Source organism: Pelodiscus sinensis, chromosome 5 (genome assembly GCF_049634645.1).
Source record: "Pelodiscus sinensis isolate JC-2024 chromosome 5, ASM4963464v1, whole genome shotgun sequence".
Classification (NCBI taxonomy): domain Eukaryota; kingdom Metazoa; phylum Chordata; order Testudines; family Trionychidae; genus Pelodiscus; species Pelodiscus sinensis.
This window is the reverse complement of record NC_134715.1, coordinates 134,333,406-134,396,137: the sequence shown is the minus strand read 5'-3', so window position 1 is coordinate 134,396,137 and position 62,732 is coordinate 134,333,406. Positions and strand designations below refer to the sequence as shown.

At 52.3% G+C, this 62,732-nt stretch overlaps 1 protein-coding gene across 3 annotated transcripts; it reads right to left on the bottom strand.

The window, feature by feature from the left end:
* Positions 1-16,630: 16,630 nt before the first annotated feature.
* LOC106731420 (C-type lectin domain family 4 member K-like) lies at positions 16,631-59,117 on the bottom strand. 3 transcript variants are annotated; one of them, XM_075931100.1, is made up of 8 exons: positions 31,569-46,119; positions 27,304-27,541; positions 25,512-25,628; positions 24,802-24,906; positions 21,987-22,127; positions 21,124-21,275; positions 19,480-19,598; positions 16,631-17,377 (listed from the first exon to the last, which is right to left on the bottom strand). In XM_075931100.1, exons 2-8 carry the CDS (start codon positions 27,362-27,364, stop codon positions 17,212-17,214), a joined length of 861 nt encoding a protein of 286 aa, XP_075787215.1. In that variant the 5' UTR covers positions 27,365-27,541; positions 31,569-46,119; the 3' UTR covers positions 16,631-17,211. The 3 variants fall into 3 exon arrangements, with proteins under 3 accessions (XP_075787215.1, XP_075787216.1, XP_075787217.1); XM_075931101.1 differs by lacking the exon at positions 31,569-46,119 and having other exon boundaries at positions 27,304-29,387; XM_075931102.1 differs by lacking the exons at positions 16,631-17,377; positions 19,480-19,598; positions 21,124-21,275; ... (2 more) ...; positions 25,512-25,628; positions 27,304-27,541 and adding exons at positions 48,716-48,834; positions 50,463-50,614; positions 51,779-51,886; positions 54,338-54,451; positions 58,844-59,117 and having other exon boundaries at positions 32,648-38,031.
* Positions 59,118-62,732: the final 3,615 nt, after the last annotated feature.

The following is a 62,732-nucleotide window of genomic DNA, read 5'->3' as shown; positions in this document are numbered from 1 at the left end:
GATCCCATCTGGGGAGTGCTATCCCAGCAGGCTGGGCCCTAAACTGCATTCTCCTTGGACCTGAAGTGGTTCAGTGTCTGTACTGCTTCCTCTGGGTGATGAGGAGCCCCAGAGAGCAGGAAGGCGAGTGGCAGTGGCCGTGTCAGCACCCCAAGAGGCTCCCTCGAGGGGTCGTCTGTGACCACACTCCGTCACACACTGTTTGTTACGAAGGTTTTAACTTTGGGATGTTTCTGCAGCCTATTTTTTAATCGAGACACACGCAGAAAGGTGCTAACTAGTTGGAAAGATGTTTGCGGGTAGGGTTTTAGACAGTTAAAGGGAGGGGTTGAGGTGGGGGCAGTGTTCCTCCTAAGCTGCGGAGAGATTCAAAATCTGCCTGGCTGATTAGAAGAGCGCCCACAGTTTCTACTGGTGGTGCGCATTGGCACATGCCTCGGTGCACATACAAATGTATTCCGCACATGGATGGCAAAGATGAGAAGGAAGAATGGTGAGGGGCATAGGGGGATGTGGCTTTAGAGGTTTGGCTCAGGAAAATGTGTTCTATGATGTAGCTGTAGAACAGCTTTGGATTGGTGTGGCCCAGAGGTGGGGATCATGGTCCTGGGGGGCTGTGACCCTTCAGAGCTGTGTCTTTCCCCAGGGATGACCTGAGGGCTAAGCTAACTCTCTGTCCCATCCACCCTCCCCGGCTGCTTTTCTGTGCATAGCTCTTTCTGTGCCTCAGCCACGGGCTGCCTGGCTCTGCCCTTTGCAAAGGGCCGTCTTCCCCCTCTGGACGTGCTTTGTTCTTCTGTGTTTTTTTCTTTTCTTCTCCTGCTTCAACACTGAAATCTTTTCCAAGAGTTTCTCTCTTAACCTGCCTGTATATAATAAGCCTCTTCTCTAGTGTTTTCACCATGTGCTTGCTGAACAGCCTCCACTTTTTAAAATATTTTAAAATTCCCTCTTTTCTGCCATGTTTTCTCTTTTAATTTCACAATAACTCCTTTAAATGCTCCTTTCTTCACCTACCTTTATATGTAATAAACGTAAATGCTCCACTCTTAATTTACCTTAATATTTAAGGTATTTAAAGCATCTTTTAATTTCTCCAAAAGTGGTCTTTTACCATGTGCGTATTTACCTTTAAAACAAACCCCACTCTAGAAAAACTCCCTTTTCTGTTATAATTCTTTTATATAATAAGCCCTTTCTCTATTTTTTAAAATTTAAACAAAAGTGACCTTTTCAACAGCTTTACAACAAACTCCACTTTCACTAAACACTGATTTTTCCTCTGTTCTCTAATTTTTTCTATATTTTTATTCCTTTTTAATTCCCACATTACCATGGGCTTACTCATCTTCACAACAGATCCCACTCTCACATGCGTCTGCGACACTTCCGCAGGTGTGTGCCCCACTGTCCTGGGGACTCCCAGGAGGGGAGTTTCCCCTCACACTGACCTGCCTGCGTCGTGTTGGGCACAGAGCTGCCCCCCTACTCCAGGGGTGCCCCGTGCAGCAGCAGAGACCCGACCGCCCTGGGCTCCCGTGTGCCCGCGGGGGAGGCTTGGAAAGAGACAGCCGCAGCCGTCGCGCTCAGGCGGGCGTGGGGCGCAGGCCCTGCTCTGGGCCTGGCATGTCCCCAGCCAGGTCAGTCTGGTCGCTGACCCGCCGACACCTGATCTCTAGATTCCCGGGGAAGGAGCCGGCTGCAGGCGGTGGAAGAAGCCGCACGGAACCTGAGAGTCTCTCTGCAGCCCACTAACACCTCGGCCGCGCCCGCCAGGGAATCGGACAGTAAGTCTCAGCCGGGAGCCCAGCGGCAGGGTCACTCCCTCCCCAGGCCTGGAAGCCGAGCACGCGCCTGGCTGCAGGCTGGTGGGTGCATCCGTGTGCCCCCTTCCCCTTGGCCTTCTCCCTGTCCAATCGGCTGCTGCTCTGCTCACTCCTCTGCCCATGGGGGCTCTGTCCCCAGGTGTCAATGGCTGCACCAGGCTCCTGCCTACGCCCTCCTGGCTCCTGCATCCCTCTCTGCTTCTGACCAGGAGGCCTAGTGGTCAGTGTCTTCTGTCCTTTCACTAGTGCGTCCCTCATGCCAGAGTCCCCCCTAACCCGGCTGTATGGGGGTCACACTCGCGGGGCAGAGAGATGCAGCTCATGAGCCAGACAGGGTTGAATTCAGACCGTGGTGGAATCTGGGCTCCAGTGGAGCTGCTCTCCTGAGCCTCAGTTTGCTTCTGTCCCCAACCTCTGAGCTCTTCCTACCCAGTGTTGGGTGGGAGAAATGATAAGGCAGCAGAGGAGCCCCTAACAATACTGAACCCTCTGTTCGAATCCTGTGATGGCCAGCGTCTATTATCTGGTGGCGCATCTTAATTAATCAAAGGACTCAGTTTAGGTGAACCTAACGAATGACCGATTTATTAAGGGTAAATTTACAAAATAGGAGATTCAGGGGGCATTCAGAAATGGTTAACAACAAACAATAAATGGTACAACAGACAGGACCATGCAGCACTTTAAAGACTAACAAGATGGTTTATTAGGTGATGAGCTTTCGTGGGCCAGACCCGCTTCCTCAGATCAATTTGTGGAAGAAAAGTGGCAGGACCATAAATACCAAAGGGATGCCCTCTAAGATGGGAGACCCCTGCGAGGGAAACGCCACATCACCTGCCCCTGCTAGGGAGACCCCGCAGATCCGGCCCCTGCTAGGGAGACCCCGTGCGACGTACCTCTGAGGTAAATCCAGTTTAAACTGGAACTTGTTTACCTGTTTTCTGCCAAAGGCGGGAAAATCATGATGTGACAGACCCAGGGCGTGTGACTCGCCTTTCATTGTGTTTTACAAAATGGACGACAGTTCCTCCATTTTGATTTAACAGGGCTACCCTAAAATATCAAACATTACAAACCAAACATTTAACTACTTAGAATTTTTCCCTGAACAGCAGCTACAACAGTTTGGGTCCCGGCCCCGTCACACTGATGGAGGCAGAGCGCCTTCGTGTGGGCAGAGCCACAACTGCCTCTCTCTCTCTGTCTGGCAGGGCTGTGCACACACACAGTCTGTGGCCCAGAGTCACTCAGGTGCAGGGGACGCGCTCACAGGTCACAGGGTGGCAGTGTCAGGAACATGTGGCCGGGGAGACAGGCCTGGAGCTCAGGGAGCTGATTCACTTCCCATATCTGCAGCAAATGTCTCACGGGACCTTGTCTGCGTTTCTGCACCTCGACTGCCCTTTGGGAAAACAGTTTCTCCCACCCAGCGTCTATTTCCACTAGGAGCCACTGAGAGCAGGGCCTGCTACATCCCTTTTCCCTGCCCCCCCTCCTGAGTTCCCCTGAGCGATGTCATCCCATTTCCATTATAGCTGTGCTGCTCTGGACTGGGACCGGCCCATGTTCCAGCCCAGACACAGCTGCATTTCCATGCTGAGGGAGGGACCCTGGGCTGGCTGCTCTCTGCAGCGTCTCTGGGATCCTTTCAATGGCCACCAAAGTGATTCACTGAGCGACTGGAGAACCAGGCTCAGACACTCCCTGGGCCTGGGGCAACTGAGGGGCAGGGGAAATGCAGCAGGGGAAGCCCTGAGCTCCTTGTGGGTGCCCTGAGTGTCAGACCCCAGTGTCCCGAGGGGACAAAACTCTCTGCAGGCTGGAGGCATCACGGTGGGAATACTATATGTACTGGATCCCCCTTGTCCATATGTTTGTTACCCCTTCAAAGAATTCTGATAGATTAGTAAGACAGGATTTCCCTTTGCAGAAACCATGTTGACTTTTGTCCAACAAATTATGTTCTTCTACATGCTTCACAATTTTATTCTTTACTATTGTTTTGACTAAGTTGCCCGGTACCGAAGTTAGACTTACCGGTCTGTAATTGCCAGGATCACCTCTAGAGCCCTTTTTAAATATTGGTGTCACGTTGGCTACCTTCCAGTCATTAGGTACGGACGCTGATTTAAAGGATAGGTTACAAACCACAGATAATAGCTCAGCAATTTCCCATTTGAGTTCTTTTAGAACCCTTGGATGAATGCCATCCGGTCCCGGAGATTTGTTAACATTAAGTTTTTCTATTTGTTCCAAAACCTCCTCTAATGACACTTCAATCCGGGACAGTTCCTCAGATTCATCACCCACAAAGGACGGTGCAGATTTGGGAATCTCCCCAACGGCCTCAGCCGTGAAGACTGAAGCAAAGAAATAATTTAGTTTCTCCGCAATGGCTTTATCGTCCTTGATTGCTCCTTTTATAGCTCAATCATCTAGGGGGACCCACAGATTTTTAGCAGGCTTTCTGCTTCTAATGTACTTAAAAAACATTTTATTATTTCTTTTTGAGTTTTTGGCTAGCTGTTCCTCAAAATCTTTTTTTGCTTTTCTTATTACATTTTTGCACTTGATTTGACAGTGTTTATGTTCCTTTCTATTTATCTCACTAGGATTGGACTTCCACTTCTTAAAAGATACCTTTTTGTCCCTCACTGCTTCTTTTACATGGTGGTTAAGCCACAGTGACTCTTTTTTAGGTCTCTTGCTATGTTTTTTAATTTGGGGTATACATTTAAGTTGGGCCACTATTGTTGTGTCTTTAGAAAGTTTCCATGCAGCTTTCAGGGATTTGGCTCTAGTCACTGTGCCTTTTAATTTCTGTTTAACTAACCTCCTCATTTTTGTGTAATTCCCTTTTTTGAAATTAAATGCCAGGGTGCTGGACTGCTGAGGTGTTCTTCCCACCACAGGAATGTTGAATGTTATTATATTATAGTCACTATTCCCAAGCGGTCCTGTAACGGTTATTTCCTGGACCTGATCCTGCGCTCCACTCAGGACTAAATCGAGAATTGCCTCTCCCCTTGTGGGTTCCTGCACCAGCTGCTGCAAGAAGCAGTCATTTAAGCCATTGAGAAAGTTTCTCTCTGCTTCTCTTCCTGAGGTGACATGTATCCAGTCAATATGGGAGTAATTAAAATCCCCCATTGTTCTTTATGTTGGTAGCCTCTCTAATCTCCCTCAGCATTTCAATGTCAGTATCGCTGTCCTGGTCAGGTGGTCGGTAATATATCCCTACTGCTAATTTCTTATTATTGGAGCATGGAATTTCTATCCATAGCAATTCTAGTGAACATGTTGATTCACTTAATATTTTTATTTCATTTGATTCTATATTATCTTTCACATAAAGTGCCACTCCGCCACCCACCCGGTCTGCTCTATCCTGTCGATATATTTTATATTCCGGTATGATTGTGTGCATTCGTGTGCCACACTGGCCAGCCAGAAGTCGCACAAGCAGCCCCCTTAGACACTCCAGCTCCTCCTGTACCACAACCAGCCCCACAACTGACCCAGAGGAGCGGTTATAAAAACCCATCTCAGCAAAGACCAGCAGGTTCTACCCATCCCAAAGGAGTGGCCCCTGGTCATTTCATGCCTCAGATCTCACCCAACAGAGCTCGCTGGGCCCGTCCTTTAGCAAAGAGAAGGTGGAGAGTAGAATGGTTAGGGAGATTGCTGGAGACCAGGGGCAGGGAACCTGCTTTGGGTTGGGGCCGCTGCCTCACAGAAAAGTCAGTTGGGGGCCACATACAAGTGAGGAGAAAAAAGCCCCACTCCTCCCTAACGTTGCCCACGACTGAGAAGCAGAAAGATGCTCCCCCCCGTGATGGCGTATTGGGGAGCCCCCGACCCTGTACCCCCGTCTGCAGCCAGATGTGACTCTCCCCCAGCCAGTAGAGTACAAATGGGTTTATTGCTTCTCCAAGATCCAGCCCAACGTAGGTTTGATGTAGGCATAGAATAGGCCGACGGCCCTAGTTCCCTTGGTGGGGAGGGGTTTACAGGCCTCTGAATCCCCCACGCTCCGACTGCCCCCTCTCCAAGTCACACCCTTCCTTTGTTCAAACCCCTTCCCTGCTCAGGTGAGAACCGTTTGGGCCATTGTCTACCTGATATGACAGCCCTCAGGGTGACCCCCGGTGGGCAGTGCTTACAGACGCAGGCTAGTAGGGGTCACCACCGCCCACGCATCCCCCACTACATCACACCCCCATTCCCCTCGCACCCAAGAGGGGGTGGAGCCCCAGTACGGGTTCTTCAATACTGGGCGGGGGCTGGATCCAGGCAAGCTGGGGGCTGCATCCAGCCCCTGGGCCTTAGGATCCCCATCCCTGCTGGACACCCCAACCACACAGTTCCTGAGGCAGGCACCTAGCAGAGCTGTAACAAACTGCTGCTGAAAAGAAGACGTCCTGCGATAGGAGGGGTCATCCGTCCTTCCGGGTCCAGTTCATACAAAGATGCTTCGGACGTGATGGTTCGTAGACAGGAACAAAGACCTTATTGAGGAGCAGACTGAATACAAAGATGGAGGAAGCCCCCAGATCCCCCTTGTACCCTTGCCCAAGTGCAGGGAATCCCATTGTGTGAAAGTATCTCCCACTCATAATGTGAAATACGAGGATACAGGCCTATGCGCTGTATAAAGAGAGTCAGAGAATCATCAGCTTTCCATAGACCCCTCACTTGGCCCACAATGCACAAGATTTGGCACAAACAGAGAACAGTGGTTGCAACAATGCTTTGTACATTCATATCAGACGTGCAACGCCTTCTCACATGGCCAGGGAACAGCAATACCCGGCGTCCAGAGATGCAAACAATGTGATGATCATTGGGGTTAGTTTCCATTAAACATGAATCCAGTTTCCTTTCCTTTCTGCCCCTGTTTCCCTGCTTCCCCTTAGTTCCTACCCCCACGGCCTCTAGTAATCTCTTCAGCTATACCTCAACCAGTATTCTACGGAAATGTATGTAGACAATCATATCGCGCCCCCGTTATTGAATTACACCCAGACACAAGCAATCAAAGAACCAGACAGAAGTGGGCAGATAACCAGTAGCGGAGCGGTGAGTATTCTAACCACACAGGAAAGATTTCACAACCCAACTACTGATTAGTGGGTCCTTGCCAGACACAGAGCGATCCACCTACGTTCTCCTTAACTCGTCTAGGCTCCTCCCTTTCTCTGAAGGCCTTGGGTTGGATCCTCTTTCTCACTCCCCAAATTGCCCTACTTCACTGGCACTGGTTCAGAATGTGTCCAGACGTGACCCTATGTTTCCTAGGCGATGGCTGCCTCAGCTGACAAGGCCTGGGACCGTCAAATACAGTCAGACTGGCATGTTGCATCTGTGGGGCCACCTACCCTGCAGGGCTTTAATCCCCCCCCCCCCCTTTGCTTTATGAAATTGACTTATGGGCACAAACATGCATAAGCCGAAGATGCTTTGGAAAAATCCCTGATGCCACTCATCAGTCTTAACGCCACAAGCTGCTGGTGCCATGTGTCTGATTGGCGTGTGCACCATTCTTGGGGTAAAGTGAGAGATATGGAGTAGGGGAAGGGTTAGGGTTTAACTATGCGAATGAAAGCCATGTGGGCATTTCCCTCCATGTCAGGGTGATCACCTGTAAACAGCCTCTTTTGTCCTGTGAGTCTGAGCAGCGGTTGGTTTTAGGAAGTCACATGACCACCCCAAGTGCTAGGGTCTGACCAGGTAATTGTCCATAGGAGGGGGAATGTAGAAACAGAATCCCCGCCCCAAAAGGAGGCCACTCAGGGAAGTTTTCAGGCTTTTGTCTTTGCCTGGCCTGTCACTGCCAGGAGAATGAACCAGAGACCCCAGGAAAAGGGCGTTCTCTGGCTGGGAGGCTTGGCTGAAAGAAGAACAGTTTCAGGGTAAGTTTGTGCTGAGCTTTGAGTGGCAGAACTCGCTCTGCATTTCCTGTTAGTTTCAATCTGTAATCGACTTTGCTCGGCCTGTTTTCACCGGCAACCACTTCGCTGCTGCTGTTTGTACTGAATAAAATCACTTGGGTTGTGTCTACACTGGAACGTTCTTGCGTGAAAACGGCCACTCTTGCGTAAAAACATACCACCTGTCCACACTGGCCATGTGTTCTTGCGCAAGTAAACTGACGTTGTACTGTAGAAAATCAGGGCTTCTTGTGGAAGATCTCTGACACTTCCTCACAGGAAGAAGCCCTCTTGCGCAAGAGCTCTTCCAGAAGAGGCCAGTGTAGACAGGCAACATTAATTTCTTGCGCAAGAAGCCCCCATGGTTAAAATGGCCATCAGAGCTTTCTTGCGCAAGAGAGCATCTACACGGCCATGGATGCTTTTGCGCAAAAGCATATGCCGGTGTAGACGCGCTCTTGTGGAAGAGATTTTGCACAAAACTCTTCTGCAAAAGGGTTATTGCACAAGAAGCAGCCAGTGTAGACGTAGACTTGGATTCACTGTCCAGCCCAGGGTCAGTAATTGTTCCAGGGGGAGCAATCAGCCTGCAATCGGAAAATCGTCCTCCTGTCACTGTGAAGGGGGCTGTAACCGGCCGTGCCTCCCCCCATGGGCACCTCCGGCTGCTCACTCTGGGGGTCACCTCTTCCGCCCTGAGCGCCCCTTTTCAGCCAGTCTGGCCTACGGGTACCTATTTTTTTCCTCCACCTCTGGGTAATGCCCTGCCACAGGGCCCCCACATCTAGGATCCTCCCCTTCTGGGGGCCCCCAAACCCTCTCCCCTTGTTGCCTCAGGGACCCACTGCCAGGCTTCAACTAGCCCCTGCCTTGGGGCAAACTGCCGCCTGACATGAACACTCAGCATCGGCCGGGGGTGGGGTCCTGCTGCCTTCTGCTACCCCAGCTGCCCCCTGCAGCCCTGGTGCCCTGAGGCCTTGTGTCAGGCCCTGCAGCCTGGGACCTTGCCTGGCCAGAGCACCCCAGCCCTGCTCTAAGTCAGGAAACCTCCAGCTTCCCTGGCAGCCAGATCCCCCCACTGCAGGAGTGTGTCTGAGTCTGTGTCTGCTCCTCTCCGGGAGCCTTTATTTACACTCCCCTCAGCTGGGCCTGATTAGCAAGGACCTGCCTCAGCTGTGGGGCTTTGCTCTCTCCTCTCCCAGGGCTGGGTCAGTGTGGGGCAGACACCACGTCACAGGGCAAACGGATTGATTTGGGGTTCTGAGCCCAGCTGGCCCTTGGCTTCCGGGAAGCTGGGCCCCACAAACTGCATTTTCCTTGGACGTGAAGAATTTCAGAGAGTGTGAGTGTGTGTGTGTGTGTGTGTGAGAGAGAGAGAGAGAGCTCTGTGCCTCGGCTGGGGAGGGCAGATCTAGCCCAGCAGGACCTGGTGGTGAGAACCCAGAGAGCAAGGAGGCGAGTGTCATTGGCTTTGTCAGCCCCCTGGGAAGCCCCCCCAAGAGGTCTTCTGTGACCCCCCCCGTCACACTCAGACCCTTGGGAGGTGCCTCATTTCTCCAGCCATGAGCATGTTTTCCAGCCAGTTGTTGAGGAGAAGCCCTGTGCACTGGTAGAAAGGGGGGGGGCATGTGGGTCCCACACTGTGGGGGGGGGGAGGGTAGGAGGAAGCCTGCTGGTGGCTCCCAGGGCGTGCGTGGCGAAGCACGAGCTCCAGCAGCCAATCCGCTGTCTGCCTGCAGAGCTCTGCAATTGCACACGGACACCGAGTCATCCGACGGCTCCAGCCCCAAGGAGACAACTGTGAAAATGGGGGAGGAGGCTTTTCCCGCACTCTCTTCTCTCTATTTTGAGACTGTTCGTTTGTTTGTGCCTTTGCCTGTTTGTTCAGAACTGCTCCTAGCCGGTCAGAGCAGGGACCCACATGCGGGAGGCTGCTCCCTCCCATCATAACGCAAAGCAAGGGCAGGGTGCGGTCGTGCCAGGAAAACGGGATGTGCCTGGAATGGGATTGCTTTTCATACACCCATACGGAATAGAGACAATCACCAGGCAGATGAAATGGGGCCCCCTCCCTTTGAGCCTGTCCCAGCTCTGAGCTTCTCGCCCCCTCCCCAGCACCCTTTAGGGACAAAGGGGAGGATGAAGCTCCCCCCCCAATTCATAGGGGGGATTGCTGGCTGTTCTCTTTTTCAGGGAGCGAGGGGAACGTGCGCAGCTTGCTGCATTCCTCACTCTGGCTGGGGAGTCAGGGGACAGATGAGCTGGGCACTTTGCTCTCTCTCCCTGAGGGGCGGGAAGGGAAGAGCAAACAGCCGTGGTACCAATCGGAGTTAAGGACGGAGCAGCGCTGGGTACATGTGCCAGTATTCGCTAACGGCCAAGTGGTGCCTGCTGTGCCGTGTACATCGCACGGTGTGTTCGCCCCACGGTGGGGAGCAATTCAGGGTTTGCTGGGAGAGGGGTTAACAGGTGTTTGGGTTCTCCCGCTGCTCCTCCGAAGCACAGTGTAACTGAACACAGCCCCTCCTTCCCCCGCACAGGAGCCCTCCCCCCCCGTCACTTCCTTGGAAAGACCCAAGGATTGGGCTCCAGGCTGTGGGGTGGAGCTGACATGTTCGGTGTGGGACAGTTCTATGGGCTGAGGTGAAGGGTTGGGGTGTGGAGGGGATAAGGGCCATGGGCTGGGGATGTGGGCATGGCGGTGGGGCCAGACATTAGGGATTCAGGGTGCAGGAGGGGGCTCCGCAACGGGGCAGGTGTTTGGGGCCTTGCGGTGCAGGAGAGAATGTAGGGGTGAGGGTTTGGGGGATGAGGGGTTTGAGTTGCAGGGGGAGCGTCAGATTGGGGCTGAGTAGTTCAGAGTGCAAGTGGGGTTCAGGATATTAGGAGAATTTTTCCCATCCATGTGCAGAATAACATTTGTTCTGTGCACTGAGGCATGTGTGGACGTGCACCACCGGTAGAAACACGCGCAGCAGGTGCTCTGCCAATCATCTGGCAACACTGGAATCTCCTGGGTGGCTGCCCAAGTGCACAGCTTACAGGGGACATTGGTGCCTGCTCCGGGAGGGGAGTGAGGGGCAGGAGGGGGCTCTGGCGGGGGCAGGAGGCTGGGCTGTGGGAGGGGGGCAGAGTGCAGAAGGAGCTTGACTTGGGGCGGGAGGGTGCTGAGGGCAGAGGCGGGGGTTAGGGGTCAGGATGTGACCCCACATGGAAATTACCAGCCTGGTCAGCAGTGCTGAGTGGAGCTGCCGGGCTCCCCTTTCACCCAGGGGTTGTTGTAAAAATCCGGACACGGGACCCCTCCCGGCAGCCCCACAGCCCCACGGCCCGCTTGCTGCTTTCTACCCCCTCCCCCACACGGCCCCGAGACCAGAGACTCTCTGTGCCCCACCAGGACCCCCAGGCCGCGGTGGGGAGAAGGAGCTGCCCCCACCCTGAGGCCAAAGCAGGGAGCATGAGCTGCCCCAGTCCCAGGGCTACAGCTGCAGGCCACATGGGGGGGGGGGGCATCACTCCCTCGCAATTCTCTGGGGGACCAGGATTGGGGACTGGGGCTTCCCCTGTTCTACCCACCCATCCCTCTGCTCAGCGGCTCTGACAGGGCTCAGGGCTTCCGACATCCCCAGGGGGGTATTTGCTGGGGGCAGGGCCCATTTTCCTGGGGTCCCTGGGCACAAGCCCCATCGGCCCATTGGATAATCCACCCCTGCCTGAGCCCAGCCTGGGAGAGGGATCGCAGGGGGCCCTCCCTGGACAGGTCAGTGGTTGGCCGTGATGCTTCACTGGATGGAGAGCAAATTAGGAACCCAAATCCCCCTCTCCCTGCCCCCCAGACTCTGGGGTGTCCAGGCCTGGCACCGGGCCCTTGCCCATCCCTGCTTCTCAACTGAGGGTGGATCCCTGTGTCAGGTTCCAGGGCCGGGCATCCTCGCCCAGAGTTTGGCACAAGCCACGTCCCAGGTTTGCTGCATCCTGCCACCTGCTCCTGGCATAAAACCAGGCCCCGACCCACGGTCCAAGCCCCTCGGAGGTTCCTGCACTCACCTGCTCCCCCTGGGAGGAGACGGAGGTCAGGTGTGAGCCCTGAGACACACAGAACTGCTGGGCCTCCAACCACGACTTCTCTTCTTGAGAGAAGTAATAGAGGTTCCCACCATGACCCCACCAGTCTGCGGAGAGCTTTGTCCGCACGTCCCCTGGGAGCAGAGACTGGGGTCAGACAATGAATCATTGTCTGCGTCTCAGGTTCTTCCTGCGAAGGCAGCGGTGGTGGTTGGGGCACCTCCCTGCCCGGACACTGGGATTCTTTCCACACAAAGCAATTTTTTTCGGAAAAGCAGATGCATTCTTTGGACACAGCAGAGCATTTCCGGGATACCTCCAGTACCGTGGAAACGCTCTGCAGTGTGGACACAGCCTGAGACACGCCCGGAGCCCAGGGCCCTGGCATCTGCCTAAGAAGGGCTGAGTCCTGCATGGACAGGGACCTGCTCATGTGACAAACCGCATCTTGGGACGTACTTTTAGGGAGGAGAACAAGGGGAGCCCCTCCACGTGGGCGAGGACACAAAAGGGTCCTGGAGAGTCCTCTGCTTGGCCTTCAGTCCTGCTTCTCACCCCTGGAGGGTCTAAGGGGACTGCTCGTGTGACTTCTTGCTGGCCAGAGTGGTGGAACAGAAGTGCTCTGTGCGACTCGTTTGGTGCCTTGTAGAGGGGGACCCCCAGTCTTGGGCTGTAAGCAGCCCTGGTTCTCAGCAATTCACCCTGATTCGACCCTCTCAGCGGTGCCCCCACAAACAGGGCTGGCGTTAGGCCGATTCGGCCGATTCCCCATAATGGGGCCCCGCGCCTAAGGGGGCCCTGCTCCTGGGCATGTGGGGCATGCGCTGTGCCACCCCAGGTGCTGCGCATGCACGGCCCTGCCCCCGGAATCGGGCCCCGTGCTTGTTAAAGCCGGCCCTGCCCACAAACCCTTATTGTTACAGGATCACTAAAACCCATGGGTGGAGGCAAAGGTTTTGGTCTGGGGTCCCGTCTGGATGTGAGAGCACAGGACAGCACCTCTGTGCAGGCAGCTACAAGGACAATCCCTTGAAGTCCATGGCTAGGAAGGAGCATTATGCAAAATTCCCATTGCGTGTCGATATAAAGTCTCCGGAAAGCTCCATGAAATTCAAGCCATCGTCTGTTCCCGGCTCTGTCACTGACCGGCTGAGGGACCTTGAGCAAGTCGTTCTCCTGCTCTGTGCCTTGTTTTCCCCGTCTGTAAAATGGGGGTGATGATACTGCGCACTTCTGGGAAGGCTGTTGAGAGCGGCTGAGGGAAAGCACTATCCAAGGGCTGGTTAGCTTTCCTATTCCGGCTCCTGGCAAGGAGAATCCGTAGGCAGCCCCTCCTAGGTGGCTGCAGCAATGTGCAATAGCCCAGCACACCACTAGGTGTCACGAGACCCCAGCTATCCTTCAGCTGCTGGACAGGCTGCAGGAGGAAAGTCTCTGTAATGCTGGACCTATTGGAACCACCACGGGCAGAAGGGTAACTAGTAGCCTGGGCAATGGAGAACAGAGCGAGCTACTCCAGGGGGTGGCCCCTGTGACTGACCAGGCCGGGTCTGGGCACCACTGAGGGCGTTGGCTCAGGGCAAATTGCTGAAAACCAGGGCTCCTTACAGCACTCGACTGGAGACCTTTCCCAAACAGGCCACAGACCAGTCACACTGAGCACTCCAGCTGCCAATCCGGCCAGCAGGAAACCTCACGAGCAAAACCCTTCAGACACCCCAGCTCTCCCTGAGCCACAATCAGCCCCGGGCCCAACACACGGGTGAGGGGTTCTAGTACCCAATCTCACCTACCTCAGACGGGTTCCTGGAGCCTTGCTAATTAGCACAGTCACTGATTGGACGTTCCTTCCCGTTGCTCTGTCTAAGACAGAGACTCTTGCAGCAGAGGCACAAAGTACGTATTTATAACTTCACATACAGATATTCTACAAGGACCTGAATGGCACATACAGAAGCAGTAGAACAGACGCTTTCATGTGACACCTCACATGGCCCCCTTTGTACATACTTTGGGGCAACCCACCCCCCCATGGGTGCACCAGCGATCTGGCTTCTCCCTTTTAAAATCCAGTAACGTGACACAGGCCCACACTCCAGGCTGCAGGAAAGTCCTCAAGAGGGCGAGTGCTCACACAGCATGCAAAAAAAGTGAGCTTGGTACCTGCGGTCCCCAGAGATGGCCAGCTTGCCACGTGAAAGATCCTCGTGTTCTCCAGCCTGCTCCATTGGGCTCATGGGTAGGCTGCTCTCTTGCGGAGGTGGTGTGTGAGAAATGGCCTTTCCCCCTCTCTCTGCACAAAGCGGATTGGATAAGAGGGTATGCCAGTCAAGCAGAGAAGGACTCGGTTCCGTTTCGGGGTTGGCGTTTTGGTGCTGAGCCTTTAGATCCGAGGCCCCACCCCGACCCCGGAGCTGAACAGGATTAGCATCTGCGTTTTCCATCCGCCTTCACTGGGGAAGACCAAAGCTTCTGGCCGAGCGGGACAGAGGGGTGGGGGGCTACAGAGAACAGGAAGTCAGGACTCAGTGGCATGATCAACCCCCTGGGGAACAACCCCAAGGGGATTTCTGTGGTCTAACAAGTCACACCTGGGTCTTCTCTGCATACTCTGCAGGGATACATAGAGGCCGCAAGAAAAAGAAAAAGGCAGGGACTCTGATGTGGGGGGCTGGTGCCTCTTGGATGAGTGTGGCTGCCGCCTCTTCTACACTACAGAGGTTTTTCTGAAGAAACTTGAGTTACGTCCACACTGCTATCGTGTTCTTTCAAAAGAAAATTGAAAGAACAGAGGGGTTTGTCCAACAATGGTAATCCGTGTTCTACGAGGAAGAAGCCTTGTAGACGTGGACGAAGGGGTTCGTTCGGAAGAAGAGGAAGGAGGAAAAAGCCCAGGTACCCTGGTGGCCACTCCACACAGAGCAATCACAGCTTACATGTGAGATAGCGTCCATTCGGTGTGGATGCTTTCTTTCGAAAAAGCAGCTCGCTTTTTTGATGCGCGGACACGCTCTTTCGGAAGTGTTCTGAAAGATCTCTTCTGGAAAACCTTCTTCTGAAAGAAGCCTGCAGCTTAGACAAAGCCTGAAGCGTGTTGGGCAGTGCAGGCTTGAGGAGGAAGAACAGGAAGACAGCTGATGCAGCTTCCTCTGTGTAGGATATTTTCCTGACTCCCTGCTAGCTTCTCAAATCTATTCCTTTGCCTCTTTGCACCTAGCAGTCAGTAAGAAGGCAGACAAGCCACCAGCTGATGCTCCCCTACTGGCAAACATGAGGCTTGAACCACTGACCTTGGCTTTATCAGCACCATCCTCTAACCAGCTGAGCTAGCCAGATGCTGGTTTCTTGGAACTGGACAGAACTTGTTTGGAGTAGGTGGGATTGGGTTCTAAGACCTCCCCTCCCCCCACCTGTATATGAGGCCTGGGGCCATCTAGGGCACGGATATTGCTGGGGTGCCATACCTAACACTTCTAAGCCAGCAGTTTGCAACATCTCTGCTGAGAGCTTGCATCCAGAACTTGGTGATTGGTGCATGCAATGTATTCTCCTTAACAACCTACTCTCCACCTTTTCTTTCTTTTATTAATAAACCTTTAGATTTTTAGATGCTAAAGGATTGGCTCGGGGTGATCTTGTGGGTAAGCTCTAAAGTGGAAATTGACTGGGGACCGTGGCTGGTCTTTTGGGACTGGGAGAACCTGTTCGGGGAAGGTTAGATTGGGTTCTAAAGCCCCTCACCTGTGTGTTAGGCCTGGGGCTGATTGTGGCATAGAGAGAGCTGGAGTGTCTGAGGGGTTTTACTCACGAGGCTTCCTGCTGGCTGGATTGGCAGCTGAAGCTCGGTGTGACTGGTTTGTGGCCTATTTCGGAAAGGTCTCCAGTCAGGGATTGTAAGGAGCCCTGGATTTGAATAATTAACCCTGAGTAGACACCCTCAGCGGTGTCCAGACCTGGCCCGGTCTGTCACATCTCTTCTTCCTCCTGGGAGAAGTATGCTAGCTGCACCCCCATCTCACACTGAAACCTGAACTCCAGCAGCTAACCCAAACAAAACAACCACGTAAGGGAACTTTCCAAGAGCTGACTCAGATTAGGAGGAACCTTGAGGTCAGTTCTCAGTTCCTCTCCAGTGGTTCTGCCCTCTCAGATTTACAGTAATTGGCTCACCAGAGCTGACCCATGGTCCACGTAGCCCAGGTACCTGCCTCTGATGCTGGCCTCTTCTACACGCTTCAGAGAAAGGTGCAAGAAACCCAATAATGGTTGGCGATGTACCCAAGCGGTTTTAATCCCTCGTGGATCTCAGTCTGGCTGCAACACTTCCTCAGTGTCCTGAGCACCTGGCCTCGGGCCAGGTCTACACTGCTGCTTTTTTCGGTCAAAGGTACGCAAACGCACTCCACCATTTGCATACCTTTTCTCGATAGTTTTGTCAGAGGAGGCTTTTCTGAAATTTGGCCTGTCTACACTGGGCCAAATTTTGGAAAAACCTCCTCTTTTGGAAGAGCCCTTCTTCCTCGTGGCACAAGGAAGACAGGGCTTCTGAAAAAGCGTGTCTGCGCTTCCGCAAAAAATGTCGGAAGAGGAGGGGAGATTTGGCAGAGCGGAGCCCAGAGAGGCTTCAGTTTCCATGGAAATATTCCTCTTGTTCCCCACAAGCCAAACACTCTGGGATTCCAGCTGTAGAGTAAAATGGAGGGTTCTATCTATATAGAGATTTCTATATTTAGAGAATATATATGTATTTCTACATCTTTCTGCATCTGATTTTCAAGGTGCAAAAACAAAATAGAAATTCTAGTGGAAGGCAGCAAATTATTATTTATTGAATGATTTGGAAGTAGTAACTCCATGGTCCAAGTAGTTTATTTACTGACAGACCTGGAAACATACAAATTAGAGACCCATTCATGCTGGGCAGCAGGGGACCAGTGTCTCTGCTACAGCCAGAAAGAACGGCAAAGCATATGGAAAATAATGAGATGAAACAAAATAGCCCCCCTTCTCCACTGGACTCAACATCCAGGGTCACCCCACCCCACAGCCCTAAGTTCCACCCCAAACAAACCATGCGTGAAAAAGAAGAGAAGAGAGAAGGAGGAGGACGATGTCTTTGCTCTGTGTGTGGCCGGGGCAGCATCAGGGAGGATGGTGCGGTGCTGTCAGCGCTCACAAACAAACAGCCAAGTCACGAGGCTTTGCTCCTGCTTGCTAGAGGACCCAGATGAGATCATATTACATATATTTGCATAATGCTGCAGAGACCTCAGAGATAAATCCAAGAATTCCAGTTCATTAATTATCTGCCCTTTGCCTCCGCTCCCGAAAAACTTTGGCTCCTGGAGTCTGGGGGAAGAGGGAGCTCATCTGTGCCCCCCATATCTTCAGCAGGGGATATTGCGCATCACCTCCTGTCCATGGGCCTGCTTACAAATCCACCGCATACGGAAAGTGCAAGGGGCGTCATTCCACAAAGTCGGTTTCTGTGTGTGGAAGTGAGCACAGTCTTCTCTGCCTCCACTGTTGTTAGGCTCACCGGGCAACCAGAACCTGCAGAGCAGAGTGTTACTGTCTCAGGAGAACCCCGGCCACGTTCTGACCTCGGTTCTGCTGCACGGACTCTGTAGTTAGCAGGGGACCGAGACCCCCAGAAATGACTCAGCAAAGTGATGGAAAGAGAGGGCAGCGGTGTCATGTTATTGGATTTTGAGGGGAGCAGCGGGGTCACTGTTGCACCCATGGGGGAAGTGTTTGCCTCAAAAGTCGGTAAAAAGGGGGCTATGTGAGGTGTCAAACAAACGCTTACTTTCTACTGGTTCTGTATGCGCTCTTCATAGATCTGTATAATGTCTGTGTGGGGAGTTAGGAATCTGTACTCTGTATGGTACAGAGGAATCTAGGGGTTATAGTGGACCACAAGTTGAATCTGAGTCAGCAGTGTGATGCTGTTGCAAAGAAAGCAAACATGATTCTGGGCTGCATTAACAGGCGTGTTGTGAGCAAGACACAAGAAGTCAGATATCTAAAAGGGTGTCATAAGGAGGAGGGAGAAAACTTGTTCATCTTGGCCTCTGAGGACCGGACAAGAAGCAATGGGCTTAAACTGCGGCAAGGGAGGTTTAGGTTGGACATTAGGAAAAAGTTCCTAACTGTCAGGGTGGTCAAACACTGGAATAAATTGCCCAGGGAGGTTGTGGAATCCCCATCTCTGGAGATATTTAAGAGCAGGTTAGATAAATGTCTATCAGGGATGGTCTAGACAGTATTTGGTCCTGCCATGGGGGCAGGAGACTGGACTCGATGACTCTCGAGGTCCCTTCCAGTCCTAGTGTTCTATGATTCTATGGAGACTGGAAGTTTCTCTGTATGTGGTTGAGCAATGGGCTCGGCCTACGGACATGCTAATTAGCAAGGCTCCAGGGACAATAGGTCTCTTAAGTACCCGGGACACACCTATGAATGATTCTAGGTGCCTGGTCAGAGACTATGTGAATGTCTCCAGCTTGGGAGAAGCCAGGAAGAAGGTATAAATAGGCCATGTAGCCAACTCCATCTTGATCTCCAGATCTGCTCCTGACCCCAGATGCAGCTTCCCAGGAATTCACGAGCCGGAAAGACCTGTGGACCCATCCTGGTATGGGATGTGCACCAAGGACTTTTAAGCCAGCAGCTATGACATCTCTGCTAGAGCCTGCATCAAGAACTGGGAGATTCGATGCATGTAATGTACGATACTTTAACAACCTTACTCTCATGCTTTTCTTTCTTGTAGTAATAAACCTTTAAATTCTAGATTCTACAGGATTGGCCCAGCGTGATTTGTGGGTAAGGTCCGGAGGGTAAATTGACCAGGGATCTGTGGCTGGTTTCTTGGAACCGGACAGAACTTGTTCGGGGTAGGTGAGATTGGGTTCTAAGACCCCTCACCTGTGTATGAGGCCCGGGGCCATCTGGGGCATGGATATTGCTGGGGTGCCAGAGGGGTTTTGCTCATGAGGCTTCAGGCAGGCAGCTGAAGTGCTCTGTGGGACTGGTGTGTGGCCTGTTTGGGAAGGTCTCCAGTCTGGGGGCTAGAGAGAGCCCTGAATTTGAGCAATTCGCCCTGAGCAGATGCCCTCAGCTGTGCCCAGACCCGGCCCTGCCCGTCATTGGCTTCTCCCTGCCCTGGTCATGGGCCTCAGCCCCAGCCTCTGCGCTCAGTGCACCGGCTCCAGCTGGCTCCATTCATGCCCCAGCCCCTGCAGCCTGCCCCCCACAGCCTGGGTGCTGGAGCACCGTGCAGCCCAGGGAGAGCGCTGGACCTGGCCGCTCACTGCAGGCCAAGCTGGCTGGGTGGAGTTGGCTCGGAGCCAGCCCCACAGCTGGTGTAAATCCAGGTGGTTCATTCAGGTCAATGGCGAGTCCCCAGGAAGGCTCTGGCCTCGGTCTCACTGGCACGGGGCACACGGTGCGTGTCTGGGCGCCGCTCTGAGCAAAGGGGCGTGTGTAGGAATTCCTGGGAGGCTGAATTTTTGTTGGGGCAACGCCCAGAAGCCTCCCTCAGGATCGGGCCCCCTGCGCTGGGGGCTGCACGGACTCAAGGGGCTGAGCAGACGCTGCTGAAAGAGCTTGTGACGAGACATTAACACGGGATCAGTCTCCATGTTACTCACCCCCTGCTGGCGTCTGCTCTGTATTCTGAGCCGTCCACCCAGCGCCAGCGGCCTTCAGTGCTCTGGTCGGTGAGTCCAATCCAGTGGGGTTTTTCCTGGGTCTCCTTGGAGAAGAACTCCTGCCCAACACAGATCCCAGCATGGTCAGGCCACCCAAGACAGGCTGCAGGGGCAGGCGCAGCTGCCAGGGCTGAACAGACTGGGGAGGGGAGCGGGCGTCTGGGGTTGTGAGCAGGGCACCGGGCAGCGATAGACATAGTGACTAGCTGTCACATTACTGAATTTGAGTGAGGCAGCCAGATCACTGCTGCACCCATGGGGGATGTGGAAGGGTAGCTGGTCCCAAAAGTCGTATATAGGGGGCCATGTGAGATGTCAAATAGAAGCTTACTGTCAGCTAATTTCATATATGATATTCATGTAAATGTGTAATGTCTGCGTGGGAAGTTCTAAGTATGTTCTTTGTGCGAGTATTAAATATTTCTCTGTGTGTCGTTGAACAATGGGCAGAGCTCGGCCTATGGACACGCTAATTAGCGAGGCTCTGTGGGCCAATAGCACTCAATGGGCCAAGGACACACCTCGGGAATGAGGAATGACACCTGAGGGCTGCCAGCAGGGGACACAGGGATAGGCCGCTGGCCAGGTGACCTGCTGCAGCCAAGAAGAGACCAGGAAGGAGGTATAAATTTGCCTTGTGGCCGTCTCCATTTTGGACTCAGCTCAGCCCTTCATCCCAGAGGCAGTAGTGCAGGGATCGAAGAGCCGGAAAGAACTGTGGACCCATCCTAACTTAGGATGTGCAACAAGGACTTTTAAGCCAACAGCTGTAACATCTCTGCTAGAGCCTGCATTGAGAACTGGGAGATTCGATGCATGTAATGTACTATCCTTTAACTACCGCACTCTCCTGCTTTTCTTTCTTGTAGCAATAAACTTTTAGTTGTTAGATGCCAAAGAACTGGCTCAGCGTGATTTGTGGGTAAGGTCCAGAGGGTAAATTGACCAGGCATCTGTGGCTGGTTTCTTGGAACCAGACAGAATCTGTTCGGGTTAGGTGGGATTGGGTGCTAGGACCCCCCACCTGTGTACGAGGCCCGGGGCCTTCTGGGGAACGGATATTTCTGGGGTGTCGGAGGGGTTTTGCTCGTGAGGCTTCAGGCAGGCAGCTGAAGCGCTCTGTGGGACTGGTTTGTGGCCTGTTTGGAGAGGTCACCAGTCTGGGGGCTGTAAGGAGCCCCGAGTGTGAGCAATTCGCCCTGAGCGGACGCCCTCAGCTGTGCCCAGCCCCAGCCCGGTCTGTCACACTAGCTGAGAGACAGTGAGGGAGTCCTGGAGTGTCTCTGGGTCTGAGACTGTGTAGCTGCATGGGGTAACCATGGCAACCTGACCCAAAGAAACGAGCCAGACCCCAAATCTGCCCCTTCCTCCCAAACTCTGGGGTGTCCAGGCCTGGCTCCTTGCCTCTGCCCATCTCTGCTTCTCAACTGAGGGTAGATCACTGCCTCAGGTTCTGGGGTTGGGCATCCTCACCCAGAGTTTGCCACAAGGCATGTCCCAGGTTTGCAGCATCCTGCCACCTGCTCCTGGCATTAAACCAGGCCCTGGCCCACGGTCTGAGCCCCAGGAGGGTCCTGCACTCACCTGCTCCCCTGGCGACAAGACGGAGGTCAGGTGTGAGCCCTGAGACACACAGAACTGCTGGGCTTCGAACCACGACTTCTCTTCTTGGGAGAAGTAATAGAGGTTCCCACCGTGACCCCTCCAGCCTGCGGAGAGTTTTGTCGAGAGGACCCCTGGGAGCAGAGACTAGGGTCAGACATCTGGGCTAGTCACAGGGACACCCGCAGGGAGCTCAGGGCTTCTCCTGCTGCATTTCCCCTGCCCCTCGGATGCCCAGGCCCAGGGAGCATTGGAGCCTGATTCTCCAGCCACTCAGTGAATCATGTCGGTGGCCGTAGGAAGGATCCCAGAGACACTGCAGAGAGCAGCCAGCCCAGGGTCCCTCCCCCAGCACGGAAATGCAGCTGTGTCTGGGCTGGAGCATGGGCTGGTCCCAGTGCAGAGCAGCACAGCTTTATTTGGAATGGGAAGACTCACTGCTTAGTTGAGCTAGCCTGGGGGGAACAGTGCTCAGGGACCATTAGTGGTCAGTGATGAAGGTCTCAGGTCTATTGCCCATCGGGTTCCCCCCACAGCCTGTAGGTTGGCGCTGGCCCAGGGACAATTGTGAGCGTAACCCCCCAGGCACTGAAAGGCCGATTTCTCTCTGCCTCTGCCTGGACTGGCCTAAAGCATCCAGCAAGAGCTGGTATCTGGGGCTTCCATTAGGCTAACAAGGCCTAGGGTGTAACTGAACTCCACACGGTTCTCCGCGGGGTTGGCACATGCGTAGCTGCAGGTGGTTCCTAATGCAGGGGAATTTGGTGTTGGCGAAAGCCTGAAACTCTCGTTTACCCCTGTACTGACAGGAATTGGGGCCGGTCAGCACTGCGGCTCAGACTTACTGAAGGAATCCTGCGCTGCTTGCAGTGCTGCAGTGATGCTATCCAGACAGGTCTGGAGTTCTCTGTTCTCCGCACTGACATTTCCCAGCTCGGCTCTCAGCATCCGGACTCCTGCTTGCACTTCGCCCATGAGCTGCAGCACTGGGAGCAAGAACACGGGATTGGTAGGACGTGTTCTAGGGCAGCCCCTGCCGGCCTCGTTGGGCCAGGTTGTGACATTACTGGATTTCAATAGGAAAGTGCCGATCACTGTTTCACCCACTGCTGTGTGCTCCCCACGCTCTGTGCACGGTGGGCTGTGTGAGGTGTCTACGGGAAGGTTCTGTGTTGCTGGTTCTGTTTATGCTGCTCACATACAGGTCTGAGTCTGATCTGTGAAGCTGTGACTGTGGCCTCAGTACTTGTATGTTGAATGTTTGGTGTCCGGGAGGCAGCAGCAGCCATCACCCACCTACTGTGAGGGGTGGCGACCCAGGCATTAGCGATGCTTCATGGACAATGTTTAGTAAGTGTCACCAATAAACACCAGAGCAATTATGCTGCAAACTGGAAGACCAGCCGGTACCCCATTTCCCCTTGCCTAAAAAGGACCTGGTGATCATGTGATCAGCTCCATTTTGGGAGGTGTCATTGCACTGGAGGACAATGGATTTCTTTCTGCACGGGCAAAGTTAGAAAAGAATCCTGAGGGTTCCTCCATTTTTGTCTTCAATCTGCTCTTGACTTCAGAAGCATCCCTGCTATGGAGAGAGGGCCCGTAGGATCTGTTGACCCGTCCTAACCTTCAACTCCCTGCAGGGGGGTTCCAAAGAGGATGGCGAGAGGCTGTTCTCTGCGGTGGCAGAACAAGGAACAATGGTCTCAAGTTGCAGTGGGGGAGGTCTAGGTTGGATATTAGAAAAAAACATTTCCCTGGGAGGGTGGTGAAGCCCTGGGATGGATTACAAAGGGGACGTGTTTTAAGACCCAGCTTGATAAAGCCCTGGCTGGGATGATTGAGTTGGGTTGGTCCTGCTTTGGGTGGGGGGCTGGAATCGATGACTCCCGAGGTCTCTGCCAGCCCTACGATTCTATGATTCTAGGAGGTACTCCAGAGACGTTTAAGATAGCAGTCTATTGCACCTCTGCGAACAGCCTGAATCAAGAACTTGAGGACTCATGTGTGTAATGTGCTTTCTTTCACAATCCTACTCACAACCTTTGAACCTTTTCTTTCTTTCTTTCTTTCTTTCTGTAAATCTTTAGATTTTAGACCCTAAAGGATTGGCACAGAGTGCTCGTTTGGGTAAGATCTGAGGTAATTGACTTGGGACTGTGGCCGGTCCTTGGGGCTGGGAGAATCTGTTCAGAGTTGGTGAGATTGGCTTTCATAACCTCTCATCTTGTAAGGTTGTGGAGATGGGAAGAAGGGTTATAACTTCTCCCCTGTGTGAGGTGGGGCTGGGTGGGGCGCAGGGAACACTGGGGTGTCTCAGGGGATTGCTTGTGAGGCTTCTTGCTGGCTGCTGAGGTGCTCTGTGTGGCTGGTTTGGTGCCTTCTAGAGGACGACCCCAGTCTTGGGCTGTAAGTAACCCTGGTTCCCAGCACTGTGCCTGATTTGACACTCTCAGAGGTGTCCTCAGAACCCCTGTTAAATTACACCAGCGCTGTGCTGTCATGCACCAGAGTGACTAACATTTACTCAGCCTAGTGCTGGCTGGGGCCAGAGGGCGTCTGATCTCCAGGCAAGGTGGGAGCCAGGCAGTGCCCCTGGTTGTGTGAGGTTATGTCTACACCACAAAGAAAAGTCAGGAACAGATACACAAATTGCAGATTCTTCCGAAAATGGCTTTTCTGGCACTTGGCCTGTCTATATGCGGGCAAATGTCAGAAAAAGCCCACCAGCGCTGTGCTGTCATGCACCAGAGTGACTAACATTTACTCAGCCTAGTGCTGGCTGGGGCCAGAGGGCGTCTGATCTCCAGGCAAGGTGGGAGCCAGGCAGTGCCCCTGGTTGTGTGAGGTTATGTCTACACCACAAAGAAAAGTCAGGAACAGATACACAAATTGCAGATTCTTCCGAAAATGGCTTTTCTGGCACTTGGCCTGTCTATATGCGGGCAAATGTCAGAAAAAGCCCTCTTTCAGAACATCCCTTCTCCTTCAGAGAACAAGGTTTACAGGGATGCTGAAAAAATGCATCTGCTCTTCTGATGTTTTTTCCTTGGAAGGGGCAGAAGTTTTTCTGCAGAAATGCTCTGCAGTGTGGACACAGCCTGAGAGACGCCCAGAGCCCAGGGAAGTGACAGCTCCAGAACCAGACTGTGATCTCTCTGCACATGGCTGGGGCTGCCTCCCGCTCTGCAGCCCTCAGAATCCCCTGGCTGCTGTATCACACTCAGGTCACGCCTGCTCCCAGCGACAGAAACCGAAGCAGGGCCCAGAACCTGCCTGAGTGCAAAGCTCCTGGTAAGAGCCGTGTGGTTAGATGCAAACTGGCCCTGCTCCAAGCCCTGCTCCGAGCTGATGGGCGGCACTGAGCTGGCTCTGCTCCTGCCTTTCCCGTCCCTGCGGCCTGGTCGACACCGCAGCGCCCGTACGGCTCCAGCAGCTCTCACGCACCCGCTGCATGGGCTGTGAGGCTGCCCCTTGCAGTGCAGACACCCCTGTGCCCTCCCGGTGCCTCCATTCCCCTCTGAGTAATGGGATCTCTCTCTCCCAAGGCGCCGGGAGGAGAAATGATCAAAGAGCACCAGGTGCCCAGAGGCGCAGTGATGGGCCCAGGGGAGTCCCCATGCTCGAGAAGGCAGCAAGCGCACACCCGGCCCCACTCACCGGCCAGCTCCTTCGAGGTGTCCACAGTGCTGTTGGGCTGCAGAGAGACTCTGATTTTGTGAGCAGCTTCTTTGACATCTCGTAGGTTTTTCTGCCCCTGGAAATCTAGGATCACATGGCCCTGGGGTCAGTGGTGCTTCGCTCGCAGCGAAAGAGAACAGACTCTCGCAGTGCGGCGGATGATTTGCTCGTTAGTCGAGATGAGATTTTTATTGTTCGTGCGACTCATGCACCAGAACTGGGAAGCATCTGCCATTTAGGCTGATGTCCGAATTGGGCAGGGGGGTTCCCTGGAATACTCCCTGAGTGCCCCCGCCCCGCAAGTACCAGTGCCCCATGAGTTGCCCATGGCTCCCCATTCCCTTTGTGGTGACTGCAGCCCCAGACACACTCCAAGAGAGCAGCCCTGTGCTCCCCTGACCACGGGCCCTCGCACGCAGCAAACCCCTCCCCGGCTGCAAACCAGCCCAACCTGGCCCTGAGTATCTACAGGAACATGCCACAGACACCCACAAATCTCCCCTGCCCAGCGAGTGGGTGTATGCAGAGCACTAGGAATTGACTGATCTGGGGGGACCCCGCACCCGAGGGGACGCTGCAGAGAACTGGGCCCCTCCCCTCAGCCCCTCCACTCACACCAACGTTACGGCCGATTGGTTTGTCTTTCGAAGAAGGACATGGCGTCAAATCCTGCGCCGGGGGCGACTTACACAGGACGGTCACTGCAACGAGGGAGACACCCAGAGCCAGGCTCAGAACAACCAGCAGGGAGCAGAGGGTGTTCGCGGACTTGCCAGACGGCGCAGCGGGCGTGTCAGGGCGTTTGCCTAGTGGGGGACAAGAGGAATGTTTCCATGGACGCGGGAGCCCATCTTGGCTTTGCCCTGCCAGGTCTCCCCACCTGGTGAGGAGTCAGCCCAGTCGGTGGGAGGCCGAAGCCACAGTGCCCTCACGTAGCTGGGACTGAGGCCAGGGGCTCAGGGCACTTTGAGGAAGCCTGGCAGTTAGACAGAGATCCACGGGGGAGTAAAAACCCTGCGGAGGCATCAGCCACCCACTAACTGCCTGGGCTAAGGCATAACTGTCCGGTGCTGGGGTATCTCGCTCCTTTCTCTGGGGCATCCGCACAGGCCAGCATCAGAGGCAGGTGACTGGGAAGGAAGGACGTGTGGCAAGGATGTGCCCACTCTGCCACTCTGAGTGCAGAAGGAGACGGCCCCACTGGAGAGCTTAATACCCTGCCTCTGTAGGCTCTGCTTAAAAATAAACTCCCCAAGGTCACAGATTGCCTGGCCTGGGGAGACAGGCTGCCACCATCAAATGACCCAGGAAGAGGCATCTGACTTCTTCCAGAAGTGGGCCCCCAAGCTCCTTTACCACAAGAGAGCTTGGAGAAAACAAGCCGCAGCCTCTGGTAGCCGACCACTCAGAACTCCTGCTACCTTCCAGGACACAAGAATCAAACCATCGCCTTAAAAAAGGTGATTTTATTTAGAAAATGAAAAGATCGACTTGGCAAAGCAGACTTGGTTGCTAGGTGTTATCGAGCAACGGAGAAAAGAACAGATTAAAGCACAGAGAAAATGGTACCCTGGACTACAGCTTAAAATGAATTGTATGGGGGAAGCACATGGACTTAGCACAGGCAGGAGCGGCCTGAGACGAGCTGCCAGCAACTGGTGCCCTAGGCGTAATGCGCGATTGGTGTGCAATCGGCGCCCCTGCCTGCAAAGCCGTCAATGGCAGTTTATCTTGGTACAAAGGCGACTGCCTAGGACGCCTTTATTGACGGGCTGCCACTGAGCACAGGGAAGTTTAACCAAATAACAAAACAAAGAAAACAAAGAAAATAACCTGATTGTGACTAAATAGACATTTTTTATTTACTTACAATCTGTACTTCAAGGTCCAGTCCATTTCCATGCCCACTATGCTTTGTAGGCATGATAGTTCTGCCTGGTTCAATTCATCTTGTTTCCCCAGCTCCTAGCTTAAAACTCCCACAAAGAAAACAGCAGGCAGGCGTATCTAACAATTCAGATTTTAACACTCTCCCACTGGCCCTTCTGGCTCCTGCCAACACCCTGTAGCTACCTCAGTTTAACCCTTTGGTCACTGAATGCGGCCAGCACTCTTCCTATCCATCACAGCATGCAAATCTTGAAGGGCAGAACCAGTGCAGAGGAACTGAGAACTGACCCCAAGGTTCCTCCTAAGCCCTGGCGAAGTCCCCTCACACGTTGGCTTGGTTTGGGTAACAAGCTGGCTTCTGTGTGAGATGGGAGCCCAGTTTGCAAGCCCTGCGGGGAGCCAGGGGAGATCAAGGCCCAAACCAAACCTCTCTTGCCCACTGCACATGCTGCTGCTGCTGCCCCGGGTCTAAAGCTGACCAAGAGCAGGGCTGAGCTGTGGGTCTGTTCTCCCAGGTCAGCCAGTGCCAAGTGGTGGGAGTCCAGAGAACAAGGCAGGTGGCCTGAAGGATTCTGTGTGAGAGCTCCTTACCAGGAAGCCGGAGTTGTTCTTTTCCAGTATCCACATTCATATAAATAGCTTCGTCCTCCATTCTCCGTCCATGCCCGTGAGCTGAGCTTGATAAATGCTTTCTGTTAAGCAGGTGTTTCGCAGCGGCTGGTTAACACATTTGAAGCTGCCCAGAGACAGCAACGGACAGCGAGTTCTTTAATTGGCAGGGCAAAAAGCCTCAGACCACAGCGTGTAAGGCTGGGCTTCCGTACATCCTCTGAATGAATTGAAAAAGAGAGAAGCCAGGCTGCCTGCTAGGCAAATGGCCTGAGACCCCATATTCTATCCAACCTGCTCTTAAATATCTCCAGTGATGGAGAGTCCACAACCACCCTGGGCAATTTACTCCAGTGTTTCACCACCCTGACAGTTAGGAAGTTTTTCCTGATGTCCAACCTAAACATTCCTTGCTGCACTTTAAGCCCGTTGCTTCTTGTCCTATCCTCAGAGGCCAAGGAGAACAATTTCCCCCTCTCCTCCTTGTGACACCCTTTTAGATTCCTGAAAACTTCTATTGTATCCCTTCTCAGTCTTCTCTTTTCCAAACTAAACAAGCCCAGTTCCTCCAGTCTTCCCTCATAGCTCATGGTTTCTAGAACTTTCATCATTTTGGTTGCTCTTCTCTGGCCCTTCTCCAACTTCTCCACATCTTTTTTGAAATGTGAGAGCTGGACACAACACTCTAATTGCGACCTATTCAGCGCAGAGTAGAGCAGAAGAATGACTTCTTGTGTCTTGCTCACAGCACTCCCGTTCATGCCTCCCACAGTTATGTTTGCTTTTTTTGCAACAGCATCACACTGTTGACTCCTATTTAGGTTGTGGTCCACTATAACCCCTAGATCCCTTTCTTCAGGGCTCCTTCCTAGACAATTAGTGGATTATTGAATAACTATGTTGTGATGTAAACGCAAAGTTATTATTTATGATGTTTATTTATCATGAGGTCTTATAAAGATGTTAATTAAATTAATTTCTTTTGGGACTGGAGCGTGGCGAGGCTGAGCTTCTGGAATCATAGAGTCCTAGGGTGGAAGAGACCTCCGGAGGTCATCAAGTCCAGCCCCCTGCCCAAAGCAGGACCAATCCTTTCCGGAATCCTTGCTGAAAATCCAAAGGCTCTGAGTTCTGGGTCTCCAGGTAACTTTCCATGGGGATTGGGGTTTTTCTTGTGGCACTGAAGAAGGGCAAGTTAGCCAACTCTCGCCCATCCAATGGTGATACCACATCACATCGCTAGCTCATATCTAATGAGCTACCTGTTGTTTTCTGCCCAGGGTCCACCAATTTTTAAGGCCGAAAATGCTTGTTCGGGTCATCCGGTCTGACTTCCTGACCAGCACAGACCAGAGACCCTCCCCTGTGGTTCCTCCATCCAGCCCCAGACACCCTGTTCAGATACAGCAGGTGTGTTAGGAGTCATCCACTCTTGATTAAAGACTCCTAATGCTAGAGAATCCACCACCTCTCCAGGTAAGTTGATCCAATGGTGACTTACCTTCCTTTTACAGGTGGTGCTCTATTTCTAGTCTGAATTCATCTAGTACATCCATAAATCTAGCAATACACGCTATTCCTTCATTTGGCCCTGAAATCCTTGACAGTATCTCAGCTACTGTGTGGGGCTGTGCAGTAAAAACAGCTAGAGGTAAAAATGGGAAGGTGTCACATTATTGGATTGTGAGATGACCATACAAATCATTGTTGCAACCACTGTTCTATGTTTGTCCCAAACCCTGTACACAGTGAGCCAAGTGAGGTGTCTATAGAAAGCTCTTGATTCACTGATTCTGGTTATGTTCCTCATATGCCTGTATCATTTTGTATGTGAAGTGATGAGTTTTGACTTTGTTCTTGTTCTTTCAAATGTTTGCCTCTGGGAGACACCAAGAGGAGGCTTGGCCAGCCCATTGTGAGTAGGGCTGGATTTTTACTTATTACACAAAATAAGTAAGATTCTGAAGGTTCTATAAATGCAAAAAAATTGCTAGTCTTAGTTACATCCTCACCTATATACATGTAGGTCTGCAAATGTAAAACCTTATTACTTCCATTTTCAGAGTCCTTTCTGTTAAAATAATACACAATTTTGGTGAGCCCACAGGGGATCTTAAACTTGATGTAGTTTGGGGCCTGAGCATGTGTGAATCAAGCTCTTGGAAGAAGACTGGTAATCAAGTGAGTAGCAGCACTTGACTGACAATGCACCTTGGGTGGTACCAATCCACAGCTGGTGAGCTGTTCTGTGAACATTCAAACCAGCACAGGAGTAATGGTGTCTGCCTAAACAGGACCGAGTCCTGCATGGACAGGTGACTTGCTCATGTACCAGACTCCATCGAGGGACATACTTTTACAGCACGAGAACAATGGGATTCCCTCCACATGGGCCAGGGTATAAAAAGGGCCCTGAAGTTTCCTCCCTTTGTCTACAATCTGACTCATCACTTCATGAGCATCTTTGCTGTGCACTGAAGCCTGAAAGGACTGAAGACCCATCCTAACAGTGAATGTGTTCCAGAGACTTGAATTAAGACAGCAGATTGTCCCATCTCTGCTACAAGCCTGCACCAAGAACCTTGCAACTTGTGTGTGTCATTTGGTGTCTTTAACAATTATGCTCTCAATCTTTTCTTTCTTTCTTTTATTAATAAGCCTTTGGATTTTACATCCTAAAACAGGGCTACTCGACATGCGGCCTACGGGTCACATGCAGCCTGCAGCTTGTCTGTTTGCGGCCTGCAATGCGGTTGGGTTAACGTGGGGCTAGCAAAAATGTAGTCATTATAATGGTCTTCTATTGAGATGTGATTTAGTAGTTCAATTCCTGGACTGTCATTGCTCAGTATAAGTGCCTTCATATGGGTGGAAATTGGGTAAATATTGCATTTTATTAATATCAGCAGAACTGACTTAAATGGGGCCTGTGTGTTGTGTAGTCTTACCTTAACCTTTGTATTCATGCTGTCATTGTGAAAGAAGCTATTTGCATATATATTTGCATGTCTATGCTGCAACCACACTTAAGTTGCTGCCCTCAGCATGTGCTTTGAATGTCATTGTGGCCCCCGGGGCTTCCAAAGTTGAGTAGCCCTGTCCTAAAAGATTGGCACAGCAGGCTTTTTTAAAAAGCGGATTCCTTTTGCAACTCCCACTGCTGCAAACTGCACTTGGGAATCTGAAAAATCAGCCCAATTCTTTGGGACTGTGACTCCCCCAGCAGGAATACAGATTCTGCAACCAGAAGTTAGCTGGCCATCCTGCAAACATCACATGAATCTGGAGTAAAGTGAGTTGGAAAATGCTTTTTTTCCCCATTATACATTTGCTGAAGAGAAATGCCTCTGTACATTTTTCCTCAATTTTTTTTATGACAAAACACTAAAAAGTAAACACACAACATTTTTGGTTTATGGAAACTGAATATGTTTTGTTTCCTTTTGAGTTTAGATTTTTTTCAATGAAAACCCAAACTGAATTGGCTATTGACAGAAAAGTTTGGGGTTTTTTTTGAAAAAAAAAAATTTTTGACCAACGAATGTTGACTACCAGTATTCGAAAAAGCCACATTTCCAAAGCTGCACTGTCTCGGTTTCAAACATAACATTTGCATCAGTAACAAAAGCTAATGTGCGGTCATTCGTGGCAAACGTATCTCACACCAGAGAGGTTATCTGTCAATCTCATGTCCTATTCTATGTGCGAAGTGTTATAAACAGCGTGTGGCTTTCTCGGGTGTTCTGTGCTGCACTCACATAGATGGGTCCAGTCTCTCTCTCTCTCCGTCTTGACTTTTAGTCTTTCTGGTGACATGGGGCTGTCAGAAAAGATCAAGTGGTGCAATTCTGCCTCACTCACCATGGAACCCTTTCTGCATTACTTGGCCCTTGCGTCCCAGCCTATTCCTCTGTTTGTCATGCTCACTGGGTGTGCCGGGTGTCACGGATCCCTGATTTGGGGCCTCTCCTAGTCAGTCCACATTGTGATAATAAATGAAAGACCGCTCTATGTTAGGTAAACAACACAACAGTGAGTAACCGATGGGCAATTTAATAGATGAGTTTGTTTAGTACATTCCATAGCCCATTGCATCAGTGAGGTTTGGGCCGGACATGGCATCATTCTGTGTGGTGGGACTGCCCAGCGAGTTGCCAGGAGTCTGGTGCCTATCCCTGGCCAGACTGTTAGGTAACCAGGCAACCTCCCCCAAACTGGCTGTGAGTACTGGAATAGATTTCACCAACCTCCAAGCTCGTGCAGACTCCTCCAGCACCCGAACAGCCTCAGCGCGGAGTCACAGACAGCCCCTCCGTCTCCCGTCTGTCTCGTCACCACTGTTCTATATTTGTAGCAAATCTTGTACAATGTGGGCCGGGTGAGGTGTCATTCAATGTCTTTTGTCCTCTTTCACATCCCACAATTGTCTGTCTGGGGCCAATGAGCCTTTCCTGTCAGGAAGGACATAACAGCTTCTGTTAGAGACCAGCACTTTACCCCAGACAGTGTCCCTCTCCCAGTGTGAGTCACCCGCTCAGAGAGGCGGCTCATGCTGCAGTAAGATGAAGCCTGAAACACAAACCCAGTGATCCCCGGCCAGGTGTGAGGCCTGAGGCCCAGACAACAATGGCCATGGCTTTGCTAACTTAAAGCAGAGTGAAGCTGTGAGCAAGAGGCAGGCCCCGCCCACAGAAGTTGGCAGGGACAGGGATGATCTTTCGGACACACTCAGATCTAAGTGGTGCTGTAGCCCACCAGGGCTTGGGGAGGGCTCCTCTTCCTCGGCATCAGTGGGCGGCCACTTTGCCTAAATACACCCCAGCTCAGTTTCCCTTGAGGAACTAGTTGTGCTGGGCATCAGCCTCAGGTCGACAGCACCATCTGTGAATAGGGCCCCAGGTCTGGGTTCAGGGCGGGGCAGAAAACAAACCAACAGGTCTTAGCACAGGCAGAGAGCCATCCTATACGGTGGTTGGCCCACAATCGTGATGGGAGAGACAGCCACCCACCGGTGGGAGGGCAGGGAGGACGCAGACCCACCGTTCCACTGCGGCCCAGCCCAGGGCCCTACAGTAGCAGATCAGTGTGCTGTGGGGTCAGTGGGGATCCTGCCCACAACACACTCTCCCAAGTTCTGGCCCCAGCAGATGACAGTCAACTGTCCCTGGGATACTTCCACACTCTCTACTTGTATTTCAGCTGTTCACTCCTGGGAGATGCCAACGGGAGCCTGTCAGCCGACGGTCAGGGCAGTGAGTCCCTTATGACCAGCTGAAGTTCTTTTAAATTGTGCTTGGTTTTGTTACAGCAACTGAAGGAGTCAGGATAAAGCTTAAACAGTTACTATTTTATTGTTACAGGGTAAACTTAGTTGTTAAATGCTACTGCTGTGTTACAGATAACACAGCCACTACAAAGGACAGGACAGAAATTACACTAATAAGTCACATACAGGTACCATGAAACCCTTTTGGTTTTTTGAGCTCTTATTAAATGCATGCAAAATAGACACTAGCAGGTATATATTTTTACCCCTGCTTTCCAGACTTGGCGTGGCCAGCGTCTTTCTTTTAATCCCCCGGGAAGAAGTAGGGCGAGGTTGGGCGTCCCACAGACCTCAGGAGACAATCAATACCTGCCAGCAGGCGTAGATGATTGGAGCTCAAATGGGGTGGGCTACTAAACCCCTCTTTATACCCCTTGGGTCACGCAGTCTTCTTCCTGGTCTTAAGTGGCCAATTAGGAAAAGTGGCTTTGAATGCCAAGTTTCCCACGAAGGGTGCAAAGCATAATTTACACCTGGGAAAATGCAGACAATGGGCACCTCTGGTATGTGATGGGCGAAGATTCCTCTCCTGGGATAGTGCAGGCATGTTAATTACTGGTACAAGCCATCAGGGCAACGGGAGGCCCCGGGTCGTCAGCTAGCCCATTTACTGTCTGGTTTTTGTTTATGGTAGAGTCAGGCACAGGCAGCACACCTGCGTTTCTAGGGCATCAAAGGCTGACTGCCTTTCTCTTGCTCTCTGGGGGGGGGAGGAAACCAAGATGAGGTTCGTGTCTGGCTACATTCCACCCCCTTGACACGCCTCACTATGTCCCAGAACGCAAGATGGCAGTGATGCCAGCACCTTTTGCCCTCCTTGGAGGAAGCTAAAATTGCCGTATCGGCAGAGTCTGATCAGATAATTTTGGATCAAGGGATTGATTAGGATCGCTTTCCAATGCCATATACCGGATTTGTGCAGAGGAGGTAGCCGTGTCCACAAATGCCTAACAATACATAGAAGCATGTAGTAAGCAATTACAACAAGTAAAATGGTTAATATAGTATTTACAATAGAGTGAAGGAATGGAGTTAACGGAAGTCCTAGGTGTTGGGCTAGCCAATCTAGCCATGGGGCTTTACATTCTTAGTTACAGCATGTTTTATCCCATACCGTTTGTTGCCACTTCCCTTGCCTTCCCACTTGATCTCCCCCCAGAGTTATTTAGAGGATTGCGAACCATACCGGTCCCCATCGGAAGATGTCACTCTTGTTTTACCAGTCATTTGGGCTGAGAGGGACAAACTCAATTCTCAGTCCAGTGGAGGAGTTATGTAAGGTGTTCTGGTACAGCAGTAGCAGTTGGGATGAGGAAGAAGACCATGGCGAGTTGGAGTACCATGTCTTATTTTAATAGTTTGTAACTAACAACAGTGGTTGCAAGTGCTACAACAGCAAGCGGTATATATGTACAAAAAGTTCATGGTGGTTTTCCAGATCCACACCAGCGTTGGGAGGGATTCATCCCACTTGAGCACCGTTTAGGGCTATTGCCTTAGTTTCCTGTAATAAAACATAAGGTTTGCCGGTCTTGGATACAATCCAAGCCTCAGTAATGGTTACTGGTGTTAGCCCAGCATCTGCAGTGGTCCAGACTCCTTTTCCCTTGTAGGAGTGCAGTACGTGGGTTTGTGTCCCCAAACTGGGGTATTGGGACAAGGGCTATTAAGTAGTTTAGTCCTATGATCGTGGACAACACTGTTGTCCATCGGGTTGGGTAGGCAAAACCAATTTTTGAAACAATTTCTACTCCAATTAAAACATACTTTCACCCTTGCTTACTGGTGGGTGGTGGACCAATATAATTTACTTGCCAGGTTGCCCATAGTATTTCTTCATCTCTTAGCCTGGCAAACCGTTGCCCTTTTGTTATATGTTTCCTTGAGTTTAGCACATAGGGTGCAAGCTTGTACCAGATCTTTGGCTTGTTTGTGGGTGATAGGCCACCCCCTGGCATGTGCCTGCCGCACCAGCTCATCGCTTTCTGTGTATTCCAAGGTTTTTTGTAGCCAAATGTATAGGCGTTCCCAATCCACCTGGGCAGCAAAAAAAAAAAAAAAAAAAAAAGGGTGCTGCTGCATCTGCTAGGTTATTTAGCTGTGCAGCCAGGGTGTTGTTCCTTTGGTGAGCTGACACATGACTTATGCTTAAGGCATGTTGGGTTGCATGCTGGTATATCCATTTCCAATATTTCAATCTCCAAATAGGCTTTCCTTTTATTTTCCAGTTAGTTATTCACTGGGTGGCTCCAGCCCATATAGCATAGGAGTTAGTGTACATGGTACTGGTACCTGCCTCTCAAGCTAATTTGATTGCTGCCAGCTCTGCAAGCTGAGCTGTTCCTTCTATGTTTGTGGTCAGGGGTGCAGCAGATGTGTCTGCTGAGACAGCAGCAGCCTTCCCTGTCCACCTTCCTTTGACATAGCCAGGCAGCCTGTATTCGCATATAATGTTGAATTTAAAAGCAAGCCAAAAGTATTATCAACTCAGACTTGAAAAGAGACAGTTAAGTTTCAAAGCTTGAATTTTTAAACTAATAATTTGGTTTCTAGAAAGTTAAATTTAACCTTAAAAGTTGAATGCCCAACAGAAGCACTAACCGATTTGTGCCTTGTGTGGTTGCAATTTTAAGCAAGAGGACATTATCCAAAACAAAATACAACTAGTTAATTTGAAACCCACAAAATAGAGTTACAATATATAGAGCTCATTCTTTTATGCAGTTAACCAATTAAGTTTCAGTAGAATCCCTAATTTTCCTTTGCAGATTTAACAAAGGGGTCCATAGACAAAATGTTTACATTTGATTGTTTCTTTGCCTAGATGGTTTGCACAGTGCTTAAGGAAGAGGCTGCAAAGAAACAAGGTGTCATTTTAAAACAAGATTTCCCTTCACATATTACAACCATCACTTAATTCCTTCCACACTCCCACGGAGTCCACCTTTTAGCTTCACATTCCCTCAAATCACTTGCTTTGTCCTTTTAAAGAAAATGTTTCTCATTCCTAGTAACTTTCCAATGTTTGCTTTACTTTCCTTATTCCTTCAACTATGCCCATAGGGCTCCAAACCTTTTGCCTTCCCCTTTTTACATGCTTTTTCCTTCTTATGGTCCATCCTAATTCCTGCTAAATGACTTTTTCCAATGACACATGTTTGTCTACTATTAATTTGGTAAGGAGGGTGAGCTTGTTCACTAAACCTCATACCTCCTGGTCCTTTTCTTAAACATATTCCTGAGGGAAGAAAAAATAAATAAATCTGAGAGTTGCTTTAACACTCAGCACCCATCCTTAAGGGAATCTAGCTTATCTGGGTACTGAGGGACATGCATTTCTACCTCTCCACCTCTGCAGCAGAGGCTTTTACATTTTTGCAGTTTTATATTTGCATTCTTATATTCAGTCAATTTGAAGAACACCTTATTACAGGTTTTCCACAGAAGACAAGTTGCAGCTGTTTCCCTCTTCATTGGAGTTGAGGGTTTACATATCCACAAGTAGTTAGCCAATTTGTCTTCTAGGTCTGAAATTGTATGGACAAGCCGTTAACACTTGATCAGACCATGGGCTATGCCCGAATCTTTGCAAGATTTTGTTCAAAAGGGGTAACATCTTTTACAAATGCCAAATTCTCAGTCTTGTCTCTGGGAGCCTCTTAAAAGACTGCTTACATTTAAACATTTTCTAGTATACCCAACCTCCTACTGGGACTAAAATAGCAATACCAATACCTCCTTTTTTTTCTTTCTGGAGGGCTACAATTAGAACTTTCTGATCTCAGGTAGTTTGTAATTTCCTTTGTGGTGCAAATGCCCTAGCTGGCAGCACAAAGAAGCTTTGCAGGTAATAGCTAAGTATGATCAGCAACCTGTTGTGGCTCCTGGAGCCTGCACAGCATTTTAATTTGTTTGCAGTTTTTTTTTCTACAATATACATGGCATGTCACAGGAAAATGTGCAATCTTTGTTTACAACACTACTTAGCCACATTAAACTTTGCATAGAGTGTAACTCTTTCTTTATGCTTACAGTTTTCCTTTACCTTCATTAAACAACTTGGACTGAAATGGTCTTACTGAAAATAAACCAAACCAATTTCTTTTAAACCTACAAACAAGATTACTGGACCTTGAAAACTTCATATTATTTACACTATATATATATATATATATATCTACACACAGATACACATACATTCTCTGTGAACCTTTCTTGCACTATTTCTACATAGCTGTACAATAATTACATTCCCTTTTTATTCATGGGGGTAGTTAAGTTCCAATAGAACCCTCTCCCTTTAGAGTTCTTTTAGAAGTATCTATAATCAAATGTACGGATTTGAGTCAAATTTGCCTGGATTATTTACAGACATTCCTTTGGAAAAAGGGCCCATTTTTCCTTCAGAATGGCTGCAAAGAAACCACAATTTTCTATCTCCACCATTTTAGCATTTGCACAACTGCTCAATTCTCTCCATTCTCTGTACAGTTAAATTCTCTGTGGGTTTTTCTTTTAAAACACTTTCTTATCTCTAAAAAAAACAAAAAAAACCCCCAAAAAATGGCATTGTTTCAGATATTTCTCTTGTAAGTATTGTTTTAAGGATTTAGATTTCCCGTACATGTACTTACTACCTTTTTCTCAGTTCTACCACAAGGCCTTCAATCTATCTGTTACCTGCCTGCTTGTCTGGGCCTGATCCTGTTTTCCTTTGTAAATGCAAAGTGGCTCTTTACCACAGACTCAGGCTTTGTCCCATTCTTTAGCTTGTAGGCAGTTCTATACTTACAGAACTGCACCCACAGCTCCTCAGGATTTCCCCAGTCCTTTTCTAACATTTCCCTATCCCATTTTGGGTTGCCCCAACCTTCCTGAGAAAACCCTTTCTCTATACCACTAAAATCCATGTCTATCATGACAGGCTTCATGTTGTTGTATGTGAACCAGTAGCACAATCCTGCTGACTACGCCAATTCTGTCAGCCGACGGTCAGGGCAGTGAGTCCCTTATGACCAGCTGAAGTTCTTTTGAATTGTACTTGGTTCTGTTACAGCAACTGAAGGAGTCAGGTTAAAGCTTAAACAGTTACTATTTTATTGTTACAGGGTAAACTTAGCTGTTAAATGCTACTGCTGTGTTACAGATAACACAGACACTACAAAGGACAGGACAGAAATTACACTAAGAAGTCACTTACAGGTACCATGAAACCCTTTTGGTTCTCTGAGCTCTTATTAAATGCATGCAAAATAGACACATGGCAGGTATATATTCTCACCCCTGCGTTCCAGACTTGGCGTGGCCAGCGTCTTTCTCTCAATCCCTCGGGAAGAAGTAGGGCGAGGTTGGGCATCCCACAGACCTCGGGAGACAATCAATACCTGCCAGCAGGTGTAGATGATAGGAGCTCAAATGGGGTGGGCTACTAAACCCCTCTTTATACCCCTTTGGTCACATAGGCTTCTTCCTGGTCTCAAGTGGCCAATTAGGAAAAATGGCTTTGAACACCAAGTTTCCCACGAAGGGTGCAAAGCATAATTCACACCTGGGAAAATGCAGACAATGGGCACCTCTAGTATGTGATGGGCGAAGATTCCTCTCCTGGGACAGTGCAGGCGTGTCAGTTACTGGTACTAGCCATCAGGGTGACGGGAGGCCCCGGGTCGTCAGCTAGCCCATTTACTGTCTGGTTTCTGTTTATGGTAGAGTCAGGGACAGGCAGCACACCTGCGTTCCCAGGGCATCAAAGGCTGACTGCCTTTCTCTTGCTCTCTGGGGGTGGGGGGGAACAAGATGGGGTTCGTGTCTGGCTACACCAACGCGACCTGTTTCTTTCTTGGCTATGGCAGCCGATCCCCTACGAGATCCAGCCAGGGCTGGGGCACCATCAGTGGTAAGGCCGCTCTGTTTTTCAAAGGACAGCTGGAGCCAGTGCAGTGCCCATGTAGCCCCCCAAGAACGTCTTCACCTCTGACAGTGTCGTGCTTTGAGAGTAAGAAAGCAAGTCCCCTTGAGTGTCAAGCCCTGGGTGGTCCCAGGCAGGAAAACAGCCAGCTGGGCTGTACTTGTTCTGTCTGGTATCTCACCAGCAGCCAGAGCACAGAACTCAAAATCAGTTGCAGAAACTTTCAGCACTATTTCAACATCGTGAGCCATATCCTGCATTCGATCTGATACTACTCTGCGAGATAAGTTCCCACTCTCAGATAATCTATGGGTACATCTACACTAGCTCAGTAGTTCAAGCTAGGTAGGGTAATTAGGGTAACCGGAGTTCCAAATGAAGCCCAGGATTTAAAAACCATTTTCTGGGGCCAACACCCCCCCATGGGTGCATCAGTGATCTGGCTGCTCCCCTCAAAATCCAGTAACGTGACAGGGCTCCCCTCTAGGGACGAGAGGCCTGGGCCGCCTCCTGGCTTCTCTGCTCAGGTGGCATGTAACTGCCAAGTGCGTGGGGGTGTTTTGTGGCCATGTGGACACTTGTCTGTGAGCAACTGAACTGGGACCTCACCTCTCAAAATCTCAATCCAGCCTTTACCTTAGGAGAGAGCAGCCATCAGGCAGGAACAGTGTTGGGTCACTCCAAGCTAGGTTAGTTTTGCACCCCTGCCTTGTAATCATATTCTTAGCCTCTGAAATCCTCCCTCCTCCACCTCTTCGCACACAATCCCCTGAATTGCCATAGGAATTATAACTCTTGCCTTGTGACCTCTGTTCACTCTAAACTGCGCAATTATGGCACTGTGAGCTTTGAATGAGTTTACAGAGCTGTTTTCTAGAAAGGAGGCTTGAATTTCTATTTCTCCAGGACAGAATTGCCAGTGAATGAAAAGATTTACTCAGTTTCCCTAATAGTTACTAGTCTTTAACCGATTCAGGAGAACACTCTTTGCAGAAGCACTAATCAGCAATTTAGAAAAGGAGCAAACTCTTCTAAAAGGCGTTTGAAAGGAGGCAAAAAACAACAAATCATCTGACCTTGCATTTCACGTGCACAAGAGAGACCTGAGTTACTTTCTGGCCGGGTTGGCTGTGTGTTTTGGCTATAACGATATTGATTCCATGTGGTTATTCAGGGGATCTGCAGGGTTTGATTCCCTACCCCCAGAGAGGCACCTTAACGATGCCTTGAACCTACTGGGCATTTGGAATTTAAATATCAGACCCTGGTTTATAAAGAATAAGAAGAGGGAGGGAAAAAACCTCCTGTCAATTCTTCATCTCCTTTCTTATTCTGAGCGTTCCCCTTGTACTCCACTCAAGGTTGTCTCATCTGAAGAAGTGGGTTTTGCCCATGAAAGCTCATAAAACCCCACGTATATTGTTGTTAGTCTCTGAGATGCACAAGACAACTCGTTTTTTAAAATAGTTGTTTGTAAGGTTACAGACTAACACAGCTGCTCCCCTGAGACTTTTAAAAACAGGTTCTCTGTGATTTTACCCCTCGGGTGTTTCTGCATGTGTAACCCACACACCGAGGCTTCGTCTACACCACAGAGTTTTTGCTCAAAAACTCGGAGGGTGTGTCTAAACTACAGGGTTTTGTTGACAAAATCATGTCATTGACCAGACCAGCTGTGGTAACTGCTGGCCAGCTCACTGAAGAACATCACTGCTAGGTGACCAGGGAGCCCAGCTGCCCTTCCTGGGCCCGCAGCACGTGGCTGGCTGCTGGCTCAACAGCCCTGCTGGGCAGCCGGCACACCCATGGGCTCAGTGGCTGCCCGAACCTTGGGGCACTCCCCTAGAAACCGACCGCCAACCTGACATCGAGCTGTTGATCACTACCCACTGGGCCCGGTCTTCTAGCCATCTTTCTACCCATCTTACCATCCATTTATCCAATCCACATTCCCTTAACTTGCTGGCAAGAATATTGTGGGAGACCATATCAAAAGCCTTGCTAAAGTCAAGGTATATCACATCCACTGACTTTCCCACGTTCACAGAGCCAGTTACCTCATCACAGAAGCTAATCAGATTGGTCAGGCACGACTTGCCCTTTGTGAATCCATGCTGACTATTCCTAATCACTTTCCTCTCGTCCAAGTGCCTCAAAATGGATTCCTTAAGGATTCCTTCCATGATTTTTCCAGGAACCGAGGTAAGACTGACCAGCCTTTAGTTCCCTGGATCATCCTTTTTCCCTTTTTTGAAGATGGGCACTACATTTGCCTTTTTCCAATCATCCGGGATTTCTCCCGATCTCCATGACTTTTCAAAGATAATGGCCAAAGGCTCCTCAATGACATTTGCCAACTCCCTCGGTACCCTCGGATGCATTAAGTCCGGACCCATGGATTTGTGTACGTTTAGCTTTTCTAAATAGTTCCTAACCTGTTCTTTACCCACCACGGGCTGTCCACCTTCATCCCATCTTGCATCACTTAGCGCATTAGTCTGGGAGCTGACCTTGTCCGTGAAGACAGATGCAAAGAAAGCATTGAGTACTTCAGCTTATCCCACATCATCTGTCACTAGGTTACCTCCTTCATCCATTAGGGGCCGCACACCCTCTCTGATCACCTTCTTCTTGTTAACATGCCTGAAGAAACCTTTCTTGTTATCCTTCACATCGTTAGCCTGTAGCAATTCCATCTGCACTTTTGCCTTCCTGATAACCCCTGGCACTCTCGAGTTAGACATTTAAACTCCTCCCTGGTCATTTGTCCAAGTTTCCACTTTTTGTAACCTTCCTTTTTGTGCTTAAGTTCACCAAGGATTTCCCCTGTAAGCCAGTCCGGTCTCCTACTATGTTTGCTTCTCTTGCTACGCGTCGGGATGGTTTCTTTCTGTGCCTTCAATCAGGCTTCTTTAAAATACTGCCAGCTGTCCTGGACTCCTTTCCCCTTCATGTTAGCATCCCAGGGGATTCTGCCCATCAGATCTCTGAGGGAGTCAAAATCTGCTTTTTTGAAGTCCAAGGTGTGTATTTTACTACTCTCTTTTCTTCCTTTGGTCAGGATCCTGAAATCTACCATCTCATGATCACTGCTTCCCAGGTTGTCACCCACCTCCACTTCCCCTATTGGTTCCTCTCTGTGAGCAGAAGGTCAAGCTGCGCACGGCCCCTGGTCGGATCCTTCAGCACCTGTGTCACAAAGTTATCCTCAACATTTTCCAAAAACTGCCTGGATTGCCTGTGTACTGCCGTATTGGTTTCCCAACAGATGTCAGGGTGATTAAAGTCCCCCACGAGAACCAGGGCCTGCAATCTGGAAGCTTCGCTCAGTTGTCCGAAGAAAGCCTCATTTACCTCATCCACCTGATTTGGTGGCCTGTAGCAGACACCAACCACAACATCCCTGCTGTTGTTTGCTCCTTTAAACTTAACCCATAGACTCTCAACAGGTTTTTCTCCCTCTTTATACTGGAGTTCAGAGCAATCGTAGTGCTCTCTTACATATAGTGCAACTCCTCCTCCTTTTCTCCCCTGCCTGTTCTTCCTGAACAGTCTATACCCTTCCATGACAGCACTCCAGTCATGCGAGTCATCCCACCAAGTCTCTTATCCCAATTAAATCATATTTCTTGGAGTGGGTCAGGGCCTCCAGTTCTTCCTGTTTGTTGCCCAGGCTTCTCGCATTAGTGTACAAACACTTCAGGTAACCAGCTGAGCGCCCTATCTTCTCCATTCGAAACGGGTCCTCCTTTCTTGCTTGTTCCTCTTTGCATTTCTTCCCGGTATCTGACTTTCCCACTCCCCTCAGGGTTTTGGTCACCGTCCCCTGATGAACCTAGTTTAAAGCTCTCCTCACTAGGTTTGCAAGCCTGCCCGTGAAGATGCTCCTTCCTCTCTTCGTTAGGTGGATCCCATCTCTTCCTAACAATCCTTGTGCCCGGAACAGAGTCCCATGGTCGAAGAAACCAAAGCCCTCTCTGTGACACCACCTGCGCAACCATGCATTTACGTCCTCAATTCGACGATCCCTGCCCAGTCCTTTCCCTTCAACAGGGAGTATGGACGAGAACACCACTTGTGCTCCGAATTCTTGGATCTTTCTTCCCAGCGCTGTTCTTCAGACAACAAACAGTCCACCTGTGGAACTTCTTGCCAGAGGATGTTGTGAAGACTAGGACTTTAACAAGGTTCAAAAAAGATATAGATAAATTCATAGAGGTTAGGTCCCTAAATGGCCATCAAGCAGAATGGGCAGAGATGGTGTTCCTAACTCTGTCAGAAGCTGGGCAGCAGGGGCAGTATCTCTTGACGATTCCCTGTTTTGTTCACTCCCTCTGGGGCACCTAGCTTTGGTCACTGTTGGTAGACATGATACCGGGCTAGCTGGACCTTAGGCCTGACCCAATATACCTCTTCATATGTTCTTATGCAATATGAGGTTAACAGATGTTAGATTGGAGGGTGAGTTACCTTGGTCGGTGGCCTGTGAGCTGTAATTGTTCATGGATTTCTTTCTTCTTCTCATTCCAGGAACTCTTCCAGAGAGATCGGTTCCTTGGCCACAGAGAACAGGACGCATCACCCCAGCGGTGCTACTCCTGGTCCTGGCCCTGGCCTCCTCCCTCCTCGCTGTGACGCTTCTATGTAAGTTCAGCGACCGCCCCGTGTTTGCCCCCTTCCATACAGGCCAGCTGGCTCCCGTGCGGAGGGGCCGCCCCGTTCTCAGCAGCATGGCGCCCGCATTTCCGGCTGTCCCTCCAGGAACTCCCCTGCTCAGGGCGTTGGAACGGCGCTGTGAGATCTTGCCCTGGGGTTCGACAGCAGCACAAATGTTCTAACGCTACCGATGGCCAAGCCCTGGCGCAGTCGCCTAGGGAGGCTGTGGTCTCCGCGCTGGAGGGGTCTCAGGAGGGGTCAGACAGCCACCTCTCTGGGATGGGCGCGGTGTCCTTTGTCCTGCCCCAGCATCAGCTCCCTGGCTTCACGCCACATGTGGCAGCCCCGCCTGCTCGACCTCGGTCTGAGGGGCAAGCTGGGTCCCTGCCTGATCACGTGTCACCAGCACGAACCTCAGCCCAGGTGTGGCCCTGGCGCCACTGAAACGTCCACCCGCCGGAGAGAGGCCAGCCCAGGGGTTCGGGCCTGGCCTGGGAGTGCGGGGCTGGTTTAACTCCCTGCCCACCACAGAGCCCCTGCCCTGCAGCCCCCAGCCCCATCTGGCAAGAGGGGTGTTTGAGTGGGGAGCTGAAGGAGCAGAGGGGGAGGGCCCCTCTTCCTGGGGTCACTGAGGGGGTTCTGGGGAGTGCATGCGTTGGCAGAGGGTAGCACAGGCAGTGCGCAGTGAGGCACTGTGATGGGGTGGACTTATCGCCGCGGCACCTCTTGGACGAGCACGGTGCCAGGAGCGGAGGACCAATGGGGAGAGGTCAGCATGCAGGTCAGTTTGATTGGCAGGTGGGTTAGCCAATGAGGGAGTGAGGAGGCTGGGAAGAGTCCCGTCCTCCATGCCCGCCAGGGAATCGGACAGTAAGTCTCAGCCGGGGGCCCGGCAGCAGGTCACTCCCTCCCCAGGCCTGGAAGCCAAGCACGCGCCTGGCTGGAGGCTGGTGGGCACATCCACGTGCCCCCCTGCCCCTTGGCCTTCTCCCTGTCCAATCGGCTGTTGCTCTGCGCACTCCTCTGCCCATGGGGGCTCTGTTCTCAGGTGTGAACGGCTGCACCAGGATCCCACCTACCCTCTCCTGGCAGTGGCTGGCTGCTGCATCCCTCCTTGCTCCTGACCAGGAGGCCTAGTGGTCAGCGTCTTCTGTCCTTTCACTAGTGCGTCCCTCACGCCAGAGTCCCCCTGGCCCGGTGGTGTTGGGGTCACACTCGCGGGGCAGAGAGATGCAGCTCATGAGCCAGACAGGGCTGAATTCAGACCGTGGTGGAAGCTGGGCACCGGTGGAGCTGCTCTTCTGGGCCTCAGCCCCCCACCAGCCCGCCACCTCCCAACCTCTGAGCCCTTCCTAGGCAGCTACAACAGTTTGGGTACCAGCCCCGTCACAGTGATGGATGCAGAGCGCCCTCGTGTGGGCAGTGCCACAACTTCCCCCAAAATCTTAAAAACCCCCTTTATTGGATTACACCCAGACACAAGCAATCAAAGAACCAGACAGAAGTGGGCAGATAACCAGTAGCGGAGCGGTGAGTATTCTAACCACACAGGAAAGATTTCACAACCCAGCTACTGATTAGTGGGTCCTTGCCAGACACAGAGCGATCCACCTACGTTCTCCTTAACTCGTCTAGGCTCCTCCCTTTCTCTGAAGGCAGTAGGTTGGATGGATTCCCTATTTCGCTGGCACTGGTTCAGAATGTGTCCAGACATGACCCTATGTTTCCCAGGCGATGGCTGCCCCAGCTGACAAGGCCTGGTACCGTCAAATACAGTCAGACTGGCATGTTGAGTCTATGGGGACGCCTACCCTGCAGGGCTCAACTTGAAATAAGCGACACAAATTGAGCTACGTCAACTGCGGCGCTTGTTTCAAAATTGAGAGCGTCGACACGGCACTTATTTCGAAATCGAGCCCTCGCCCTCCGACTTCCCTTACTCCTCGTGCAATGAGGGCTGCAGGAGTCGGAGTAAGCAGTCCCCCCGTGGGACAGTATTTCAACGCTGTTTTGAAATAACTGCAGCTGGAGGGTTCGACCTGGTCTGGTGTCTTCAATTCTTATCTGATTTTCTGGTCTTTGCAAGCCTTCTGGGAATCTGCTGTGTTGAGTACCTGAGCAAAATCAACACCACACACAGGAGCACACACACACACACACACAGGAGCACGCACGCACGCACACACAGGAGCACACACACACGCACACACAGGAGCACACACGTACACACACACGCACGCACACAAGCATGCACACACGCACACACACGCGCAGCCAACCAGTTACCACCTCTGGACAGAGCAAGAGCCCTGTCAGGACACCACATCGGTGACTTCTGACAGCCACTTGTGGGAGGGATTGCTTCCGTTGGGGTGCAAGGCCTGATATTTTCAGATCTATTCCACGGCAGAGCAGGGGGAAGCAGGATCACACCGCGGCAAAGCACCGGCAAAAGAAGAGCAGCAGGAAGCAGGGGAACGAACCCCGGAGCTGGAAGACGCCCTGCCACGTGCTGGGAGGCACCAAAGGCACGCGGGAGCTCAGCCTGTAGGCGCGAGTGCGGCTCCAGAGAAGGGGAGAGAAAGGAAAGGACGGCTGGCAGCTCTCTGGCGACAGGGACCGGACAGCAGCAGCCGAGGGGGGGCGGGGTAATACAGCGCTCCCAGCTCCCACCGGCCATGTGTCCTCGCCCCCTTGCTAGGGACCCACATGAGACCGAATTACGCTCATTGGCAGAAGGGGCTGCCAGTGGGTGCAGAGCCGCCTCCTTTGCAATTCTAATTAATTAATGATCTGCCCCCTGCCTCCTCCCCCAGGTCTGTGCCCACCTCACCCTTGCAGCAGGTGACATTATGCCTCAGCAGCAGGGAGCGTAGAAATCAAGGTACTTTTGGAGGGCTGGGCCCTGCATGTCACAGCCCAGCCTGCCCACGGGCCTGCTTACAGATCCACCGCGCAGGCAGAGAGCAGTTGGCATCATTCCACATAGCCTGCTTCTTTGTGCGGATCTCAACACAGTCTTCTCTGCCGCCGATCCCCTGGTGCCAGTTGTCAGGCTTAGGGTGCTCCCAGAACCTGCAGAGCAGAGTGTTCCTGTCTCAGGAGAACCACGGGCACGTGCCGAGCTCGGACTCTGGTGTGAACAGGGGACCAAGACACCTGGAAATGACCCAGCAAAGTGCCTCTGCTCCCCGCCCCCCCAGTGTTGTCTGCAGCATTCGTGGGGTGCAGCAAAGGGCCCAGGAGAGCGCGTGGCTCAGAACATGGAGCAGCGGCCACTCAGATCTCAGGGCCCAGCACCAAGCGCGCGGCTCAGCACGACCCAGGCACCCCCTGAGATGGGGCCGCAGGGACGGAAAGAGAGAGCAGCAGGTTCCTCATTGGCTTCTCCCTGCCCCGGTTGTGGGCCTCAGCTCCAGCCTCTGTACTTGGTGCACCGGCTCAGCTGGCTCCGGCCACGTCCCGACCCCTGCAGCCTGCCCCCCACAGCCGGGGAGATGGAGCGCTGTGCGGCCCAGGGAGATCGCTGGACCTGGCTGCATGCTCCAGGCCAAGCTGGCTGCGTGGAGTTAGCTTGGGGCCAGCCCCTCAGCTGGTGTAAATCCAGGTGGTTCATTCAGGTCAATGGCGAGTCCCCAGGGAGGCTCTGGCCTCGGTCTCACTGGCACGGAGCACACGCTGCGTGTCTGGGCGTGATGTGACTGGATTTCAGCAGGAATGTGAAATCCTGTTGTGTGTTTGCCCCACATTCTGTGTAAAACGAGCCAAGTGCGGTGTCTATTGAAACCTGACATTCCGCTACTCATAGACATGTACGATTTGGTGTGAGACTTCATGCGTATGGGCTCTGTACGTGTATTTTAAATTCTGCTTCTGAGAGGAAGCAGCAGGAGTCACCCACCTACTATGGGGCGTGGCTACTGGGGGTGCTTCTCCACAGCACCCTACCCTCGAAAAAAGCTATGCAAATTGCACAGCTAATTTTGGCCTTATTTTGAAATAGAGCGCTATTCCAACGACTGCCTTAGTTCTCATGGAACGAGGATTACAGGGATGCTGGAATAGCATGCCCACCATTTTGAAATCTGTTTTGAAATAATGGGTCCATTTAAAGACATGAAATTGCTACTTTGGGGTATTTGCAGTATCCCGAAATAGCCCCGCTGTCTGGATGGAGCATAAGGATGTCGCAGAGGCATGTAAATTAGGCTAGCCGACATAGGCATTGAAGCTGGGATTTAAATATCCCCGGCTTCATTAAAATAAAAATGGCCGCTGCGCTGTGCCGGCTCAGCTGATCGTCAGCAGAACACGCGAGTCAAGACATGGATTGGTCGACAGGGAACACCTTTGTCGACCACTTCTGTAAACCTTGTTTCACGAGGCATAAGGGAGCGATCAGCAAAGGCTTCCCCTGTCGACCGATCCGCGTCTTGACTCGTGTGCTATGCCGACGATCAGCTGAGCCAGCACAGCGCGGCGGCCATTTTTATTTTAATGACGCGAGGGATATTTAAATCCCGGCTTCATTGACTATATCGGTATGTCTAATTTACATGCCTCTGGCCACAGAGGCATGTAGTCTAGACATACCCTAAGCGAATAACTGTGCTTCTTGGACACTGGCCCGTAAGTGCTGCCAGTAAGCATCTCAGGAATTCTGCAGCAAACCTGCAGGGACCTCACTGCCTCTTGCCTAAAAAGGACTGAGTCCTGTGTGGACAGGTGAGTTGCTGGTGGGACAAACTCCAGTTTGGAAGATACTTTTACACAGCGAGAACAATGGGATTCCCTCCACGTGGGCAAGGGTATAGCAAAGGCCTTACAGTTTCCTCCCTCTTTGTCTTCACTCCTGCTCTTCACTTCAGAAGCAGTTTTGCTTTGAATTGGGCCGGAAAGGGTGGTTGACATCTTAACAGAGACGTGTTCCAGAGACTCAGAACGTAGCAGTTTATTCCATCTGCACCAGGAACTTGGTGACACCTGTATCTCCTGTGATTTCTTTAACAATTCTATTGTTAACCCTCCCTCCCTCCCTCCCTCCTTCCTTCCTTCATTTAGATTGAAAATGCTAAAAAACTGGCCAAGTGAGCTCTTTTGGGTAAGGTCTGAGGTCAGGCGTGTCTGGGCGGATTGTGCGTGACACTTCTTGCTGGCCGGTGTGGCAAACAGAAGTGCTCTGTGTGACTGGTTTGGTGCCGTTTAGTGAAGGACCCCCAGTCTTCCGCTATAAGTGACCCTGTTTCTAAGCAACTGGCCCTGGTTTGACCCTGTCAATGGTGCCCCCAGCAAACCTTTCTGTTACCCTGGGCGCCCGCTCTGAGCAAAGGGGCGTGCGCAGGAATTCCTGATAGGGTTCATTTCTGTTGGGGCAGTACCTGGAAGCCTGTCTCAGGATCGGGCCCCCTGCGCTGGGGGCTGCACAGACCCAAGGGGCTGAACAGTTGCTGCTGAAAGAGCTTGTGTCGAGACATTAACAGAGGATCAGTCTCCCTGTTACTCACCCGCTGCTGGCGTCTGCTCTGTATTCTGAGCCGTCCACCCAGTGCCAGCAGCCTTCATTCCCCAGGTTGGTGAGTCCAATCCAGTGGGGTTTTCTCTTGGTCTCCTGGATGATGAACTCCTGCCCAACACAGATCCCAGCATGGCCAGGCCACCCAAGACAGGCTGCAGGGGCAGGGGCAGGTGCAGATGCTTGGGCTGAACAGACCGGGGAGGGGAGCAGGCGTCTGGGGGTGTGACCAGGCACTGGGCAGCGGCAGACACAGTGTCCGACCCCAAGCGCTGTCAGCGACTCGCTGGGAGACCCTGCAGGAGTCCTGGAGCGTCTCTGGGCCTGGGTCTGCACGGGGTAACCACGGCGACCTGTCCCAGAGCATCCCCAGCGCAGCCCCCTCGGCGCTGGGCTGCGGTAGGTACTGGGAGGGCCAGAGGACGGAGCCGAGAGCAAAGTGTTGCCCTGCAGCAGGGTGCGATTTCCGGCCGCACAGGCCGGGGGCTCTTGTGGGTGGGGGGGGCAGGATTCTCGGAGAGGGGCACGGCCCCTTGCCACAGGCCTTCCGGCTACAGGTGTCAGACTGTCCAGCAGGCGCTCAGGCCTCAGCCCAGAGGATCAAGGTTTCCTGGACCCCTGGGGCCTCCCTCCCCCCTCCTTCCACTTGTGGGCCTGGCCCCACTCTGCATCTTCCTCCTGCAGCCCTGCCCGTCCCACTCACGGTCCAGCCCCATTCTCCATCTCCTGTTCTGTCTCTTCCTCAAGGCTCCGCCCCCTTCCTGACCATTCGCTGAGGCCCCGCCCCCATTCCCTCCCCTCCCTCCATCGCTGGCCCTCCCCCACCCTCACTCACTTGCTCACTCTCACCGGGCTGGGGCAGGGGGTTGGGGTGCAGGAGGGGGTCAGGGCTCTAGCTTGGGGTGCAGGCTCCAGGGTGGAGCCAGTAGGGAGGGGCTCGGGGTGCAGGAGAGAGCTCCAAGCTGAGGCGGAGGGTGGAGGTGTGGCAGGGGATAAGGGCCATGGGGTGGGGATGTGGGCTTGGAGGTGGGGCCAGACATTAGGGATTCAGGACGCGGGAGGGTGCTCCGCAATGGGGCAGGCGTCTGGGGGCTTGGGGTGCAGAAGAGAATGAGAGCTCCAGCTCCAGGAGGAATAACAGGTAGTTCGAACTAGGGCTTTACTTCGAACTACCGGGTCCCTGCCGCGTGTAGACGTGGGCAGTTAGTCCGGGCTTGTAAATTTCAAAAATGGCGACCGGCCGGGAAGATGCAAATCAAGCGTGGGATATTTAAATCCCGGGCTTGAACTGCAACTTCGAATGCCTACATTAGCCTCCCTAGTTCGAACGAGGGGGCTAGTGTAGACAGACCCTGACAGGGCTCAGGGCTTCCGACATCCCCAGGGGGGTATTTGCTGGGGGCAGGGCGCCCATTTTCCTGGGGTCCCTGGGCACAAGCCCCATCGGCCCATTGGATAATCCACCCCTGCCTGAGCCCAGCCTGGAGAGGGATCGCAGGGGACCCAAATCCCCTTCTCACTGACCCCCAGACTCTGGCACTGTGCCCCTGCCCATCTCTGCTTCTTAACTGATGAGTGGATCTCTGTGTCAGGTTCCAGGGCTGGGTATACTCGCCCAGAGTTTGGCACAAGGCACGTTGCAGGTTTGCTGCCTCAGCTGTCACCCACCCACCTCCTGCTTCTGACATAAAACCAGGCCCTGACCCACGGTCCAAGCCCCAGGAGGATCCTGCACTCACCTGCTCCCCCTGGGAGGAGACAGGGGTCAGGTGTGAGCCCTGAGACACACAGAACTGCTGGGCCTCCAACCACGACTTCTCTTCTTGGGAGAAGTAATAGAGGTTCCCACCGTGACCCCTCCAGCCTGCGGAGAGCTTTGTCCCCACGTCCTCTGGGAACAGAGACTGGGGTCAGACACCTGGGCTAGTCACAGGGCTCCCCGTGCTTCATTTCCCCTGCCCCTCGGCTGCCTCAGGCCCAGGGAGTGTCTGAGCCTGGTTCTCCAGTCGCTCAGTGAATCACTTTGGTGGCCGTAGGGAAGGATCCCAGAGACGCTGCAGAGAGCAGCCAGCCCGGGGTCCCTCCCCCAGCACGGAAATGCAGCTGTGTCTGGGCTGGAGCATGGGCCGGTGCCAGTGCAGAGCAGTACGGCTGTAATGGGAATGGGAAGACACCGCTCAGCTGAGCTGGTGGGGGAACTCAGGTCGGGGGAGGGGATGTAGCAGGCCCCACTCTAAGCAGCTCCCAGTGGAGATAGACGCTGGGTGGGAGAAGTTGTTTTCCCAAAGGGCAGCCGAGGTGCAGAGACGCATACTGGGTCCCACGGGAAGTTTGCAGCAGGTCTGGGAACTGAATCAGCTCCCTGAGCTCCAGGCCCGTCTCCCCGGCCACGTCTTCCTGACACTGCCACCTTGTGACCTGTGAGCGCGTCCCCTGCACCTGAGTGACTCTGGGCCACAGACGGAGTGTGTGCACAGCCCTGCCAGATGGACGGACGGGCAGTTGTAGCGCTGCCCACAAGGGGGCGCTCTGCCTCCATCAGTGTGACAGGGGCTGGTACCCAAACTGTTGTAGCTGCCTAGGAAGGGCTCAGAGGTTGGGGGCAGAGGAAAAATGAGGCCCAAGAGAGCAGCTCCACCGGTGCCCAGCTTCCACCACAGTCTGAATTCAGCCCTGTCTGGCTCATGAGCTGCATCTCTCTGCCCCGCGAGTGTGACCCCAACACCACCGAGCCGGGGGGACTCTGGCGTGAGAGACACACTAGTGAAAGGACAGAAGACGCTGACCACTAGGCCTCCTGGTCAGGCACGGGGAAGGATGCAGCAGCCAGCCACTGCCAGGAGGTGGTAGGGGGGAGCCTGGTGCAGCCATTCACACCTGGGAACAGAGCCCCCATGGGCAGAGGAGTGAGCAGAGCAGCAGCCGATTGGACAGGGAGAAGGCCAAGGGGCAGGGGACACGCAGATGCACCCACCAGCCTCCAGCCAGGCGCGTGCTCAGCTTCCAGGCCTGGGGAGGGAGTGACCCTGCTGCCAGGCCCCAGGCTGAGACTTACTGTCCGATTCCCTGGCGGGCGCAGCCGAGGTGTTAGTGGGCTGCAGGGAGACTCTCAGGGTCCACGCGGCTTCTTCCACCTCCTGCATCCGGCTCCGTCCCTGGGAATCTAGAGATCAGGTGTCGGTGGGTCAGCGACCGGACTGACCTGGCTGGGGACGCGCCAGGCCCAGAGCAGGGCCTGCCCCACACACCCGCCTGAGTGCGATGGCTGTGGCTGTCTCTTTGCAAGCCTCCCCCGCGGGCACACGGGAGCCCAGGCCGGTCGGGTCACTGCTGCTGCACGGGGCACCCCTGGGGTAGGGGGGCAGCTCTGTGGGGCAGGGAGCTGCGCCCGACACGCCGCAGGCAGGTCAGTGTGAGGGGAAACTCCCCGGCTGGGAGTCCCTGGGACAGTGGGTCACACGCCTGCGGAGGTCGGGGAAGCTCTTTGGCTGGGGGATACCAAGGGGGCTGGAGCCCTCTGCCTGGGTGGGGTCAGACACCACAGGCCCTGCGGCTGGGCCGTGTCTCTGGCGGCGTGGCCCCGCCCAGCTCCCTCTTGTCTCCTTAGCTCGGCCCTCCTCAGCCTGACCCAGCTCATATGGGGCATGGAGGACGGGACTCTCTCCAGCTGCGTCATTCCCTCATTGGCTAACCCGCCCTGTCAATCAAACTGACCTCTCCCCATTGGTCCTTGGGGTTGTCAATCACAGGGTCCTGGTTTCTCATAGACCCACCCCCGTGCTTTTGGCACTGGGAGGGGAACCCCCCCACTAGTGCATGTGAGTGAGGGACCAGCAGCCCCCTGACACCTCCCTCCGGGCGGGGCCGAGACTGGCTGCCCCTCGTGTCCCCTCCCCGCTGCTGGCTCTGCCGTTCTCCGACCCGCGTTCCTGCAGCGCCCGGCCCTGTGGGGCTGAGTCCTGCTCCTGGCACCATGCCCGTCCAAGTGCCTGCCCACGGCCCTGCCGGCGTCTCCTCGTAGGCCAGGCCCTCGCCCGTGTCCAGGCACCCGACTGCCAGCGATTTGGGGGCAAACCAGGAGCCCAAATGCCGCTGAGGCCCCAGCCCAGGGGGAGGAAATCGACTGCAGAGGCGCTACCTCGATTTACACTGAACCAGCAGCCGCCTTTGTTCCCACCGGGGGGATGGCCCGTGGGGCTTGTTCCCGCTCTCACTAGGAGCATCCTCATGGGGCTGGGACAGGCCGGGGCGGCGAGCAAGCCCCACACAAAGCAAACCCCCAGCGGCACCCGCCTCCTGCCCACGCTCCCCTCACAGTCCAACTCCCCTTTCCCGCTCTCGGCCGGCCTCCCTGTCACTGCTAGGCTGCCTTCCCCGGCCCCTATGGAGGGAGCCCCACCCCGGCCTGCTGTGCTCACAGGCTGGGCGTTGGCCTGCCCTGGCCCTGAGGAGGGCGGTTATTGCTAGTTAGGGCCCCGCTGGGGGCTGTATGAAGAAGGCTCCTGCAGGGCGAGAGGGGAGACTGGCTCTGGCTGGAGAGCAGGAGGGGCCTGGCTGCTGGAGGTAGATCAGGGCTGTGGAAGGCAGGCAGCCTGGGAGCTCTGGCCAGAGAGGCAGCCAGGATAGGCAAAGGCAGCAGGTCCCACCCCCTTGCCAGTGGTGAGTGGCCATGTCAGAGCACAGTGTGCCCCTGAGGCAGGGCGAGATGAAGACTGGCCGTGGGTCCCTGAGGCAAGGTGGGCAGAGGGGGACTGGGTGTTCCCTGGGAGGGGAGGGCCCTGCAGTGCTGAGACTGATGGCCCCCTCCCCAAGGGGGCTGAGACACACTGCAGCGGGCACTGCTGGAGGTCCAAGAGCTACGTGGGTCTGAGGACGCTGGGAGACCCCGGCCAGAGGGAGGCTTCAGAGAGCAGACAAAATCTAATCCCCAGTGACAGCCCCTTACTGCCTGTGCTGCAAACAGTCACACTTGCCAGAGCCCCCTCAGTGACCCCAGGAAGAGGGGCCCTCCCCCCTCTGCTCCTTCAGCTCCCCACTCAAACACCCCTCTTGCCAGATGGGGCTGGGGGCTCTGTGGCGGGCAGGGAGTTAAACCAGCCCCACACTCCCAGGCCAGGCCCGAACCCCTGGGCTGGCCTCTCTCTGGCGGGTGGACGTTTCCAGTGGCGCCAGGGCCACACCTGGGCTGAGGTTCGTGCTGGTGACACGTGATCAGGCAGGGACCCAGCGTGCCCCTCGGAGCGAGGTCGAGCAGGCGGGGCTGCCACACGTGGCGTGAAGCCAGGGAGCTGTAGCTGGGGCAGGACGAAGGACACCGGGCCCACCCCTGAGAGGTGGCTGTCTGACCCCTCCTGAGACCCCTCCAGCGCGGAGACCACGGCCTCCCTAGGCGACTGCACCAGGGCTTGGCCATCGGTAGCGTTAGAACGTTTGTGCTGCTGTCGAACCCCAGGGCAAGATCTCACAGCGCCATTCCAACGCCCTGAGCAGGAGAGTTCCTGGAGGGACAGCCGGAAATGCGGGTGCCATGCTGCTGAGAACGGGGCGGCCCCTGCGCACGGGAGCCAGCTGGCCTGTATGGAAGGGGGAAACACGGGGCGGTCACTGAACTTACATAGAAGCGTCACAGCGAGGAGGGAGGAGGCCAGGGCCAGGACCAGGAGTAGCACCGCTGGGGTGATGCGTCCTGTTCTCTGTGGCCAAGGAACCGATCTCTCTGGAAGAGTTCCTGGAATGAGAAGAAGAAAGAAATCCATGAACAATTACAGCTCACAGGCCACCGACCAAGGTAACTCACCCTCCAATCTAACATCTGTTAACCTCATATTGCATAGGAACATATGAAGAGGTATATTGGGTCAGGCCTAAGGTCCAGCTAGCCCGGTATCATGTCTACCAACAGTGACCAAAGCCAGGTGCCCCAGAGGGAATGAACAAAACAGGGAATTATCACGTGATCCCTCCCCTGCTGCCCATTTCCAGCTTCTGACAGAGGTAGGGACACCATCCCTGCCCATCCTGCCTGATGGCCATTGATAGACCTGACCTCCATGAATTTATCTAGTTCTTTTTTGAACCTTATTAAAGTCCTGGTCTTCGCAACATCCTCTGGCAAGGAGTTCCACAGGTTGACTGTGTTGTGCGAAGAAATACTTCTGTTGCTTTGTTTTAAATCTGCTGCCTATTCATTTCATTATGTGACCCCTTCTTTTTATATAATGCAATGAGGTGAACATCACTTTCTTATCTACTGTGTTCTCGCTAGTTGTGATTTTATAGACGTCTATTATATCGTCCCATGCTTGTCCCTTTTCCAAGCAGAAAAGTCCTCATCTTATTAATCTTTGTTCACAGGGAAGCTGTTGCAAACCCCTAATTAACGTGTTGCCCCTTTCTGAACTTTTCCTATTCTAATAGATATGTTTGAGATAGAATGACCACATCTGTACGCAGTATTCAAGGTTTGTCATATTACAGATTGATATAGAGGCAATATGATAATTTCTATGCCTTTCTTAATGACTGCTGGTATTCTCTTGGCTTTTTGATGGTCACTGCAAACAGAGCAGATGTTTTCAGAGACCAATCCACAATGACTGCAAAATCTCTTTCTTTACTGGCAATAGCTAATTTAGACTCCACCATTTTATAGGTATACGTGCGATTGTTTTCCACTGTGCGTTACTTTGCATTTATCAATACAGAATTTCATCCATTCACTGTTGATGAATGCAAAGTAAGGCACATTGGAAAACTGTAACAGCCACTTTGTAGCCCAGTCCCCTGGTTGTGTGAGATCTGTTTATTACTCTTTGCAGTCTGCTTGAGGCGTAAATATCTTGAATAGTTTTGTACTATCTGCAAATTTGGCCACCTCCCTATTTCCCCTTTTTCAGATCCTGGCATCACATTAGCTGCCCTCCAGGCATTTGGTACAAAAGCAGTGAGGAAAGTCACTTAACATTTCTTATAGGCCCTGTCCTATCACAACCCGGGTCCCTGCCGGCTCTTTAAATAGCTCCCTGCTGGCTTTTGCCGCAGTTCAGCCAGCCATGGCCAGAGCTGTACACTTACCTTCATCCTAGTACAGATGCTGATTTAAAGGATCGGTTACAAGCCACAGTTAGTTGTTCTGCAATTTCCCATTTGAGTTCCTTCAGAACTCTTGGGTGAAAGCCATCTGCTCCCGGGGACTTGTCACTGTTGAGTTTCTCAATTTGTTCCAAAACCTCCTCTAGCGACACCTCGATCTGGGACAATTCCTCAGATTTGTCACCTAAAAAGAATGGCTCCCGTGTGGGAATCTCCCCAATATCCTCAGCTGTGAAGGCTGAAGCAAAGAATTCATTCAGCTTCTCCGCAATGATCTTATCACCCTTGAGGGCTCCTTTAGCATCTCGTTCATCCAGCCCCCTCCCGCTCCGGTTGTTTAGCAGCTTCCTGCTTCTGATGGACTTTGAAAAAAAAATTGCTATTGCTTCTTGAGTCTTTCGCTAGGTTTTGTTTCACTTTTTCGTCTCTTTCTGCTTCTTGTACTTTGTGCTTTGGCCAGAGTGGCCCTTTTTGGGTTTCCTTAGTAGATTTTTAAAGTTTGAAACATTCATTTGAGTTGAGCCGCTATTATGCTTTCCTTGAACAGTTTCCATGCAGGTTGCAGGGAAGTCACTTGTGGCATGGTGCTTTCAATTTCTGTTCCACTAACTTTCTGGAGCCGCTGTGGAATATTCCCTGCCCCAGGGATGTTAAATCTAGTTATTGTACAGTCATTGTTCTCAAGTAGCTGATCTGTATTCACCTCTTGGACCAGATCCTGGGCTCTGCTTTGGACTAAATCAATAGGACAAGCTGCTCTAAGAAGCAACCTTTAAGGTGTTGGGGAAGTTCATCTCTGCATCCCACCTGGAGGTGACATGTACCCAGTCAACGGGGGGATAGCTGAAATCACCGATTACCTAGTTTTTCATTCTTACCGGCGCTCTGATCTCTGTGAGCATTCCTGGGCAGGTGTTCAGTAAGCCTGTCTAAGCTGCAGCGCTATATCGGGATACCAGAGGTAACTCGAAATAGCTATTCCATGTCTTTTGAGCACGGCTGTTATTTTTCAATATAACGGGGTGGCTATGCCAATGTCCCCATAAGCCTCATTCCACGAGGAGTAAGGGACGTTTCGACATAAGTGCTCTGTAGACAGTGCCACATTTCAAAGTAAGCTATTTCGAAATTGACTCAAAGTACTCTAGGTAATTTGCATAGCTCACTTTATGTAGATTGCTTGGAGCTACGGATGCAGCGTAGACACACCCGAATAGTCCCTACTGCTGTAGTCTCATCAGTCAAGTATGGGATTGCTGTCCCTAGAGAGTCCAGGCTGCAGTCTGGTTCATTTAGGACTTTTTCTTCATTGGATTCTGTCACATATAGTGTCACTCCCCCGGCATGACCGGTTCTCTCCTTCCGATGTATTTTGTACCCTGACATTCCTGTTTCTCCTTGATCCCCTCCTCCCACCATGCCAGTCAGTCCGTGACTGTGGCTAAGAGCAACAGCTGAATCAGGCCAAATAAGGTCCGACCTCACCTGAACTTGACTCTGAAAGCTGGCCCTTCCCCAATGAGGAGTGACTCCAGTGCTAGGCAGGCTTCCTGTGATAGAGGTCCAGCAGCAGGATGACTCCCTGCAGACACATTTCTTGAGATTGAAGTTTAGGGCTTGTGCAGTCTAAGCCCATTGAGTATTTTTATATGACAAAGGGAACCAGAAACAACTTATAAAAAACCAAAACAAAGAGGAAATGAAATGAAGGAGAACTTACGTTTTTCAAGAGAAGTCAAACAAGAGGAAGTATTGCTTTGCATAACACACAGCCAACCTGTGGAACTCCTTGCAGAAGGATGTGGTGAAGGCCTAGACTAGACCAGGGTTCAAGAAAAAGCTAAATAAATTAATGGAGGGCAGGTCCATTGCGGGCTGTTAGCCAGGATGGGCAGAGATGGTGCCTCTAGTCCTTGTTTGCAGAAGCTGGGAATGGGCAACAGGGGATGGATCACTTGAAAAGTAGGGCTGACAGCACTAGCGTGCTGGGAAGGGCCTTTCTACAGCATCCCTGTCCAAGACCCAACCCCAGGATGCTGGGAGCAAGAGAGCCAAGGGGGGAATCACAGGGCAAAGCCAGCAAAGTGTTTCCTTTGCACATTAAAGGATGAAGACTAGATTTGCATGGGATCCAGGACCTATGTGTAGACAGAGGCAAGTGTGCTCGGTGTGGTCTTCCCGAGGTGAACAGCAGCTGCTGGGAGACACAAGGCCGTCAGATTCTCTGCTCTCTGAAAATCTCAGCCTGGTGCGTCCCCCGGTCTGGACCTCAGGCATTAACTAGTACCGCTCCTTCCCCGTGGGGCGTGTTCTTGGGACCACCTGGGGAAGCTGCCTCTCACTGATGTGTTGAGTTTCCAGTTCTCAGCCTCTATGAAAACACATTCTGAGGGGGGCTTCTCTGTGGCCCAGCGCAGGCGACTGTTCTGCCTGGAGTGTCCCTTTGTCACAGTAGATGGCCCAGCTGAGCTCCGTGCTTGGCTGCAGCTGCCTCCCGCCCCTGGGATCCTCACCCGCCCTCCTCCCCACCTCCTCAGCCCCTCCTCCATGCCCTTCTTGCACCTTCCCGGGCCGGTTCCATGTGCTCAGAGCAGAACAGCTGGCCCATGGCATCTGGCAGCACGGACACCATAGGGCAGACAGAAACCCACGGGGGAGGCCTCACCCAGCTCACACCTGCCTGGCCATAGCACCGAGAGGGGCCCCTTGTGCTGGGAGCTTTAGGGAAACAGCCTTGTGCCTGTCTCCGAGCTTCCAGATCCACTTGCTCCTTATCCTTGGAGGAACAGGCTCCTTTCCCCCCTCCCTGCGCCAGGGGAGCCCCTTCCCTGCTAACACAGCCAGCGCCGCTCTGCTCCAGCCGCTCAGGGGGAGAGGCCAGTGCTCCGGCAGGGACAGGGCAGAGGGAAGGAATGGGGGTGACTTGCTGAAACCAGAAGCCGAGAGGCACCAGAATGCTCCTCCAGACACTGCAAGGCCAAGGAGAGCCCAGCGGGGGCCCAGGGTCGGGTGCAGCCCGTGTGCTTACCTTTTAGTGGGGGAGCAGCTTCCGACACCTCCATCTTCTCATATACATTCTCCCTCGCCATTCTCTGCCTGTGCACAGAGCCGGGACCCTGCTCACTGGCACCTGGGTCCTTTCCGCTGCCTGCCGGGTGAGGGCCTCCCTCTGACCCTCTCTGGCCTGAAATAGAAATGGGAAGTGATGCCTGCCAGCTGCTTGGGGTAATGGTGCCACGGCAGAGAGAACTTCTGAACTCCTTGCACAGCTCGCAGGGCGTGTGGCCTGGTGGTGAGAGCAGCCCTGGCGCCAGCTGGGCAATGTGCAGTCTGGCCTAGTGGTGGAAGCGAGAGTTCTGCCGACTGGCTACAGCTGGGTCTGGTGTGGGCAGCACCGAGGAAATGAGCCAAGAGTCAAGAACCAAATGCCAGATCCAGAATGGGGGACACCGCAGCCCACAGCCTGTCGAGACTGAGGCGAGGGCCAGTTTGGGTTTCTACAGGGTGGAGAGTAGTGTAACCTCGACAGCATTCATCACCGTACAACTATGACAGGTGGCCACGCCCCTTTTAGGGCTTGTGTCCCACCTTCATCCGCATTTCCGATCATGTCAAGGGAGGCGCTGTTGCCCATTTTGAAAAAAAAGTATTAATTTTTAATAACATAAGAATGGCCAGATTGGTCAGATGAAAGTTCCTCTCACCCGGTGCCCTGTCTGCCATGACCAGTGCCCGGTGCCCCAGAGGGACTGAACAGAACAGGGAATCATCTGACAGAGGCCAGGGACACCATCCCTACCCAGCCTGGCTGATAGCCATTGATGGACCTCGCCTCCATGAATTTATCTAGTTCTTTCTTGAACCCTGTTAGTGTCCAGGTGTTCACAACCTCCTCTGGCAAGGAGTTCCACGAGTACTGTGTGAAGAGAAACTTCCTTTTGTTTTAAACCTCCTGCCTATTAATTTTATTTGATGACCCCTAGTTCTTCTGTTATGGGAACAAGTAAACAACTTTTCCTTGTTCACTTTTTCCACACCTGTCATGATTTTATAGACCTCTGTAAGCCTCCCCCTTAGTCTCCTCGGGTATGTCTACACTACCACTCTAGTTCGAACTAGGGTGGTTAATGTAGGAAACCGAAGTTGCAAATGAAGCCCGGGATTTAAATATCCCGGGCTTCATTTGCATCTTGCCGGGCGCCGCCATTTTTAGGGAATGAGGTGTACCGGTAGTTCGGATTAGAGAGCCTAATCCGAACTACGTACTCCGTGCCGCGTGTAGCCGCGGGCACGGAGTCCGAACTATCAGGGCTTTAAAAATGGCAGCGCCCGGCAAGATGCAAATGAAGCCCGGAATATTTAAATCCCGGGCTTCATTTGCAACTTCGGTTGCCTACATTAACCACCCTAGTTCGATCTAGGGTGGTAGTGTAGACATACCCATCTTTTCTAAGCTGAAAAGTCCCAGTCTTTTTAATCTCTGCTCATATGGGACCCCTTTCAAACTCTCATCACTTTTGTTGCCCTTTTCTGAACCTTTCTTTTTTGGGATGAGGCGACCACATCTGTACGCAGTATTCAAGATGTGGGCATCCCATGGTTTTATACAGAGGCAATAAGAAATTATCTGTCTTATTCTCTATCCCTTATTTAATGACTCCTAACATTCCTTTTGCTTTTTTGACTGCAGCTGCACACTTAGTGGATGTCTTCAGAGAACTGTCCACAGTGACTCCAAGATCTCTTGCTTTGCTGTAGCCAAATTAGTCCCCATCATTTTGTATGTCTAGTCGGGATTGTTTTTTCCAATGTGCATTGCTTTACATTCATCTACATTACATTTCTTTTGCCATTTTGTTGCCCAATCACTTAGTCTGGTGAGATCTTTTTCAAGCTCTTCACAGTCTGCTTTGGGCTTATCTATCGACCCATGACCCATCGCTATTCTTTCCTCATTTTGCTCTACACTTGTCTCAAAGCACAATCAAAGCACATTCTCCTAGCCAAATATCTCCTCCGGCTCCTCTGTTCCTGACCGGTATGGATCTGTCCAGGGTGCTGCTTCCCTCTGCCTTCAAGGCAGCCAGTCTCCCTCACTGAGCTCCAGGGATCCACTCACCCTGCTCAGCTGTGCAGCTTTTCCACCCTGATTGGTTGCTCCTCACAACCCCTCTCCTATTGGCTGCTTTTCATGTGCCCCCTCACCCTAGTTTCCAGGCTTCTCCAGCTGGCTGCACACAATGGGTTAATGTCTGGTGAGTGGTGCAGAGCAGAAGGTGCACCGTGGGGCCCAGTCAGAGGACACAGGGCACATCCCACTCAGAGCCATGCTGAGAGCGGATTTCAAAGCCAGCACCAAGCTTTACAAAAAGGGTTCTAAAGCTGAGGGCAGGGTGTGAGCACGTAGTAATCTGGGGTCTGGGCCTGGTTTAACCCTGCAGCTCTTACTCACGTGGACAGGGGACTTTCAGCCAGGCACAAACTTTCTGTGTCTGTCTTTCTGTCCCAATACCAGCCTGCCCCTCAGTCCAAATTCACCCATTTGTAAAGTGCCGTGAGCTCTTGGCTTGGAGTTGCAATCGAAGGGTCACTAATGCTGTCTGCTGGAGAACTACAGGTTGGCCCTGCCTGGCCTGGCACCCTTGGGACCTGATAGGTCTTGAACCAAAGAGTTTGCCGAACACGGGGAGGTGAATGTTGGCCCCTCTGCTGCCAGCCTCCAAATTCCATCTCTGGTCCCAGACTGCCAGGCGCCCTGCTAGATTCGACACCCAGCTGCCAGCTTCCCTGCTACTGGTTTCTGGGCATCTTGCTGCTGGCCCCTGGCCCCGGCTGGGCTCCACTCTTGGCCATCAGCCCTCTTTTGGGCTCTGCACCCAGCTGCTAGATTCTCTGATCTTGGAGTCCCTGAAGATGCCTGACCACAGATGTTGCCAGACCAGAGAGTCCAGGACCAGCGAGGGTCAACCTGTGCCCCATATCCTCACATACCCTGGATGGGGTGATCTGTTGGGAGCTCCCCCAAAACAAACAGGTGCTAGTTGGGGAGCATTCTCCCTTAGTGTGAATTAGCCATAAAAACATAGGAACGTAAAATGACCATACCAGGTCAGACTAAAGATCCATCCAGCCCAGTGTCCTGTCTTCCAATAGTGGCCTATGCCCGGTGCCCCAGTGGGAATGAACAGAACCCGGAATCACCAAGTGATCTCTCCCCTGTCACCCATTCCCAGCTTTAGACAAACAGGCTAGGGACATCCTCCCTACCCCTCTTGGCTCATAAGTATTGATGGACCTAACCTCCATGAATTTATCTTGCTTTTTTTGAACCTGTTATAGTCTTGCCTCTGACAACATCCCCTGGCAAGGAGTTCCACAGGTTGATTCAGCTTTGTCATAAGAAATACTTTCTGTTGGTAGTTTTAAACCTGCTGCCTATTAATTTCATTTAATGACTCCTAGTTCTTGAGTTACAAGAAATAAACAAACAACCACTTCCTTATTTCCTTTCTCCATACCTGTACACCTCCATCCTACTGATCCTCACTCATCTCTGCACCAGTCTTATTCATGTCTCTTCGTATGGAAGCTTTTCCACACTCCTGAACATGCTGGATGAGTACGGAGGCAATATGAGAGTTTCTGTCTTATTGTCCTCTATCCATTTCCTTAGGATTTGCAACATTCTGCTTGTTTTTTTTTTTAACTGTTACTGCACATTGAGAAGCTGCTTTCAGGGAACTGTCCACAATGACGCCCAGATCTCTCGAGTGGTAACAGCTAATTTAGTTCCCAGCATTGTATATGGGTAGTGGGGATTGTTTCTAATGTACATTACTTTGCATTGATCAGCACTGAGTGTCACCTGCTATTTTGTTGCCCTGTCATCCCATTTTGTTCCTCTTCGCAGTCTGCTT

Coding starts and splice junctions, on each gene's coding strand:
- LOC106731420 (XM_075931100.1), bottom strand. CDS start 27,364: ATGGAGGACGAAGCTATTTATATGAATGTGGATACTGGAAAAGAACAA. Junction 19,599..21,123: donor TCTTGTCGCCAGGGGAGCAG/GTGAGTGCAGGA, acceptor TGTGTTGGGCAG/GAGTTCTTCTCCAAGGAGAC. Junction 17,378..19,479: donor AGAGCAGACGCCAGCAGGGG/GTGAGTAACATG, acceptor TCTGCTCTGCAG/GTTCTGGTTGCCCGGTGAGC.